We start from the raw sequence: 72,089 nt of genomic DNA, 5'->3' as shown, positions 1-72,089 counted from the left end.
TGTAGAGAATGGAAAGATGATGTAGATGGAGAGATTGATATGAAAAAATTAGGAATAGAATGTACCCCCAACTCAAATGACAGAAAACGACTCATGCATGAACCTAATACATGGTCATGGTGACATATACAAAGTGTGTACTTAGACTAGTGAGTGTAGTGACATGTTAAGACTCGTGTCATGACCATGTGGCTAGACTATGTGACTAGACTTAGTTAATGACTTAACAAGGTATAATTAACAGAATTAATTAGCAAACTGTTTAATTAGACACAAAGTGATGACTCAGCAATATACCGAACTGTCGCCAAAACGACAGGATTGGCGTCGCACTGTGTAGTGTAGCGCCAGACGACAAAGCTGTCGCCAGGCGCTACACTCCACACAGTGGCGCGCAGTCCAAATCTCGGCGCCAGTGCTGGAACATTGATCTGGAACTGATTTCGGTACTATTACTCTACAGCGTATGCCTAAAGTCGTACTAAGTCAACTCTGATTAAATTATTGGATTCTAATTACGAAAATTAATTAATTAATTAATTAATTAAGCAATGTCTTTTTAGCCATTAAGCAGTTTATTTTGTTCTTAACGCAAGTCAAACATACGGTTAGGAAAAATCACGTAGAGTATGCACAACAAATAATGCACAACTAGTCAAGTAGGCACAATATGATGCAATGAGTTTGCAACCTAACCATGGCTCTAGTTCTCTAAAGTTCGGGATATGGGTTAGTCAAAGAGGGTCCATGGTTAATTGTCAAGATGCTAAAAACTGGTCGAAATTAGAACGCATATTTCTGGCTCGGTATTGGAAGAATTTTGCGTCAGCAAACAGAGGTTGGCGCCAGCTTTTGGCTTTAGCGCCTGGCGACAGGGCTGTCTGGCGCTAAAGTCAATATGCCGGCGCTAATTTCTGTTCGCTGACGCTAATTCCTACATGCCTCAGCAGCTTTCTGTGCTCGATAAAATTTTCCAGTTTCGCGTAGTGTTATTTCGATCCTAGTTGTGAAAGATATTTCTCAAATTTTCTACGTGTAAAAATCCTATGTTTTAACTCATTACGTATGGTCTTTCCAATGAGATCTTTTTTATGCATATGGCAATAATGTTAATCAAAATTTTGCACATGAAATACTTATAACATTTCGAGTCTCATCCACATATTCTAAATCATTGCCGAAATAAATTTCAGGAATTAAACTAGAAATCCTCCTCAGTGGAGTCGCCAAAAACTGTAGGGAATATTTCAAGCGTTATCCCTAGCTTGAACCCCACTGTGATCATACACTAAAGTACGGTGGCGTCCAAAGGGAAAGAAGATAGAGCAAAAGAGTCTCCAACAAGTTTTAGGAACTTGTAAACCGTTCACGAGGTGAAAGTTACACCCCTTAATGATCCAAGAGATCGTTAACTCCAATAGGTCTGGAACCATGACTGGTAGTTCGGGGATGAAGGTACAAATCCAACCTAAAAGAGATTGAACCTGCCCTAATAATAGGCCTCTACTTTATTCAAAAAGTATTCATGTGCGCTTTCTGACTAACATGCAATCAATAGGATTAAACCTAAACCTGTTTATCTATGTTGGTTGAATATTAATGCACAAATAAATTTATTATTGGCGATCACTTGAATTATAATCAAATTAACCCTAAACAAGATTATTAATTATCTTATTAAGCGTGATTACAAGTATAAATTCCCTTTAAACATGCATAAAGGTGCAATCAAGCAATAAAAATAAATAAATGTCAAGCAACATAATGATAATCATAACAATAATTATAATAATAATCATCATAAACATGTTAAAGCATAATATTAGCAAGATCCTAGGCATGATACTAACAAGATTAATAACAAACCCTAGCATGTCACTGAGCATATAAAAATCAAAGCTTTAACCCTAACATGATACTAAGAATCATAAATATTAGGAAGAACATAGGAAGCATCATACTTTTAATCATACTTGATATTAAATTTACCCTAAACATGATACTCGAAATTAAAATAACAATCTAAGCATGATTTCTATATCATAATATCAATTAAACCATTAAAGTACTTACTTGGATGTCTCGTACCTCTTTCTAATAACAAAATACACGCGTTAGTAACTTCAAGGAAAATAATAAAACAACAATTAAATTAAATAATAATTGAAAGAGAGATTTGAGACCAAACCCTCATAAATTAAAACCTTTCACGTCTAGGGCGAAGACAACTTCGAATATGGCTAGGTGTATCTAAGTCTTGCGAATGCGGAATTTTGTATTTTGAGAAAAGCTAGTTTAGAAAAGAGAGAGAGAGAGAGTAATCAAGAAAATCTTGATGAGAGTTGGTGAGTGAAAACGGAGTTTTTAGAAGGCTATTTATAGAGAAAATCAACCAAAAAGATAAAAAATCGAAACAGAGTTCTGACGCAAATAAAACTTGATTAGCGTCGACGCTGACAATTGGCGCCAGGCGCTAGGCTTAGCGCCAGGCGCTAATGTCTAGCGTTAGGCGCTAATCCCGTTTTTAACGCGTTTTCTAAAATCAAATATAATTTAACCATACAGGAGGATAAAATCGTATTTTTTTCAAAAACATTCTTTTATTCTGATTAAAACTCTAAAAAGTCAACAAAAGACAATTTATCAATGCTAATTGAATTAGGAATGAAAAATCCATATTAGGCCTTCCTCTAGATCATTGGGGCGCATATAAGGCTCAAACCAGACCCAGTTTAGTAATTTGGCCATAACTTCCTCAATATTCATCGGAATTGGGCTTATAATATATCGTTGTAAAGGTCTTTTCAAGCCCTATCCAAATACACTATTATTAGACCCATATCATGGACCAACCAAACTGAATTGGCTGTTTTCTTAAAATAGGTTTTCAAAAACAGAGAGAAGAGAAAAGAAATTAAAACTATCCGCAACACTAAACTTTTCACACTTTCATTCCATTCGATTATGATTCGACGTGAAAGGTACTCATCACTGGGTTTGGTTTTGGGGAGACACAAATGGGTGTCTACAAACCCCATCCCCTAAAACCCTACACCTAGGGTTGCTGCTATGTTGTTGGGTTGACTATTTGGTTGGGGCTAGCGAGGGTTAGATTGAGGGGTTGGGTGGCATCTAGGGAAAGGATGTGAGGGAGTGATGGGTATGACGGGCCGGTGGCAGGGGGAAGGGGTGGGGTGGTTAAGGGAAGGAGGAGAGAGACCAAGGTTTTTTTTCTCTTTCCCTAAGATTCTTTTGTTAAATTGAAAAAAATTAATAAATACTTGAAGAAATGGTAACTGTTCAATTTGGCCTAAAAAAATTAGAAGACCTCCCAAAGCTTAAATTATTAAGTAATAATCAAAGGTAAGGTTGTTAGATTAAAATGGGGAAATGGTTGGATTATTAAAATGAAAATTTCCTTTTTTTTAAAAAACAACTATGTACATCAAGTGATTACTAAGCAAACATTCAAGACTAGCAATTTGACAACTAATTGCTAGGTAAATTGTAAACATACTAGACTATTATTCGTTAATCTATTACTATCTTTAATTCTTACCCTTTATCTTAAATATTAGGCTAAAAATGGCAAAATTTAACTCACCAAATGCAAATCCTTGAGTGTTTTGTTAGACTAGACCATCAAAAGGTATATATAAAACAAGAAAATATAAGTTGATCTATTTGATTGACAATTACATTAACAACAGGGTAAAATCCATTATCTTGATTATTTGTGATATTGTTGTAATTTGACATTATCTTAAAGTAATTGACGACGTCGTTACTTCTTCCTCCTTCATTGATCCTCCGTTATTGCTTCCTCCTTCTCCGTTCTTCATTGAATTTCCACCTTTATTGAAGATTCCCCCTCCTTATTATTCCTTACCTATCTCCACCATTTTCGACACCATCTTCAAAAATCAAGTTTAATTTAATAGTAGATTCAATGTAGGACATGATCACCCCTGGCATTTGAAATTGACAATGCCCTTAATTTTACCCTTTATTCATAGGGATTTCTAGGGATTTGGAATCCATGTTTGTACTATAATTCTTGAGTGATATTGTTCATGGTTGATTATTCTTTGATCTCTAATTGATAACGTCTTTATTGTTAGTCATGCAACCATATCATTTGTTTGATTAATTCATGTTAATAAGAGTTTGAATTGATAGATCTTACTATTAAAAGCTTACCTACCATTAACAACTTTGATTATGTTACCGACAATAATGCATATGTTGAATTAAAAGGTGACATGAGTGATCTCCTTTATTACTTGAACGATAACTTGTCTATAGCACAAGGTGGGTTAAAGATGAAATCCTTAATTGGGACTTTAAGGTGGGTCACCTTTTATTTGGTGCAAGAAAGGTGAGTTGGGTATGAATAGTTGAGTGAGTTGAGGAGAGATATAGAGGGGTTTTGAAGAGTCGGAAAGGGAGAGGAGAGTGGTTGTAGGGGTTGTGGGAGAGGAAATTGTTATCTAGACGATATACTACAAGAGGGGGGTGAATTGTAGTATATTACTATTGCCTAATTTTCGCGAAATATAAACTTATTTCTGTTGGGAACTTAGATAATGCAAAGCGAATTTTATGAGTAAACCAACAAGGGCCTAATTGGAAGTAAAACCTCGAACCTCTAAGGGATTTCAAACCAAACTAATCCACTATAATAGGCCAAACACTCCTAGTTACAACCTATTACAATTCACTACGTGAAAAAATAAAATTGGCACCGGTTCAAACCCGGCCTAAGGCACCGGTTCGAACCGGTGCCAATGTGGGGGGTGCCAAAAAGTGGTTTAAAAAGGCACCGGTTCAAACTGGTGCCAAAACTCGGAATTGGCACCGGTTAACCGGTGCCAAAAGTGCCAAAAAAATAAATATTTTTTACTTATAAATTAAATAAACTAAAATAAAATGAGAATAAAAAAAACCGAACATCACAATCAATATAATATACTCTATTCAATATATATATATAATCATCAACAAAAATTTACAGTATAGAACAATAAAAAAAATTACAACGTATAAATCAAAATAAAAAAAATTACAACATATAAATAAATAAAAAAATTACAATATAAATAAAAAAATACAACTTCACAATAAAAAAAAAACCAATACAACATCTAAATCAATATACTTGCATCTTGATTCTTTGATTTAAGTGTACCTGCACCAATTAAAACAACCAAAATAAATCAATTAAAGTGATTTAATAAAGCTACGAAAAAAAAAACTAGAAAATCGAAAAATAAAAAACAAAATCAGTTGAAAAGAAAAAAAAACCAGAAGATTAGTTAAAAACCAAAATTGAACCCAAAAAATAAAAACCAAAATCGAAAATCAGGAAAAAAACCCAGAAAATTAAAGAATTTCGAATTTAAATCGAATAAAAAAAAATCGAAAAATAAAAAAGAAAATCAGTTGAAAAGAAAAAAAAAACCCAGAACATCATTTAAAAACCAAAATTGAACCCAGAATTTAAAAACCAAAATCAAAAATTAGGAAAAAAAAACTCAGAAAATAAAAAAAATTCGAATTTAAATCGAAAAATAAAAAAGAAAATCCCAAAACAAACCCAGAACAAATCTTGCATCTTTAACGGATCTAAATCAAGTAAAAAAAAATCAACAAACACAGAACAAACCCAAAAACGCTTGCATTAACCCAAAATCGATTATTGTAACCGAAAATTAACCCAGAAATCGAAAAACAAAATCAAAATCGAAAAAAAAACACTCGAAATCGAAAAAAAACCCAGAAATAGAAAAAAAAATCAAAATCGAAATAAAAAAAATTAACCCAGAAAAATCCACAAATCGAAAACACCCAGAAATCGAAATAGTTGAAATCGAAAAAAAATTGAAATCGAAAGAAAAATCATAAACCCAGAAAAAAAAATTGAAATTGGAGAAAAAAAAACCGAGAAATCGCTGAAAAAAAATCAAAATTAATTGAAAGAAGAGTTTGAAATTAAAAAAATCAAAATCGAAAAAAACTATTAAATTCGATTGAAAAACCTCAAAATCCGTGTTGCATGTTGTTGTCTTCGAATTGTTGGTGGTTTTCGAGTGATGATAGAAAGGAGGAGGAGATCTAGAAAGATAAAGGATGAAGGGTTGAAGGAGATCGGCGAAAGAGGAGGAGAGGAGAGAGAAAGAGGAGGAGGAGGAGAGAGAAAGAGGAGAGGAGAGAGAACGACCGAGAATGAATTAGCTTAGGTTGGGGGTAGTTATAAGGGCGGTTTTTTTTTTAATATTTAAATGAACCGGTTCGTAAAGGCACCGGTTTGGGCTTAACCGGTGCCTTTTCTATTTGTGTAAAATTGCGCCCAATTTTGGGCCGGTTTAGGGCACCGGTTTGGCCTGAACCGGTGCCTTTATGGGGTTGCCTTATTGTATTTTTCTACTAGTGATTAGACCTTTCTCACAAGTTCCTACCCGGAAACTTGCTACTCGATATGACCTTATCCAACCCAACCTAAGTCCCAGACTTAGATTCGTACAACAGTACTATTCACTCGGCCTCTAACTACAAGCTTACTCGGCTTCACCCTAGAATCTTAAACTTTGCACTCATACAATTGTGATAAAGAGACTCCTCACGAACTCTCACACCCCAATACATAAAACACTCAAAACCCTTTTTCCCAATAACAAGATCTCAAAGAGTTAACTCTAAATACATGTCACTGAATAAAGATATAAAATTAATATGCTGGACACTCAAGATCTGTCTGGAAATGATTGGACGAATTGAAACCAAACCTTATTGGAACTTTGACCTGGAGGTTTGAATTACCTTTGTAGTGAAGGACTAAACCATTAAGAAAGACCACTACATTTTGTCAACCTCGACTTTGAATGAATACATATGAGCATATTTGTAGTACGCCCAAATCATTCTTTTCGTAAAAGATAAGTTTTATCAAAAGATATGTTTAAAAGACATTTTACAAAAATAAGTTTTCTAAAAATATCTTTTTGTTAAGAATATATTCTGTCAATAATAATAAGATATATTTACCATAAAATCAAATTTTATTTCAAACTTATGTTTTCCAAATATACTAGCTTATCTTTTTCAAAAAGATATACTTACCATAAAATCAGATTTTATTCAAAACTTACTTCTGCTGAAAATACTTTCCAAAAATAACTTATTTTTTTCCAAAAGGGATTTATTAGAAAATAAATATATTTATTCTATAAAACAAAATCCCTAAAAGATATGCACGTATTAGGTAAATATTTATATCATTAGAACCGACTCTTAAAGACGTGTAGACTTAAGTTCTTATTAGGTTTCAGAACTCTGATAGTCTCTGAGTTCCCAACAAGTCAGTAACTCTAATTTCATGGACTGTATGGAGTTCAATCTTGGTTTTATGGACTTGTTCCAGACTGACTTTTATGTCCAACATACTTACATGAATTCTAGAGCGATATACTTTAATTTCACTGTCTTCATGTTGTTTCTTTGAAACTCTTGGTTTGAAATCTTGCAGTATTGATGTATTCTGAATCTTGGGGAAATATTCCACATATGGAACCGCAGTCCAAGTTCCAAACTGGAACTTGCTGTCACTCTTGTTCATTCCTTATTGGAACTTGCAGACCAGGTTCCTTTTTGGAACTTGTTGTCACTTGCACTTCTATTAGGGATCTATCCACCGTGTACCTGTTAGGGAAAACCTCATGTACCTGTTAGGGAACATGCTCCGACTCTCGTGGGAAAGCCTGCCGAAAGTTCCTTCTAGATCTCGTTAGAGAATACCTTCAGGTTTCTTCGTGGTTTGATTCTCATCGGAGAACGTGCTTTAGGTTTATTTATTCTCTTTTGTTTCTCTTGAAGTCTTCTATGTTCCAACCAATTGACTTCACCTAAGTCAGTTCCTGTCTTCACATACACTTAAGAGAATATTAGTTTGAAGTTTGTTTTTCATAATTAAACAAACTTCAAGTAAGAGAACTAATTAAATTTAAAGCAACATAAATACTCCTACGCATATACAACTCATGTATGAATAGAGTACTTACCTCATGAAACTAACATATGCAAACACCTATTTACATAGTTACCTTCATGGTTCCTTTTCCATCATCATGCTTATCAACCATAACACTCATCATTGTTCTAATTCCTATATTGCTTATCTTATATTGCTCAAGTTCCTTATATATATACACTTGTCAATACTCTGGTTCCTTTTATCTTGTTCCAAGCATAACTTGTTCTTTCTATGCACAACTTAACACACACGTTAGATAGATAATCATCATTAGTTTACAACCATCAAAACCTAATTACTCAAAGGGTGTTGGGGTTGGGGAAGAGGAGAAATGAGGTAGTTGGGGTGGTGGTTGTTATAGTGGGAGTCGAGTAGAGTGGTGTGGTTTGATTATTTTTAACGTATGTTAATATAAATCATTGCAAAAAGGATGGGATGTGCTCATTATTACACATGTGGGGTACATTACCTATTTTTCTAAATCTTTGAGTGCAACTTATGAAACCCAATACTATAGGGGTATAATGTTAAAATGCTCTTTTTTTATTCAACTTTTATGCTATGTTGGGCAATTCACCCTGTTAATATTGTGTGTAATAGTTGGTGGAAAGAAAGCCATTTTTTTAAGGTGTTGAACAAAGCGTAGCCTCGCTTTCTGCTTGTGTGTTTCTAGACTAGTGGAAAAATAGTTATCCATAACGGGCAAAAATAGCCTATCCGTAACGGGCATCAGGCGTTACGTATGCTGCCGTTACGGATAGGCTATGTTATTCGTAACGGGCAGTGCCCGTTACAAATAACGGGTTATTTGTAACGGACAGTTGACTGCCCGTTATGAATAACCCGTTATTTGTAACGGACAGTTTGACTGCCCGTTACGAATAAACCGTTATTTATAACGGATAGTTTGACTGCCCATTACGAATAACCCGTTATTTGTAACGGGCAATCAAAATGTCCGTTACTAATACAATTGAACCCAAATTAAAAAAAAATGCAGCAGGTGATACCTGCTACACTGCTAACCTGATAACCTTTTATGATGCCAAATTTTAATTACTATTATCAATATTCAATATTAATAAATGTAAAATTTAATTAATTATAAAATCAAAGATACAACTTTACAACAACTCCCTAACATGAGTCAAAAGCTACTACATAAATAATAGTCCTTAATACAACAATGAAAGTTTATAACTATATAGAGTGAATAGTTAATTTGTATGCAAGGCTCGACCAACTAACAGAAGATAAATGCACCCTTTGCATGAACAGCATTAACCACTTTCTTCCATGCTTTGACTTTCTCATTAGTGTAAATTCCTGGGCAATGGGGAAATCTGCAGCATAATTCTGTTTTTGTTAGACACACGGCAGTAATATGTTTGATAGGAAGACCATAATATGAACACAGATAGTGAGCTAAAATTAGAAGAATGTTACTAGCTAACTGTAAAAACATAGGATGGGAACCCGAAAACCAATTTGGTTTTTCCAGTCTGGGTTTGTTAGCTGATAATTTCTCAAGTAGCAGAGATGATATAAGAGACAATGCTGCCATATGCCTTAGAGCTAGGGACAAAACTAAGAAAGGGGTGGAGTATGCCTAGCTACTAATCCCCACCTCCCCGTCTCAGCATCATGGCCCATCTATTTTATAAGATGGCACGAGATTAACCATGTACATTTCAATTTCAAAATCCAAAAAGCCAGAAAACAGCAAAATGCTTCTTTTTTCATCCACTCTCATTCATATATTCATAACCATACATAATGGGGTTACTCAAATTGCTACAATATCTTACATTTTGAGCTCAATTAGTTGAAATATAAGTGGGAAATTTACTGTACAAGAAATAAATTCAATCATTAAAGCAAAAATACAGAAATGAGCATTGAAATTCATTTTTATAGCACAAGAACTTCCTGGTACAAAATTCAGCAACACGAGTCACAATGTAGCAAAAGTTACCTGGGTCTTGGACTCCAACATTGGTGATACGGAAGGAGTGGACGGCCCACTTCAAGTAGCTACCGTGCTCAGGCTTCCCGAGTGGCAAACCTTCTCTCAAAGCAACCTCGTCAATTTGGACAAAATTGATACAAGCCTTCTCAAGATCCTCAACCTCATCCTTGATGGCCAAAGCAATTTGGTAGCAAGTCTCGTGCCTGAATACACAATAACACAAATAAACATATGAGAAATTGAGCCACAATCAAAACAATCTATTTGGAGTAGAGTTTTATTATAATCCCAGTTTCTGAGGATCAAATATGATATTCACAACCAAAGGAATTGTCACAAAACTATATAAAAAGTAAGTGTTAATAAAAAATAAAAAATAAATAAGAAAAACTTATGGAAAGCAAAATGTAGTAGCATAAGGGTTTACCTCATCCTTCTGACCAGACAATGCCTTGGCCAAAGCGTTAACTTCAACAACTTTCTGTGCAGCAAATGCAAGCCATGACTTGATTTCATCATCAAGCTTTAAGTCTCGTTAACAAGATCAACAGTAGTGTGAAGAAGTGAGCAGGAAGTGGAGACCACAAGCTTGTCTGCAAGCAAAGAACAACTAAGTTAGCCAAACGTCTTTATTAGACAACATAAATTTATTTGTTTGAGATACAAGTTAAGTCACCCTTAGTAGGCTTGGACAACATTAAGTAGGAGACTGGTCCAACAAGAATTGGGACAACGTCTACTCCAAGGTGTAGGACAAACGATAAGATAAGTTACTTCGATAATCATGATATATTTATAAAAAAAATAAAAAGGGATTGTACTGGATTGACTACTTGTGAAAATTTATTTGTGAAATTACTGTTCTAGGCACATTCAGTAATTTCTCCAATTTAAATTCGAAAAGAGAAATTATTGTTATGGGATCCTATGCTTTCAACAATTATGTCAAAATTTAAACAGAAGCTTATCAACTAGATACTCTGCATATCTTTCCACTCATTATAGCTGGAAAGTAAGTGAACTTGACTTGAGATTTAAATGAGCTAGGCCAATCACTGCATAGCTTGGCTCAAATAAGATCATGAACAGACTTGCATTTCTAGATTAAGGATTTCTAGTTATAAACCGCAGTTAATATCACGAAACAGCAAAAATATATGAGTTGGTAAACCAAGATAGGCTATCATTAGCTCTAGCTCTACTTTTATCAACTCTAGTTGAGAATATATGCACATACCTAGCTGCTTCATAGCCAAAAATGCAAGGAAACAATTGTGTAGCAGTACTGCCCTGCAGAATATAGAGAATATTTGGAGTTTTCAGCTCTAGAAAAACATAGTTTAGAAACCTCAAGGGATACAAACTAGTATGGAATGAAAATAGAATGGTAGGTGAATAAGATATACCTTAGCTTCCCAAAAGTAAAAGTCAGTAAGACAAAGTGTAGTGTACTTGATTTTAACTCTGACTTCCAAGGTCTATGGTGGAGCAACCTCTACTTGCTCTATCACCAACGGCTTCCTGGCCTCCCATGCTACAACAGCTATACAACAAACCAATAATAAATCAACAAAGTGAAGATGAGATTTTGTAGTTAACACGACGAGGCTGAGATTCATACCTTTGCAGGGTATCACAAGGCCAACAGTACTAGACATTGGCAGTGTTCAAATCAATCAGATGAGGTCTCACTTCGAAATTACTTTCCAGGCACATTCAGTATTAACCTTGAATTCAGACGATTTTAACAAGCCCATGGCCCGGGTAGGATCCTTGGCAGCCCCTCTCGTATGTAATAAATTGAGTACTTTGAAATTAGTAAGAAAGCCAACATTGTAGAGGTTGCATAAAACAAAACCTAACATGAAGAGGCCATTGTAGTATATAAAAATTTCTGAGCGCATGTAACTTATCAGGTAGAAAACATCAACTAAAAATCACCAACATTCACCAATTGCAGATTAAAACACCAAAGAATGAAGAAATGAAAGAACCTTGCACACAGAATAAAAAAGCAATACCCAAATTCTCACTTCAACAACAGATTAACAGAGATTATACCAACCCATAAATTACCAATAAAAATGAACAAATTGGGGATAAATTGATCGATTTCGCTAAAGAACTCGAAGAACCCTAGAATTAATCAACATGCCATATCAGGTTTCTTAATTCTCTCTATAAACAAAAAAATTACAAAAAAATTCGGCAATCAGGTATTAATCAACAAAGATGAACTAAATTCATTACTGATTGCATGTATTACTTGTTTCAATTGAAGAACATATTTTTTTTTAGATTTATTATTCGTTTATACATACAAAGGATAATCGAACCATATAAATGCCAAAAATGAATCAAATACAAATTGCATGTAGAAAAAAATAAAGCAAATTAGAATTCACAAGAACAAATTCAATAACTTAAACAATTAGATGCCCAGAAATCAATTCAAGAAGAGGAAAAAACAATTAAAGGACTTCTTACCTCACGATCTAAAATGCCCAAAAATCAATTCAAGAAGAGGAGAAAAGGCTTGAGTTTGAAATGAAAGAAAGAGGTGAATGACGGGGAGGAGATCGAGGAGAGGAGAGGAGAGAGAGAGGGATTAAGGGACTGATGAGAGAAAAAGAGGTGAATGACGGCTTTAGGTGAAACCCTAAAAAGCTCTCATCAGTTGGGCCAAGTTTGGGCATTTGTATCGGGCACAATACGCCTGTTACGTGTAATATTGTATTCGTAACGGGCAAAATAGTGTCCGTTACGAATACTTATTTATTCGTAACGGACACTCTAATTTGTCCGTTACGAATACATACGTATTCGTAACGGACACTATTTTGCCCGTTACGAATAAATAAGTATTCGTAACGGACAGTATTTTGCTCGTTACGAATATCTTAATTGTAACGGGCAAAGCTTTGCCCGTTACAAATAGCCTGTTACGAATGAGATTTTTTCCACTAATTTTCACATGCATATTAGCACCCAATTTCATTAGGTTCCATACAAAAAACGTGAATCTATCTTGCATATGCCTATCTTGACTAGCTTGACCGTCATCACAAGCCCCAATTGACCCACTTCATCGCCAAAAAGATAGGAGTGTTATTTGAGATTCAAACACCCATTTGCATTGTTTTGTTCTCACAATCTTGATTTCACACAAGGCCAAGCTTATGCCTTGCCGCCAAAAATAAAAACTGCACTGCACAATCTAATCTCAAAACACTATGATTTCGTGTCAACAAAGTAAGACTAGGTTTAGAAAATTTTAGTGGATCTTATCGTAATTTAGTTGAAATACCGGGTAAAATCTTGAAAATTGATGTACAAGTTAAAAGCAAAACTTTATACGTACAAAGTAATTACCATCAGTTCTTCTCAAACTTATGAGAGTAGTACTAGGATGGGAAACCTCCTAAGAAGTCCTTGTGTTGCACCCGTTTTACCATACTAAGTTTGGTCTAGTGGAAAGGAGAGCACCTTCCAACCATGAGGTTGGAGGTTCAATTTCAATAGTGACAATTTGGGAGTGGGATTCCCTTACCTTTCCCCCACTCTCCTAAATTGTCTAGCCTGGTAACCCGGGTCGGGTTGATCCGTGAGGGGTTCCGGCACGGTAGGGCCCTTCATCTTACCTATAAAAAACAATATTCAAGTTTATTTTTGGAGTAATACATCTATTTAATATGAAAACCAAGTTGTTAAGAAAAACAAGTTTTAAAAATCTATCATCAACAAAAATTATGTGGCCATTTGAAAAAAGTCTTTATGAGACATAAGAAGTAATGAAATGGATATATACTTGACAATTTTCTGATTAAAGAAGTAAAATCTGGAAAAATTTTGAGAGAAAATGAAGAACAATCTAAGCATAATCAGAGAAATATTATTGCAAGATATTTTTTGTGAATGATAATCTTACAACAACTAAGCCTATTTATAACATAAGCTAAAATCTAGAAGTTTCCAAATTCTGCTACAACAGAATATAATTAGTTATAACAAATTAAAGCTGATGTGGCAAATCTGCTAAGTCAGCTATCACCAACAACCCCTCCACCCTCAAGGCAGGATCTGGATACAATCCAAACTTGGATAATAAAAGCTGAAATTAAATTGTAGAAATATGCTTAGTAAAAACATCAGCAAGCTGATGCTGAGTAGGAAGATAAATGAGCGGGATAAGCCTTTACATGACTTTATCTCGAGTGAAGTGGAAATCAATCTCGATGTGTTTTGTCCTTTCATGGAATACTAGGTTCCTTTCTATATGCAGAGCTGACTAGTAGTCCCAATGAAGAGTGACAGGCTTCAAGTTTGTAACCCCTAATTCTTCCAGCAAATTCTCCCACCATGTAACTTCAGAAGATGTTGTTGTCATTCCTCTATATTATGCTTCAGCAAATGATTTTGATGTTGTTCGTTTTTTCTTGGATTTCCAAGAGAAGGGTAAACCACCCAACGTATATACCCTGTAATGTATCTTCTTGAATCAGGACATGAATCCCAATTTGAGTCTGAAAAAGCCTACAATCTCAAAGTATTTGAGGCTCTAAGTAAAATGCCCAGTCCAATTGTATGTGCAAGATATCTGAGAGTATGATGTAATGCTTGAATGTGAGGAACTCTTGAAGTTTGTAAGAACTGACTGAGAGTTTGCACGAATAAGAGAGGTCATGTATGGTGTTGTGAGAAAATTCAATTTCCCCACCAAAGATCTGTAATGCTCAGCAATCCCATATATTTCACCTTCATCTACAAGAAGCTTAACATTATGAGGCAAAGGTGTTAGAGCTTTCTTGTTGAGATCAAACCCACAATCATGCAATAATTCTCTTGTAAACTTCTTTTGACCGAGAAGTATCCCTTCAAGAGTGTATCCAACCTTAATACCTAAAAAATAGCTCAATCTTCCCAAGTCTTTGATGCTGAATTCCTAGCGAATATAAGCTTTAAAATCTTCCATTTTCTGAATATTGTTGCCCGTGAGAATTACATCATCTTTTCTGAATATAGACTATACTTATGTTTGCGCTTGATAAAACCTTGCTTCTCTAAGGTAGACACTAACATCTCATGCCATTGTCTGGAAGCCTATTTTAAGCTATATATAGACTTGATCAATCTGCACACTTTGTTGCCTGGATTCTCAACACCTTCAAGTACCCTCATATAGACTTCCTTTTTCAAATCTCCATGTAAATAGGCGTTATTGACATCCACCTAGAACAATGACTAGTGATTACTAGCAGCCAAAGCAATCAAACATTTGATTGTACTCATCTTCACAACTGGTCTAAAAGTTTCTTCATAATCAATCCCATATTTCTGATTGAAGCCCTATGCAACCAATATTTCTTTACACCTCTTTAAGGTTCCATCAACTTTTAACTATGTACTCAAGTCCATAAGTTGATTTGCAAAAGCAGAATCTAACTATGTACCAGTATTAGTAGAAGGAAAAGGAAAAGATGGAGAAGATATAGAGATATGAAAAGGAGAGTAATCAGGAAAGAATGAGACTGAGGATGAGAAGGGAAAACTGACTCAGGATTGGAACAAATAAGGCTTCAAACTGATGTAAATGAGAAGAAGTGGCAACAGGTAGGTAGATTGCATTTGAATAAATGAAGGAGGGAGAAACATGTTTTTTGTAAAGATGAAAAGGAAAATGTTTTTCATGAAAATGAACATCCCTAGAAATCTGAACCTTATTATATGTATAAATATCCATGACTTTGTATCCTTTTGAGAACTAGAATAGCCATTTTGAAATAACGTGTATTAGAATCAATTGCCTTAAGAGGCATTCTATTGATTAAGTAAGCTGCACTTAGAACACATGGTTTAGCCTCTACTGGCTAACTTTTTTCTCCTAACTTAACTTGTTAACAAATAGAAAAGACACCCAAAAGTTCTTAAATGAGACACATTGGGGAACCTTTTTATGTAATCTAAAATAATGTGAATTTGAACCAATTGCCTTAAGAGGCATTCTATTGATTAAGTAAGCTGCACTCAGAACGCATTCACCCCAAAACCTCTTTAGTATCTTTGACTGTATGTACAATGCTCTAACAGTCTCTAAGAGATGCTTGTGCCTCCTTTAAACAACTCCATTTTGGGGTGTATCACTACAACTAATCTGAATGAAAATCCCAAGGTTTGCATACAATTTCATCATTCCACCCTCACACAATTCCTTGGCATTATCAAACCTCACACACTTAACTATAACCCTGTAGACACCCATTTGTGTTTCCCCAAAACCAAACCCAGCGATGAGTACCTTTCACGTCGAATCATAATCGAATGAAGCGAAAGTGTGGAAAGTCTAGTGTTGCGGATAGTTTTAATTTCTTTTCTCTTCTCTCTGTTTTTGAAAACTTATTTAAGAAAACAGACAATCCAGTTGGGTTGGTCCATGATATGGGTCCAATTGTAGTATATTTGGATGGGGCTTGACAAGATCTTTCCAACGATATATTATAAGCCCAATTCCGATGAATATTGAGGAAGTTATGACCAATTTGCTGAACTGGGCCCGGTTTGAGCCTTATGTGCGGCCCAATGATCTAGGGGAGGGCCTAATATGATTTATCATTCCTAATGCAATTAGGAATGGTTTTAGTCTTCTAGATTCTTCTAGAAGGTTCTTTTCATTCCTAATTCAATTAGCATTGATAAATTGACTTTTGTTGACTTTTCAGAGTTTTAATTAAAATCAAAAAGCATTTTCGAGAAAAAGATATGATTTTATCCTCCAGTACGGCAAACTTATCTGATTTTCAAAAACGCGTCAAAAACAGGACTAGCGCCTGACGCCAGGCATTGGCGCCTGGAGCTAGGCCTGGCGCCAGCCATTGGCGCCTGGCGCCAATTAGCCAGCGTTGGCGCCAGCTCTGTTTCACGTGCGCCAAGTGCTCTGTTTTGATATTTTATCTTTTTGGCTGATTTCTCTATAAATAACGTATTAAAAACTCCGTTTTCATTCACCTACAACCAGTTTTCAATTCTCTTTAATCATTCGCTAATTCTCATCAAGATTTCCTTCATCCTTCATTCATCTCTCTCTACAACTTGCTTTTTACATACAAAATTCCGTATTCACAAGATCTAGAAACACCTAGCCATATTCGAAGTTGCCTTCGCCCTAGACGTGAAAGGTTTAATTTATGAGGGTTTGGTCCCAAATCTCTCTTTCAATTATTTAATTTAATTGTTTTGTTTATTATTTTCCTTGAAGTTACTAACGTGTGTATTTTGTTATTAGAAAGAGATACGAGGCATCAAAGTAAGTACTTTAATTGATTTTATTAATGTTATGATGTAGAAATCATGTTTGAATTGTTATTATGATATTCCTAGTATCATGTCTAGGGTATTTTAATATTCAATATGATTGTTACGACGCCTTTTATTTGCTTCCTAATATTTATGATTGCTAGTATCATGTTAGGGTTAAAGATTTGATTTTTATTGCTTAGTGACATGCTAGGGTTTGTTATTAATCTTGTTAGTATCATGCCTAGGATCTTGCTATTTTTATTATGCTTTAACATGATTTATGATTATTTTTATAATTGTTTTGATTATGATTATAATTTTATTATTTCTATAATTATCATTATTATGAACATGATTAATATGATTGTGATTATGATGATTATTATTATGATTATTATAATTTTAATTATTATGATTGTTATAATTTTATGATTATAATTATTATTTTGAACACGATTATTTTTATTATAACTTTATAAATATTATTTTATTAGTGTTATGTTGCTTGATGATATTTATTGTTATTGCTTGATCACGCCTTTTATTGCATGCTTAAAGTGAATTGGTACTTGTAATCATGCTTAATAAGATAATTAATAATATTGTTAGGGTTAATGATGATTATAATTCAAGTGATCGCCAATAATAGATTTATTTGTGCATTAATATTCAACCAACATAGATAAACAGATTTAGGGTTAATCCTAATGATTGCATGTTAATTAAAAAGCGCACATGAAAACGATCTGAATAAAGTAGAGGCCTATCATTAGGGTAGGTTCAATCTCTTTTAGGTTGGATTTGTACCTTCATCCCCGAACCCTTATTTGGTTCTAGACCTTATGGAGTCGACGATCTCTTGGATCGTTAAGGGGTGTAACCTTCACCCTGTGAACGGTTTACAAGTTCCTAAAACTTGTTGGCGACTCTTTTACTCTATCTTCTTCCCTTTTGGACGCCACCGTACTTTAGTGTATGATCACAGTGGGGTTCAAGCTAGGGGTTAATGCTTGAAATTATTCCCTACAGTTTCTGGCGACTTCACTGGGGAGGATTTCTATTTTAATTCCTAAATTTGTTTCGGCAATGATTTAGAATGAGTGGATGAGACTCGAAACCTTCTAAGTATTTCATGTGCGTAATTTTGATTAACATTATTGTCATATGCATAAAAAAGATCTCATTGGAAAGACCATCCGTAATGAGTTAAAAACATAGGATTTTACACGTAGGAAATTTGAGAAATATCTTTCACAACTAGGACCGAAATAACACCGCGCGAAACTGGAAAATTTTATCGAGCACAGAAAGCTGCTGAGGCATGTGGGAAGTAGCGCCAGGGGCCAGAGCTTGGCGCCAGACTTTTAGCTGTAGCGCCAGACGGCAGCATTGGCGTCAGGCGCTACAGTTAAAAACTGGCGCCAGTCTCTGATTGCTGGCGCCAACTTCCCCCAATACCGAGCCAGAAATATGCGTTCTAATTTCGACCGATTTTTCATACTGTTTGCTCGATCCTACTTCCTGATTGAATTTTTTCTCACTTTTTTGAAACCCATATGTGATCTACATATGGGCATAACCCTCTGGGAATTCATGCTCCATCTACCTGATTGAACCCTCTGTGCAACAAAGGGTACATCCGAGAATGTTGAATTCACCAAACCACTCGTGGTGCATCCGGACAATTAACCATGGACCCTCTATTGACTAAACCATATCCCGAACTTTAGAGAACTAGAGACATGGTTAGGTTGCGAACTCATTGCATCATATTGTGCCTACTTGACTAATTGTGCATTATTTGTTGTGCATATATTCTATGTTTCTCTTAACCGTTTGTTGACTTGTGTTGAGATTAAATAAATTAATGACTTAAAGAACTTTGCCTAATTAATTAATTAATTTGAGTAAATAAAGCCTAATTTTTTAATCGGAATTGACCTAGTACGACTTTAGGCATACCCCAGTTGACTAATAACACCAAAAACAGTCCCAGATTGAAGATCCAATATTGGCACCAAAGTCTAAGATGTAGCGCCACACTGTGGAGTGTGGCGCCTGGCGATAGCTCTGTCGTCAGGCGCCAAGCTGCACAGTGTGACGCCAGTCCTGTCGTTTGGCCGACAGTTCGGATTATTGGTCAAGTCATCACCTACGGTCTAATTAATCAGTTTACTAATTAATTCGGTTGATTTTTGCTGTCAATAACACCTTGTCGAGTCATTAATTGAGTCTAGTCACATAGTCTAGCCACATGGTCATAACACGAGTCTTAACATGTCACCTACACTCACTAGTCTTAGCACACACTTTGAGTACATCACCATGACTATGTCTTAGGTCCATGCATGAGTCGGTCTTTCCGTCATTTGAGTTGGGGGGTACATTCTATTCCTAATTCTTCATATCCCTCCACCTAAATTTTCCTTCACATTCTATTCCAATCTTTCTTCACCACCTCCATCCATCGCATGCTGAATAAAGTTTGAGTCAAATAATTAACAATAAATATCCCCAATTTCCTTTTCCACAGTACTTGGTCGAGGAGAGAAGGGCGATTAATCAAGAACAACCTCTTTATTCAGGTCTCGCTTTTTGATAAACCGATTCGTCAAAAGAGGAAAGCTAAAAATACAATGGCAAGTCAAGAAGAAGTCAATGAGCTTAAGAGCCAATTGGTTACCGTGACTGAGACACTGAAGCTACTCACACTCAAGATCGATGATCCCGTGAAGCAACAACAAATGAACCTCATGCAAGAGAGTTTAAGCAAGCTATCTAGTGACTATAAATTTCAGGGCATGAGTTCACAAGGGGTCTCGCTGGACAAGGAAATTCTTCCACATAAGTTCAACGCCACTGACATCCCTAAATTCAAGGCAACAGATAACCCTTACTTCCATCTAAGAGATTTTGAAACCATAATGAGCATTAAGGGTATCGATAAGAAGATTTTCCCCTCTCTGTTCCCACTATCTCTCGAAACCGTTTGTCAACAATGGTTCTTTTCTCTCGAGAAAGAAAAAACCTTTTCTTGGGAGTCGATAACAAACGCTTTCATAGATAGATATAAGTGCAACATCCAAGACGAAACAGACTGTAGACAACTCGAGATGTTAAAACAAAAAGAAAATGAAGGGTTCACTTCTTTCTTCAACAAATGGAGGGAAACTTCTGCTAATATGGTCAAGGCTCCTACCGAAAAAGAATCTGTGAGGATTTTTATCAAAAATCTCCAAGGGAAGTATTCAAGGCACTTAAAGTACCAACACAATTTAAATACTTTCAAGGCTGTCTATAATATAGGCATTGACATTGAAGATGGCCTTCTGAAAGATAATAGTGCGAGAGGAAAGAAGAGCGACCATCCTTCTTCTTCCTCCCCCATTAATGAAGTACATGCCACGAACGCCTCTAAATCACGAATCCAAAGATCAAAAAGGGTGTTCACTCCACTTGGTATGAGTTATGAAACAACTTTCGAGAAGTTACATCACAAAGGACTAGTCATGCCCATAGGGCCCATCAAAGATCCAGTTCCAGAAGCCAGGCCACCTAAGTGGGACCCTAATAAGCACTGCAAATATCACCAAGGAAAGGGTCACAACACTGAGGAGTGTTGGAAACTCAAAGAAGCTATTCAAGATCTGATCGATAACAATGAAACTTCCGAGATTCTAGCCATCAAAGATGACCAAGCATCCTTCAATCCATCACTTCTTATCACACCTGTAGGAGAGCCCATGATCGAGACAACTTATATGACCTCTCTCGATGAAGTGGCCATAATTAAGGAGGATGAAAGTCTTTTCTTAGATAATACCAGGGAAGACCCATCAAGTCTAAAAGAGGACGTTCGAAAACTTCATTGATGCAAATCTCCTTCATGTTCCTCCGCGCGACAAGAAGGCAAAGATTAGTAACGATAGTAACAGTGGCTGTAAAGGGAAGAAGAACGACTATCCTTCTTCTTTCGAAAACACCTACTCTAGCAACAGTGTTGGTACTTTCGACCTTAGTGAGATCCTAGCCATGGGTAATCGAAAGCAACTGGGAAAGGATTTCACCCCTATTGGAATTAGCTACGATAATGTTTTCGATCGACTCCATGCCAAAGGACTCATTACTCCCATTGGACCTATTCAAGATCCCCCACTTGAGAAGAGATCGCTTAGTTGGAATCCAGACGAACACTGCAAGTAACATCAAGGTAGGGGTCATGCTACTGAGAGCTATTGGAAGCTAAAGGAGGCTATCCAACATTTGATTGATAACAACAAGCTTCCCATTAACAAGAGGAGCGAGTGATGATAAAGGAAACAACGCAAGACAAGAGGCGAGCTTCAACGACAAGATTCCGTGACCTCTTTTTTTCTATTTCTTTTTTATCTTACCCTCTCCCCAATAAGTCTAGCATAGGCACCTTTTTATTCTCCTTAGATTTATTTTGTAGGATCATTATATATTTTCTTTTAATAAAATGAGCATTTATTTTCTTGCATATGATCATTTCATTAATATTGCAAAAAAGCATTAAAAAAAAACCATGTCGAATTAAGCACAAGGTATACCAATGATTTGAGGCACCCCTTGTAGCCACATCATATCTCATTTCACCCTTCAATTATACATCCTTTCTTCATAAACCACTTTGAGCCTCGTCTAACGATAGACCCTTCTTTTTTCAACCTACATCTACCTAACCTTGGGATGGGATGGTGTGCAACTTATGCAATCCTAAAAAAAAAACTTGAGTGACTTCAAAAAATTAAAATAGCAAAAAAAAAAAAGCAATAAATAAAAATAAATAAAAGTGTACAAAAAGGGCAAGTGTTCCAATGTCTTTGATATGAAAATGTCTTTGATAGGAACACGTCTCAGATTGCGTCTCTTATCGAGTGCTCGGTACCGTGCCTGAGAAACATGAATGCCAAGTGAGTGATAGACCGCATGATCGGGATTGCCCACACTTATTAAAATAAAATAACTGCTAAAGCAAAAAGAGCTATAAAAGAGTAGGAACTCAAGCACAAAATACAAAGATTCAAAAGCAAGGTTGCACACCTTGGGGGCTTATCGAGGGTCTTGAGCCTTTTTATCCCCTTCTTCTTCAGCCTTTAGCCTAACCACGTTACAACCCTTAAAAGACCTTTTTGAGGTATACACGCTTGTGCGAGGTTCGACTAGAGCTACGTTCGGCCTGATTCCTAACGGATACGTAGGCAACCTCACATCGAGGTGCGGCCGTAATATAAATGCATTCATATCCAAATTCACATTATCACACCATGATCATATCAAGGGATCTCCTATGCTCATCCCTATTCACTTAGAGCTAGACTTGGGGGCTTGATCCCAATATAATTAGCTTACCTAGCCTAAGAGTCACCATCATTTGACTTTTTTCAATATATTTTCCCACACACTTAGCTCTTGTGACCTAACTTTAGTGTCACTTTCACACACCGCACAAATACATGACCAAATATACTTCCCTTAGGAACCCTTTGTCATGAAATCTTAACATAACGCTGAAGCATGCCTTGTCACATCACTCATAAATCATAATTGTCATCGCATCACAAAGTATAAAGTGCTTAGCCTCCGTGCCTAAGTTACCCAAATACTTTCATCATAGAGTCAACCCATTGAGATAGCCTAGGATGGATTAATCCTTGCACCTTGCAATGAAATTTGACAAAGCTCATTCAACATGCACCTTCAAAACTTTCAATTCTTTTTCGCGTCTTTCTTTTTCGGGAGAAAGTCGGTACCCTCCACAAAAATGACGGAAATTTTTTGCTTTTTTGCATTTTTGAGTCACACGATCACATTACGATGCACACACAAGTCATGTATACATTGAGTCATGTCGTGTCACATCACCTTGATTTGAGTCTAACACATGTGTCAAACAGTTTGAGTCGAGTCAACCTCGAGTCAGTCAAACATATCGAGTCAAGTTTACGCCCAGAGTCGTGTCAAGTCGATAAGACAAGCAATGCTAAACCTTAGGTCAACCCTAAGATGATTAAAGAAATTGGAAAAGTTCTGTAGTAAGAAATAAATGCAGGTACAGCAGAACAGGGAAGACCCTACTCCAGCGCCGGACGAAAAAATTTAGCGTTTGGCAATAGTTTTCAGCGCTTGGCGCTAGATCACAGCGTCTGGCGACAGAGTCAATTCTTGGCGCCAGAGATATCTCAGCAGCGACAGAGCTCGAAGCCTCTCAGAAAGGTGATTTCGACCTCATACAACAATTTCGGGTTCCTTGGTACGCCAGTTAGTCCCTATAAGCAATTTCACATGATTAATAAGTGGTCGACCTGATGAAAGATCGTCTCACTTAGCTTAAAGCGCCTAAGAATTGGCTCATTACAGAAACACCGACATATTGGTTTTAGCGGAAGCAAAGTTCAGGCGAGCTTTAGAGATCGATAAGTGTTGGTCTCCGGAAATTTTTCTTCAGAATAATATCGCAGCAAACGTTCAAGTATCATAGCTCGCTTGTCCAGAGACGCGTGGGCATATCATCAAAGCTCTTTTGTTCAGAGACGCGTGGACATTTCTTTCAAGCTCTTTGCTCCAGAGACGCGTGGGCATATTATTCAAGCTCTTTTGTTCAGAGACGCGTGAAAATCTCCATCAAAGCTCTTTGCTCCAGAGATGCGTGGGCATATTATTCAATCTCTTTTGTTCAGAGACGCATGAACATTTCCATCAAGCTCTTTTGCTCCAGAGACGCGTGGGAATATCATTCAAAAGCTCTTTTGTTCAGAGACGCGTGGACATATCATCAAAGATCTCCTATTTTCAAGCTCTTTCGCTCAGAGACGCGTGGGCATCCTATTATCAAGCTCTTCATTCAGAGACGCGTGGACACATCATTTAGAAGTTCATATTCAAAAAGAAGCTCTATTGTTTAGAGACGCGTGGACGTACTCAAAAAAAGGAAAAGAAGCTCTTTGTTCAGAGGCGCGTGAACAAATCAAAAATTAAGCTCTTTGTTCAGAGACGGGTGAACATCAAAATGGCACGGTGGCGTTCCCTAGATTGTGGAGAGTTGTCACAAATAACTGAGGATTGTTTCAAGTGAAACAATCTTCGATGGTATTCCCTTGGACGTGGAATATTATCAATGCAGAGGAGGATCGTTTCAGGCGAAGCAATCTTCTATATTGGAAGCAATTACGGGCGTATCGGTTTTCAAGCGGGATGACATTCTCTAGCTTGCAGGAGGTCATCAAAACAATAAGTTACTTTCAGAGACGTGTGCTCGATGGCGCAAGATACGCGTTTCTTAACTCTTTTATCAGTTTAACTAACGCTAGTTTTGCAGGTATCGGCATTACAAGAGTGATTTAGGATCGTAGAACGTTCTGAATCATTCTCCGTCCTTATCGCTACTTTGACTTTCGTTTTAGAAACTCGCGTTTCTCCAAACTCAGTCAAAGTGGGGGCTTCTGTAGACACCCATTTGTGTCTCCCCAAAATCAAACCCAGCGATGAGTACCTTTCACGTCGAATCACAATCGAATGAAGCGAAAGTGTGGAAAGTCTAGTGTTGCGGATAGTTTTAACTTCTTTTCTCTTCTCTCTGTTTTTGAAAACTTATTTAAGAAAACAGCCAATATAGTTGGGTTGGTCCATGATATGGGTCCAATAGTAGGGTAGTTAGATGGGGCTTGACAAGAGCTTTCCAACGATATATTATAAGACCAATTCCGATGAATATTGAGGAAGTTATGGCCAATTTGCTGAACTGGGCCCGGTTTGAGCCTTATGTGCGGCCCAATGATCTAGGGGAATGATTTATCATTCCTAATGCAATTAGGAATGGTTTTATCCTCCAGTACGACAAACTTATCTGATTTTCAAAAACGCGTCAAAAACAGGACTAGCGCCTGACGCCAGCATTGGCGCCTGGAGCTAGGCCTGGCGCCTGGCGCCAATTAGCCAGCGTTGGCGCCAGCTCTGTTTCACGTGCGCCAAGTGCTCTGTTTTGATATTTTATCTTTTTGGCTGATTTCTCTATAAATAACGTATTAAAAACTCCGTTTTCATTCACCTACAACCAGTTTTCAATTCTCTTTAATCATTCGCTAATTCTCATCAAGATTTCCTTCATCCTTCATTCATCTCTCTCTACAACTTGCTTTTTACATACAAAATTCCGTATTCACAAGATCTAGAAACACCTAGCCATATTCGAAGTTGCCTTCGCCCTAGACGTGAAAGGTTTAATTTATGAGGGTTTGGTCCCAAATCTCTCTTTCAATTATTTAATTTAATTGTTTTGTTTATTATTTTCCTTGAAGTTACTAACGTGTGTATTTTGTTATTAGAAAGAGATACGAGGCATCAAAGTAAGTACTTTAATTGATTTTATTAATGTTATGATGTAGAAATCATGTTTGAATTGTTATTATGATATTCCTAGTATCATGTCTAGGGTATTTTAATATTAAATATGATTGTTACGACGCCTTTTATTTGCTTCCTAATATTTATGATTGCTAGTATCATGTTAGGGTTAAAGATTTGATTTTTATTGCTTAGTGACATGCTAGGGTTTGTTATTAATCTTGTTAGTATCATGCCTAGGATCTTGCTATTTTTATTATGCTTTAACATGCTTTATGATTATTTTTATAATTGTTTTGATTATGATTATAATTTTATTATTTCTATAATTATCATTATTATGAACATGATTAATATGATTGTGATTATGATGATTATTATTATGATTATTATAATTTTAATTATTATGATTGTTATAATTTTATGATTATAATTATTATTTTGATCACGATTATTTTTATTATAACTTTATAAATATTATTTTATTATTGTTATGTTGCTTGATGATATTTATTGTTATTTCTTGATCACGCCTTTTATTGCATGCTTAAAGTGAATTGGTACTTGTAATCACGCTTAATAAGATAATTAATAATCTTGTTAGGGTTAATTATGATTATAATTCAAGTGATCGCCAATAATAGATTTATTTGTGCATTAATATTCAACCAACATAGATAAACAGGTTTAGGCTTAATCCTAATGATTGCATGTTAATTAAAAAGCGCACATGAATACGTTCTGAATAAAGTAGAGGCCTATTATTAGGGCAGGTTCAATATCTTTTAGGTTGGATTTGTACCTTCATCCCCGAACCCTTATTTGGTTCTAGACCTTATGGAGTCGACGATCTCTTGGATCGTTAAGGGGTGTAACCTTCACCCTGTGAACGGTTTACAAGTTCCTAAAACTTGTTGGCGACTCTTTTACTCTATCTTCTTCCCTTTTGGACGCCACCGTACTTTAGTGTATGATCACAGTGGGGTTTAAGCTAGGGGTTAATGCTTGAAATTATTCCCTACAAACCCTAAACTGTGTTAGAACCATTTTTTTAAAATCAGTCATAAGCTGAACTAAATCACTCTTATTTCTTAACAAACGTATCCAAGTAAATCTTACAAAATCATCTATAATGGTCAAGAACTGGTTGGTTACAACCAGAAAGAGTCTTACAACATGAGGACCCCACAAATCTATGTGTAACAATTCAAAAGGTGTAGATGTTTTTATTGAACTAACATGAAAACTTGACCTAGTATGCTTTGCAGCAGGACACACTTGACAAACTATGTTCTGCATATAAGCAATATCATCACATTCAGGCCTAAGCAATTTTTGGCTGAAAAGCAAATTCCCTTGTCTAAGGTGCTAAAGCTTTGCATCTTCTTACAAGCATGTTGACTTTGAGCTGATATCTTGAGAAAAACTTGACTTTATCACTTTCTTATTGTAGGAAATATTTCAAGAATCCCACACTTGATCCCCACTGTGATCATACACTTAAGCATGGTGGCGTCCAAAGAGAAGGATGCTAGAGGAAAAGAGTCGCCAACAAGTTTGAAGAACTTGTAAACCGTTCACAGGGTGAAGGTTACACCCCTTCACGATCCATGAGATCGCTAACTCCATAGTGGACTGGAACCATGGCTGGATATTCGGGGATTAAGGTACAAATCCAACCTAAAAGAGATTGAACCTGCCCTAAATATAGGCCTCTACTTTATTCTTCTCATGTTCATGTGCGCTTTCTGACTAACATACAATCAATATATCAATCCTAAACCTGTTTAATCTATGTTGGTTGAATATTAATGCACAAACAAATCTATTATTAGTGATCACTTGAATTATAATCATGTTAATAACCTAAACAAGATTATTAATTATCTTATTAAGCGTGATTACAAGTACAAATTCCCTTTAATCCTGCAAGAGAGGGTGTGATCAAGCAATACCAATAATAATATCAAGCAACATATTGAATAACAAATCATTATCATAATAATCTCAATCTCATCAAAGCATAATAATCTCAATCTCATCAAAGCATAATAATCTCAATCTCATCAAAGCATAATAATATTATTAGCAATATCCTAGGCATGATACTAACAAGATTAATAAAAAAAAACTAGCATGTCACTTAACAATAAAAATCAAATCTTTAACCCTAACATAATACTAACATGATAGAAGAAATAGGAAGCATCCTAAACATGATACAAGAAAGAAAATTAAAGCATCCTAACATGATACTAGGAATTAATATAAAATTATAAACATGATTTCTATATCAAAAGAATAATCAAGTAATTAAATTACTTACTTTGATTCCTCATATCTCCTTCTAATAACAAAACTTCAAGGAAAATATTAAATCAAACAATCAATTTAAATAATTGAAATAGAGATTTGGGACCAAACCCTCAGAAATTATCAACTATTCACGTATAGGGCGAAGACAACTTCGAGCTTGACTAGGTGTGTCTAGAACTTGTGAATGCGGAATTTTGTTTGTAAAGGGAAGGCTTAGAAAGAGGGAGAGCGAATTAGCTTCTAGCTTGAGAGAGAGAGAAAGAATAGAATTAGTTGATTGTTGATGAATAAAAAAGGGGAAATATGATCCTATTTATAGAAAAATAGTCCGAAAACGATAGAAAAGAATTAGAATTTGAAACGAAATAAAATTGGCTCCTGTCGTCAACGATAGGACCCAGCGCTAAACGACAACCATCACGTTTGGCGTCAGGGTCCGTCATTTGGTGACAGACTTTTCGTTTGGCGCTAATTAAAAGATAAAACGTGCTTTGTAAAAATCCTTTTCTTAATATAATAAAGTAATTAAACTCCATGTTTATTTTAAATCAAATTTTATCATAATAAAACACTTGTTTTATTTCAAATCAAATTCTTTATTTTTCAAAGATATAATTATCAATCCTAACTCTATTAGAACTCAAAATAACCTTCGAGATTATTCTAGAAGATTAGGATTAATCCTAATAATTTTAGGAATAATAATTAATGGGCCCTCCACTAGATCATTGGGCCATAAAACTATTTTAGGCCCAATTTAGTATTTTGGCCATAACTTCCTCATTATTCATCGGAATTGGGCTTATAATATATCAATGTTAAACTCTTTGCGAGCCCAATCCAACTACACTATTATCGAACCTTTGTCATGGACCAAACTAAATTGGACTGGCTATTTTCATAAATAAAGTGGATTTTCGAAAATAGAAGGAAATTTTTTTATTAAAACAACTGCATCACAAGACTTTTCACACTTTCACTTCGTTCGATAATCAATGACGTGAAAAGTAATGAAGTGAAAAGTATTCATCACTGGGGTTGGTTTTTGGAGAGACACATTTGGGTGTCGACACTTATCACCCACATTGTACATACCATATCTCACACTACTAAGACAAATCAATTTCCCTTTCTGACATGAGAGAAAACGTTTATTTGAAGTGAAATGTAATTCACATTTCATGTCTCTAAAGAGTTTATGAACTAAAATCAGATTATATTTGAAATTTGGGACATGTAATACATTCTCCAGAGTAATTGAATCATTCAACACTATAGATCCAGTATGTTTTATAGCAATTTTACTCCCATCGAGAATAGTGATGAAACTATTATCATTTTCTACAAGTTTATATGTGGAAAATTAATTCAAATCATAGCAACAATGATCAGAAGTACCACTATATAGCAGCCATCACTACAAGAAAAATGTCTTTTCGTAGCGATTATTTCATAGCGATTGTACATTTGCTACAATATGCAAGTATGTTTGTGAAATAGTTAAGGAAGTCGTATCATTTTACAATCGCCATGATTTTCCCATATAAAATTGATACGGAAAACATAATAATACATATCCATACTATTTTTACACATTTATATAATTTAGAGAAATCGTATCATTTACAATCGCCACTAAATCCTAAAGATCGATACGAAAAGGCTAATCAAAACTAAATATATAAATATTGTTTGACAAATAACACATAAAATATGTCATAGCTTATTGGTGAAACATTTAATATAAGAGTTTGAGGTTGCATGTTCGAATCTTGTAAAGATCATACGCATGTTTTTTTTTTTGAAGAAAATGAGTTAAACATTTATAGCGATTGTAATTGCTGCAATAATCACCACGATTGGATGTAGTTTTTTGTATCGATTATTGAGGCCAACCCCAACGATATGGAAAACCACTACCAAAGGCTAAGGCAACGGGGGATATTGTATCGAATGACCATTCGTTGGGAAAGCTTTTTGTTGCAATTACAGTCGATGCTAAAGGTTAAAATAATCACTACGAAAAGGTTATTTAATCTGAAATGCATTTCAGATTAGTTTAAGAAAGTAAACAAAGATTACCTGCCATCATGGATAGGTTACCCTGCTGTTCTGAACTTTTCTCTGCATTTCGAGTAAGATCATGTTGTCTTTCTTCTTAAGCAAACAACCTGAAAGCTTTAGTTACTTTAGGAAAATTATGCATCATCAGTATATTTCCTTGAATAGTGGCACATGACAATTTCTGATTGAAGAAGTAAAATCTGGAAAAACTTTAAGAGAAAATGAAAAACAATCTATGCTTAATCACAGAGATATTATTGCAAGATATTTTTGTGAATGATAATTTTACAAGAGCTAAGCCTATTTATAACTATAGACACCCAAATGTGTCTCCCCAGAACCAAACCTAGTGATGAATACCTTTCACGTCATTTGATTATCGAACGAAGTGAAAGTGTGAAAAATCTAGTGATGCGGTTGTTTTTAATTAAAATATCCCTCTTTTTTGTTTTTAAAAATGTGCTCTATTTATGAAAATAGCCATTCAATTTTATTTTGGTCCATGATAACGGTCCAATAATAGTGTAGTTGGATTTGGGTTCGAAAAGAGCTTTCCAACGATATATTATAAGCCCAATTCTGATGAATAATGAGGAATTTATGGCAAAAATACTAAATCGGGCCCGAAATGAATTTTATATGCGGCCCAATGACCTAGAGGAGGGCCTATTAATTATTATTCCTAAAGTTATTAGGATTGATTTTAATCTTCTAGAATATTTAGAAGGTTCTTTTAAATTCTAATGAAATTAGGATTGATAATTATATTTTAAAGAGTTTTACTTGGAATAAAATAAATGTTTTATGATAAACCCGGTTTTAATTGATAAACAAAGAAATTTGCTGCCTAATCATATTAAGAAGAGGATTTCGCTTGTAAAGCGCGTTTTATTTCTAACTCAGCACAAGGTGACAAGCCTGTCGCCAGGCGACAAAGTCTAACGCCTGACGCTGGTGCCTATCGTCTGGCGCTAGCTCATGTCGTTCGCGACAGGAGGTCTTTTATTCCGAATGGAACTTGATTTCTTTTCGATCGCTTTTCGGACTATTTTTCTATAAATAGGGTCCTTGACCTCCGTTTTCAAATGATTCACAACCATCAACAATCTCTAATTCTCTCTCTAAAGCTAGAAGCTTATTCTCTCTCTATTCTTTTTCTAAACCTTTCCCTCAAACAAAATTTCACATTCATTAGTTCTAGACATACCTAGCCAAGCTCGAAGTTGCCTTCGCCCTAGACGTGAAAGGTTGATAATTTCTAAGGGTTTGGTCCCAAACCTCTATTTCAATTATTTAAATTAATTATTTGATTTAATATTATCCTTGAAGTTACTAACGCGTGGATCTTGTTATTAGAAAGAGATACGAGGCATCCAAGTAAGTAATTTAATTACTTTGTTATTCTTTTGATATAGAAATCATGCTTATAATTTTATAATTCCTAGTATCATGTTAGGATGTCTTTATTAATTTCTAATATCATGTATATTTCTGGGATGCTTCCTATTCTTTTCTAATATCATGTTAGTATCGTGTTAGGGATAAAGCTTTAATCTTTATTGTTTAGTGACATGCTAGGGTTTGTTATTAATCATGTTAGTATCATGCCTAGGATCTTGCTAATATTATTATGCTTTATTGAGATTGAATATTATTATTATTATTATTATTATTATTATTATTATTATGATGATGATTGTTGTTATGTTGCTTGATATTATTATTGTTATTGCTTGATCACACCTTTTATGCATGTTTAAAGGGAATTTTTACTTGTAATCACGCTTAATAAGATAATGCTTCGCTTCCTTTGCTTAACTTCTTCTCTTAGTGTGTTCATGTATGGGCACAATGATCTTTATCATTCCGAGATTATCGAACCCACTAAAACAACCAGTAACTAAATTCATTTTCAGTGGGTTCAACACTCCAAATTAATGAGAGCACCATAATGAACCCACCAAGTTCATATTTGCTTCAAATTTTAGCACATCTTTTCCTAACTTACCTCCTACATTACCTTATCCATTCCTCTCAAAATTTAATAATATCGAGCATAATCTTACCAAACACCACGAAAAAAGTTCCCACTACGCTCAAGCTCGCTCGGGATAATCCAACTCCGATGATTTCAACCTATTAATCCAAACAACAAGACAAGTGAAATAAAGAAATTTAGAAAGATAGAATCAAGAGAAAAAAGTTAGAAAACCGGGTTGCCTCCCGGGAAGCACTTGCTTAAGGTCCTAAGCTCGACCCTTCCTCCAAATCACGGAGGGTCAAAAAGCACCACCTTATCCAAAGTGGTGGAAAGGATAAAACCATTGCAAAGCTTGTGCAAAGTCATTCATGAACCATGTCATCTTGAATCATGGATACCAAATCAAACTCTTCGGACTTCAACTTCCTCTTGTATTTCTTAGAAAATCTCTTCTTCTTCCTTGGCCTCTTCTTCCTTGGATCTTTAAGATCCGCATTTTCACCCCTTGAAAAACTATTTTAATCTTCCTTCAAAGAAAGATCAAACCAAAAGGGCATCTCAAACTCATCTTCAAGCTTTGATAAATCCTTGTCTTCTTTAGTAACAACCTTGCGTTCAACACTTTTAGGAACATCACAAGCTACAAGCATATTGTTAGTAGAAGACACAAATATAAAATCATTAGCATTCGAACACAAAGAGTTTATGTACATAATTCCTTGCACATAAGATAGAGACTCATGCATTGACTGGAGCTTAAAACTCTCCTTACTATCACCACCACACAAAGTAATCATGCCATCTTTCACATCTATTAAAGCACCCGAAGTTGCTAAGAATGGCCTCCCTAAAATGATAGGAATGTTGTCATCTTCCTCAATCTCAAGCACAATGAAATCTACGGGAATAGTGAACTCTCCTATTTTGAGGGGCACATCCTCGATTCTACCTTTTGGGAACTTAATAGAACGGTCGACCAATTGAAGGGTCATGTTGGTTGCAAAAAGCTCACCTAAATTAAGTTTCTTGAAAACGGAGTAAGGCATGATGCTAACACTATCACCAATATCACAAAGGGCATTTTGCAAAGAATGGAGAAATTTCATGGATCTTTCATCTTTGGGGGTAAGTCATTATGGATAAAAGCACTAAAACACTCCTCCAAACTCACCGGTTCAACCGCATTGCAATCTCTCTTACCGTTCAAGATTTCCTTAAGAAACTTAGAATAGTTAGGCATTTCTCCCAAAACATCGGTGAAAGGAATAGAAAGATGGATTTTCCTTAGCATCTCGATAAATCTCCCAATTGTTCATCCAACTTGTACCTATTGAACTTTTGGGGATATGGAAGTCTCGGTTTGAAATCCTCATCTTGTTTCCTCTCTTTCTCAACACTCTTCTCATTAGAATTCTCACTCACCTTGCTAGACTCATCACTCTTCTTTTTCTCTTGAACTTCCTCCTTGCTCACACTTCTTGACACATTATTCTCTTTTTCCTCACACGAATCACTCATCCTCTCATCTTCCTTAGTCTTCCTAGAAACTCTCTTTTCAAGCACTTTCCCACTCCTTGTGGTGATTGAATACACGGGTTTCTTAGGTTCAACTCCTTGTGAGGGTAAAGAATAAGGAATATCATTCACACTCTCTTTCAAGGTGTTAGCCAATTGAGAGATTTGTGTTTCAATCATCTTATTGTGTGTCCTCATCTCATTAAACTTTTTGTCACTCACCGACATGTAAGTGTTCAAAATCTTGGTTTGGTTCTCGATGATCTCTTCCAAGGTAGTCTTGGAATTTGAAGGTTGAGCATAGAAATTCTCACCATTTTCTTAGGTCTTTGGAGCAAATCCGGGTGGAGGTCCCCTTTGGTTGTTATTTTGAAAATTCCCCAGATTTTGATTATTACAATTACCCCAGTTTTGGTATTGGCCTTGATTTTGATTATTATAACCTTGATTGTTATAGTTACCTCGGAAATTTTGGTTTCCTTGGTTTCTATAGCCACCATTGTTATAATTGTCAAAATTCCCTTGTTGGTAAGTATTTCTATTCCCAAATTGTCTTGGACCATCAAACCTTGGTCCATTGTTGCTATTGGAAACAAATTTCACTTGCTCACAATCATTGCTCTCACCTTCATCACAACTCTCAAATGCATGTGGACAACTAGAAGAATCGTGGTCATAAGACCCAAAAACATCACAAAACACACATCCACTTAACATATTATTTGAAGTTGAAAGAGGAGTAGAGTTAGAAGATATACCTCTCCCCTTATTGTGGGATGGAATAATAGGTGCTTGTGAGGAATCACTCTCAAGTTTTGCTTTTATTGAGGTCATCTCCTTTCCCAAATTTGAAATTTGTGAGGACAAGTTATTGATGGCATTGAGATGGTCGATTGAATAGACCGTTGAACAACTCTTGCTCGTCGACTATCTCTCACCTTCTTGTAAATCCATATGGTATCTCACCATATTCTCAATTAGATCCACACCTTCTTCCTCCGTCTTATTCATGATAGGGCCACCGGCACCGGCATCCAAACAAGATTTTCCTTGAGGACTCAATCCTCCATAGAAAATTTTAATGATTTGGTAGGTTGGAATCCCATGATGAGGACATTCTCGTTGGTACTCCTTGTACCTTTCCTACGCCTCATAAAGACTCTCGCTCGGCTTTTGTTAGTCAGAAAGTGCACATGAATATGAGAAGAATAAAGTAGAGGCCTATTTTTAGGGCAAGTTCAATCTGTTTTAGGTTGGATTTGTACCTTCATCCCCGAATATCCAGTCATGGTTCCAGACTACTATGAAGTTAGCGATCTCATGGATTGTGAAGGGGTGTAACTTTCACCTTGTGAATGGTTTACAAATTCCGTCCTAAAACTTGTTGGCGACTCTTTTACTCTAGCTTCCTTCCCTTTGGACGCCACCATGCTTAAGTGTATGATCACAGTGGGGCTCAAGTTTGGGATGCTTGAAATATTCCCTACAATAATATAAGTTGAAATCTTGAAGCTTCCAAATTCTGTTACAACAGAATATAATTAGTTATAATAAACTAAAGTTGACGTGGCAAGGATGCCAACTCCGCTATCACCAACAATACAAGCTTTTGATGTGAACTAGTTAGTATCCCGAATGTCAATGTTTATTATTAATTTATTGATAGTTTTTCACTCTTTTCAGATTATATTATATTAAGGAAAATTTGAATTTTGGTAACTTGAAAATGACCCTATTTGAATTCTCGCACCGGTTTAAATTTTTTATTTTATTTTATTTTATTTTGGTACCTATCAAAGTGTAAAATTATAGTTTTTGGTACCTCTGTCCATGTTTCATTAGTGGGGCCCGTTATCTAATTATTTAATAATTTAATTTATTAAAAAAAAACTTTAAAAAATAAAAAAAAAAATAAAAAAAAACCACTGGCCACTGCCACCCCTCCCCGTTAGCCACCCTTCCCCCTCCCCGTACTGGCTTTCGGCTGTCAGTGGCCAAATTTCTCAGGCGTCGGCCACCCCACCCCCTCCCTTTCCCTCCTCCAATGTAAGCCATAGCCCCTGTTTTCCACCTTCCCTGAAACCCACCTAAACCACCGCAAAACCCTTCCCTCCCTCCCATGAACCCCGAATCACTCCTTCCCCCACCCCGAAACCCTAATGACTAGGGTTTTCGATGGTGGGGGATGAGTATTTGGGGTTTTTCGGGAGTGGGGGATAAATGTTTGGGGTTTTTTGGGAGGGGGGGAAGAGTGTTTGGGGGGTTTTTTGGGAATGGGGGAGGTGAATTAGGGAGTTTCGAGTGGTGGTGATGGCAATTGGAGTGTGTTCGGTGGATGCGTGCCTGACCATGATGGTAGGCAGCTGTGGCTGGGATGCATGCCTGGTCGCGGCGACAGGCTGCTGTGGTGGGTTGTGCACTTGGTAATTGGTGTTTTGGTGGCTAGAAGGTTGTTCTCGGGGTTGCCGACAGTCGTACAGGAAGTGGAGAGGGGGGCTAAGGATGGCTGGGAGGAGGCCGTTTTTCTCGGGGTTGCCGACAGCCGCACAGGGAGGGGGAGATAGGGGCTAAGGGTGGTGGAAGGTGGCAGTACCCCACTAACGGAAAACTTAACGGAACACGGACTGAGGTACCAAAACTTATAATTTTACACTTTGATACTTTGATGTGTACCAAAATAAAAAAAAGTTTTAAACGGGTGTGAAAATTCAACTAGGATTATTTTCGAGATACCAAAATTCAAAATTTCCTTATATTAATCTTTAACCTTAATATAAAGATAATATAGTTACTTTCCCTTTATTGTTGTGTCTTTATTATGGATCCAAAGAATCCAAATTATGGGAGAAACTTGAATTTTCAAGTTAATCCAAATATTCAATATATATATAGTCTCATAGTCATCAAATTCAAGTGGCTTTGCAGTGGCATAATAATCAACCAAGATTAATAAGTCTAAATTACATACCTTAAATTCCTTAAGAATTCTATGCTAACCAATTCATAATACGAAGTAATAATTACACATTGAATTCCTCAATAATTCCATAGTAGTGGTATGCCTTGTTCGTTTGAGCTTCTGTTAGAGCAGTGAAGATTTCAGTAGAGTAGGGCAGATCAGAGAGATTTTAGTAGAGCATAGTAGATGTTAGCAGAGTAGAGCATATTGAATTAGTAGAGCAGATCAGGGCTCAAAGCAGAATAAAAGATTTCAGCAGAGTAGATCAGAACAACTCTAAAGAATAAAGCCGTAGTGTGGTAGCAATAAAGAAGCAGTAGTATTACAATGCTAAACTAAATTTCAACGGGTGTGTTACCATTTGTAAGTGGAATTGAGAATCAATAAAGAAGAACTTGGGATTATATTATAGTAAAAAAAGGAACCAAATTTTCTGACCAATCTTATTAATGGGTTTGCCTCATCCTATAAAGCAATGACTATCTAAAATGGAATCTTCTTTCATTTTAAAGAAAATAATTAAATTTTCAACCTTAGTCATAATTTGCAATAACCTTGTTGTCATCAATGATCTTAAAGTTTCTTTCAATGCATTGGTACATAATATCCCTCTTCAATGATATTTGTAGTTATTTGCCCGATTCGATTCTACTCACGTCACATATATACATCCACCAATAGCAAATCCAAGTTGTCGACAAAATTCAAAATCTCATTATAGACTTAAACTATATGCCCATTCTGTAAAGTGCTTTTGTGGAATAGATGAAATAATATGACGAGAATTAGTTAAGTTTTACTTTGTATGTTTTTTTTACAAACAGTCTAAGAGATTGAGTTGTACATGTTATAAATACGTTAGCATACATTCTTCTATACATTCGATTACACAAATGCAACTTTGGGTTAATTTTTTTTATTTATTTTTTATTTAGCTCATTTCAAAATTTTTTGTTGCAAAGAGTAACAAACTGGTAGAAATTACCCTTACCTTTAAGACATATCCAATTTATCACTATATAAGAATCTCTCAAATCATTAAAACAACCCTCAAAAAAAAAAAAAAAAAAAAAAAAAAAAAATTTGTCTGTTAAAGGTGTAGACGAAAATATCCCAATCTCAGATAGCGGGTTTAACTATCTCATCATCCCACAAACCCAAACTTCATTCATCTTCATCGTTCATAAAAAACCCTTTTCCCCCAAAAACTCCAACGAAACCCCTAATTTCTTCTTCTCTACTTTCTATCTTCGATCAATTTTGTGAAATTGAAATCTTAAAATTCATCGAAAACCCTAGTTTTTTCGAAGTTCTACGATGTCATCTTCTGGGCAACATCAGTTTAGGTACACCCAGACACCATCGAAGGTTCTCCACTTGCGCAATCTTCCATGGGAGTGTTCCGAAGAGGAGCTTGTTGAGCTCTGTAAACCCTTTGGTAAGATCGTCAATACCAAGTGCAATGTCGGCGCCAATCGTAATCAAGCTTTCGTCGAATATGTATGTGTTTAATTTTGAATTTATAGTCTTAAATTGGTTAATTTGTGAAATTAGGGCTTTTAAGTTTTGTGGGTATGATAGAAATTGTTTGAATTGTAGGTGGGATTAATGGGATTATTTATGATGATATTGTTGTGTAATGATTATTTTTGGAATTTGATGTATGATTTCAGGCAGACCTTAATCAGGCTATCTCTATGGTTTCGTATTTTGCGTCGGCTTCAGAACCGGCGCAAGTTCGGGGTAAAACTGTGTACATTCAGTATTCGAATAGACACGAAATCGTGAACAATAAGAGCCCTGGTGATATTCCGGGGAATGTGTTGCTAGTTACTATGGAAGGGGTGCAACCTGGTGACGTGACTATTGAAGTTATTCACTTGGTGAGTGCTTCCTTGAAGGCCTAAATTTCAATGCAATGATTTCTTCATTTTGTTTTACATTGTGATGAAACTGATGATGATATGTTGAAGCTGCTGAGTCATGTGAATGATTGACTTTCAAACGAAACGCCTATTTATATGTTGTGCACTAGGTTTTTAGGATCACTAGACTTGTGAACATAGTTATGCCAAGGTTTTGAAAATAGTAATTTGTGGAATACATCTAAATCGCTTGAATTTGTATAGTGATAAAGACAGTATTGTATTGTGCTATATTGAAAAAGCTAGGAAAGTACCCTACCCCTTATAAATGCCTTATGATCTTTAATAACCGTGTCAAAATTTCTATTCACTGTCCGAATGATCATATGATATAACTATTGTAATAGTCGGATTAAAATTAAGTCATTTTGTAATTGCTAGATTGCAGGATTGTTCAATATTTCTAATGTCTAGAACATGATCTTAATATTTACTGTTATCAATGGTTAAGGAAACCGTTTAAAATAAATAGGCTTTTATTTGATGTTATGAGCCTGAGTGGTAAATTAGTTTTCGTTGGGACTTAGGGGCATATTGTACCTTGGATTTAGGGGGTGCTTCGAAGTTGATAGTTTGACAATTTATGTTAGGTTCAACTGTTCAAGGAAAGAGAGAACTTAAGTATTGATAAGGCATTATGACATTAGGATGGGATGCCAAGGAATATGTACGGGATAAAAAAGTTACAAGCCTTTTTGAAGAGAGTTATAACATTATGCTATGTTATGAAATTCTGGTGGAGCAATCACGTGGTCTTTCTTTTTCCTGCTGTCTGATAGAGGTAGTATGTGAAGGCTAATCAGACTGAAAGAGAATCTTGGCTCTTGTGTACTTTTTACCATTGCCATCATGTGGAGCACTCACAAAATAAATTGCAAAAGAGATACCATTGTCAAAACACTTTGATTTGCATTACAGAACCCTAAATTTTTTTTGTATCATAAATTCTGTAGCTGTGAGATGATTGGGACATTTATTTCCTTATGAACAATCATGTTATTCACCCTTTTTGTTCTTTGACAAACACAAGCTAATATTATCAATGTATGTGCCCTCAGAGTGTGGATGGGGAAAGTTAGAAGTGGTGTCTATACATAAAAGAAATAATATGATGCCAATTGGAGAGCTGGAACATTTGCTGTAAGTACTGGCCTTAACTATGTGTTGATGTGTTAAATGAAGATAAGAAAACGAGATAAAGTTTCTTGTAACAGAAAACAGTAGAAAAAAGAGAAAGATACCTGTCTTCCACAATTAGTCTGTCAACAGAAGGTGCTCCTTTTCCTCATGAAATTGTTTATCTAATTTCTTCCATTTGCCTCCGTTCTCCCCCTCCTTGCCCAATCTTCATTCTGCAACCAAAGTTGCTTAGCGCCTCTCGCTTTACTATAGACCACAGAGTTTATGACCCCGGGTCACTCATGAGTCATGCCTTGTAGAATTGTTTGTTTTGGGGAAGTTACTAATTGGCATGGAAGCAGGAAAGACTCTGTCTATGAGAAGAGGTAAACCATATTGCTTGGTGATGCCTCTATGGATGGGTGTTGTGGAAAGTGAGTTGTTTGGTATGATATCTTTACCCATGTGTCAGCAACATTTTGTGAATTCTTTGGGTATGTAGGTTTTTTTTTTTTTTTTTTTTTTTTTTTTTTTTTTTTTTTTTTTTTTTTTTTTTAGTAACATAAATTACATGCTTTTGTTTGATTAAATTTTGTCTGAAGTTGTCCTGAAAACTTATTATGTTTGAATATGTATGAAATAGGTAAGATAAATTAAATTGAGTTGATTTAAACAAGCCTAAGTATTTTAGCTGTGACCTAATAGTTTGAATGCTTTGAATTCTCTTTCTTATCTTTTAAGTGTTAAGTTCCTTGTTATCTTTATTCTCTCTGTTTTATGGACACTGATCTAATTTCTACTTCACTATGGTTCAAAGTGACTGCACTTAACTGAGTACCCTATGCCTTCTACACATTGCTTCTCTAAATGCTTTTCAGAAGAAGTGAGAGTTACCAATATTAAAATGAACATATTTATGTAGAATACTTGGCACATCAGGTTTAAAACTCATACATTCAAAAGACACAAAATCAAAACTACTTGCACCAGGACAAAATTTCAGCTTTTTTTGCCCACAAAACGGCTTTGCTTACACCAAGGCTGGATCTATTTTGCAGCATTTGGTGAATTATCGTAATAGCTAGGCTGGTAGCTCGAAGGTCAATGTATTCAGATTGGTCTCACTTAAAGTTGTTCCTATAGGTTAATTTTCCTTTTCTTCACTTTTGTGGAAAAGTCCCATTATCTTTCATCAACTCTCTTTCTCTCTCAGTATCTTTTTTCTTCTCATCTTTCCCTCCTGTTCGTATCTTTTTCTGCCCTCCTGTTGTTTGGTGCTCTTTTTTGCCATTAATATTGAATGTTCTTTCTGTATGAGTTGCTTTATGCTACAGCAATGTAATTGACTGTCCTTAAATTTTTATAGGCTGTCTTCTTTGTAATTGTGAATTTTGATTGGCATCATTGAATCACAGATGATGATGGTTCTTATTTAAATTCTTTTGTTGGAGAGAGTTTGGAATTAAAATCATGTGCGTCATACTGCTTTCTATGGTCTATCGTCACGCTTAAATATACAGGTCTTGTTCTGCACCTGATTCTAGTCTATTGCTAATTTCATAGTTGCTGATGAGCATCGAGATGAGCCACATGTTGTTCATTTTCTTATTTCATCCTATACTTATTGAGCTATTGTTCCTTTTGATTTTCTGTGTTTGAAAGGTATTTTCTGCCTTTGGATTTGTCCACAAAATTGCCACCTTTGAAAAGGCAGCTGGATTTCAGGTAAAGAGTTTGATCTTCCACCTTGTACTGTAGTGTTCTCCCTTTGCTATTGTTTCACTTTATTAATTTGGAATGGCAGGCGTTAATCCAATTCAGCGATGTTGACACAGCAAGTGCAGCAAAGGATGCATTGGATGGGAGAAGTATACCCAGGTATGAGGTCATTGCTGCCTTTTAATTTTCCTTTCCTTGTCCTCATTTCAATTCGTGAATGATGTATCAATTTGCCAAGTATATAACCTGTATTTAGAGGTTGCTGTGTAATTGTGTATGGTGTTTTGGGAAAAAAAATATCTATACACTTGCTCTGCCTGTCAATTTCTTCTCTTATATTCTGATACCGACTAAACATTTTGATATAGGTATTTGCTTCCGGAGCATGTGAGTTCATGTAATCTGCGAATTTCATATTCTGCGCACACAGACCTGAATATTAAGTTTCAATCACACAGGAGCAGGTACTTTACTTTGCTGATCCATCACTGAGAAAGTTCATTGACTATTTTTGCTGAATTTAAAATTTCGTTATAAAGAATTATGTATTGCCAAATTATTATGTCAATGCATGTATGGGAGAAGTGGCAAAAGCATTATTTAGGGAAGGGACTGGGCAAAAGCATTATATAGGGAAGGGACTGGGTATTCCCACGATCATTTCCAGTCTTTATTTCTCTTATGACATAAACTGTGTAAAAATGATTCTTGCCTCTAAGCAACCCATTACCATGGTAGAACAACTTTAATTGTGTACTTTATTATAATAATATTAAAGAATCCATGGAAACTTTGAATCTCTCTCTCTCATGGCTGATAAGTAGTGACTGTATACTGAGATTCTTACTTGTTCATAAGCTGTAGTGAGTGGAGTCACTCCATTGCTTGGGACACTGAGATTTTTTGTTATTGGAGGTAGTCCTAGGGATGTTGATCTCAACCCATAGAAGTCTAGTTACAATTGCTACAATTAAAGATACAGAAGAAGTTGTTTATGGAGCAAATCACACTTATCAGACATCACTAAGGAAGTCCACATGATGTATATTATCATGTTTAAGATTAGAGATTATTTTGGGTGATTAATCCTTTTCCGTGTTAGTGAGGCTTAAGGATCAGTTAGATATTAGAATGATTCCTTTGAAAATAACTGCTGGCACTTTTATGATATTGTGTGGAAAGTTTTGATGATGTGTTTATTTGCTTCTTAGATTAACATTGGGAATCTGGTTTCATGTATGTTTGATTTAAGGCTTATCTTTCTCTGCACTTTTCCTTGCAATTTGCTTGTGTCTTCATGCTGTGGTGGTTCCTTTTTTAATTCTTTGTTAATATTCTGATCTTCACTTCTAGAATCACATAGGTGTCAGAATATGAGTATTTTTGTGATTTAAGGCCTATTGTCAGCTACTCCCTCCTTCCCACTTTCCATTTCCCTTTTTGCCCTCTTAATTATAATCTTTTAGAATCCCTCATTTTTTTTTTGGCTCTTATTGTATTGACTTGTTTAAATCATTGTGGTCCCTACTTTCTCTCACCTGAATTTAAAAATAATAAATAATGATGACTACCTTATCTTCTAATCACCTGTACAACTTTACTCAACTAAATCCCACTACGAAGTCCAAGAGACTTAGGAATTTTTTGTTTGTGGTGTGATAGTAGATTGTAAATTGAAATGGCATGCAAAGGTTTCTTCTTAGAGATTGCCCTTTCGGTGCAAAGGAAGAAGGGAATCCGACTGTTGTAGTGTAAAAAATGCAATTTATATTGGTTAATTTAATTTTGGGTTGATTTGTTTCGGATTAAGCCATCAAGGAAAGAAGTTTGAGTGCTGTTGTGTATGGTTCAAGTTTATAGTACTTAAATGTTAATCAGTGTTGCCGGATCATTAACTTAACTGTGATTGGCTTGTATTCATGGCTTAGGGTGTGTTCTATTCACCTAATGTCGGAGGTTTATGAACTTAATTGGGATTGGCTTGTATTCATGGCTTAGGGTGTGCTCTATTCACCTAATTTTCACTTATCTGAACTTATCTTAATCTTACCTGAACCTATTAGATTTTATTTTTATTTTATTTTAGTTGTAATTTGTATTTGGGTAGCCCTTATCAAAACTTATTTCTCTTGAATTGAACTTATTTGAACTGAACAGAACATTATGAGCTTATTACACCTGAAATAAGTGAAAATTAGGTGAACAAAACAAACCCTTAACGGGTCAGCACAGCTGTGTCCCAAGGTGAAAGGCTGATAGTTGGTTTATAGTACAATGGGCAACTTATGATTATGATTTGTGATTTTAGAATTAGGGCTCTTGCTCAGCTGTGGATCATAATGTCAGATTAAGATTTAATTTGAAGGAAACATGAACTGTACTGCAAGTTTATACTATTTTCTTCTCCTCTTTATCTCAAACAAGTCTAGCCTCATAATTTGTCACTTTGTTGCGGCCTCTGTACCCAGTGAGGTCATTGTTCTTGGGGTCTCTTGAGGAGAAGACATCATTGCCTATATGTACCTGGCACCTAGGGTTCCCCCAAAGCATTTTAAGTTAAGTGGTGAATTATCATTTTAAGACATCATTGTCACTTTGTTGCTGCCTCTGTACCCAGTGAGGTCATTCTTCTTGGGGTCTCTTGAGGAGAAGACATAATTGCCTTTATGTACCTAGCACCTAGGGTGTGCCCAAAGCATTTATAATTTAAGTGGTAAATTAGCGTGATGTAGAAAGTTATATAGCATAGTTACCCTACCATTTACATTTCTCAGTTTAATTACTTTTCTATAAGAAAAATATTGCAACTGTCTAGCAAACTCCATAGGTTAACTAGCTACATCTCAATTTAATGAGGCCCATGCCTTGTGTGATGTGAGAGTATATGCAGCGCTAATAATATAGTGGGATTGCTAAGTTGATTTAATGATTCACGTGAATTAGTATGTGTTGTATTTGACATTTTTGGACACTTACACATTTGGTTTGATGCCTGAAGTAGACACTAATTATGATATTCCTTATTTTTATGGATACTTTTAGGAGTTAGGACATGATATACCACCTGTTTAAAATGACCATCCCAACATCAATATATGCAGAAATATTTTGTGAAATACTGATGAATACAATGATTTTTCAGAAATGTTGTAAAACAAGGGAGAGTATAAGAAACCAAGCCATCACTAACCTTGCAATATAGCTATATAATCAGAAAACATATTATCTTAATTATTTTTTAGAAACTCCTCATCATCAGTCTATGAAAACATCAAAATTTGTATTAAATTCTAATGGTTTTGGTCGCAAATTCGCTTCAGTCAAGAAATCCCATGTAGGCCCTAATTTTCAAATATGTGTGTGGATTCATTTAATCACTCTTAGCAGCATTTTTCTCTAGCTATGTAATTATGAGGTGTAATGTGGATCATGATTTATAACTCCTATTTACTGCTCCCTTTATGAATGTACATTACCTCAGTATCTTTAATAGCTACTAGATGAGTATATGCAGCTCTGCCAGATAATACTACTTTTTATATGTTAAACAGATTAATTTTATTTTTCTTTCACACTTAATCTCAAATTATGAATCATCTGGTTTTGCTACTGTTGTAATGGTGCAATTCATTTTAAAAATTTCTTATCTATCTGCAGGGACTATACCAATCCTTACCTTCCTGTGAACCCTACTGCTTTTGAAGGTCTTGTTCAGGTGCGTTTCTATATCATGAAAGTGAATTAACTTACAGTGTTACAGATATGCTGACTAATTGTCTTTGTCTAGCCTGTTGTTGGTGCTGACGGAGTTAAAAAAGATCAGGAGAGCAATGTACTTCTTGCTGCAATCGAGAATATGCAATATGCTGTTACTGTTGATGTTCTTCATACGGTAATAAATTGTATCATCAGCGTCACATTTTGGCTATTACTAGCGAGTTCTGTTTATTGTTATGCTTATCAAAAGATTTTTACAGGTATTTTCTGCGTTTGGCACTGTTCAAAAAATAGCTATATTTGAAAAAAATGGCCAGACACAGGCTCTAATTCAGTATCCTGGTAAGAGATTGCCCACTCCCACCACCTCATAAGTAATTTATCATCTTTGTGTTGTGTTAAGTTTCTTACTTCTGGATATATGTGATCTATTTGGCTGTTCTTCCAATTTGCGATACTCTTTGGACCTTACATTCTGTATGTAGTTAACTAAGTTGCCTATTCTGAAAGATATATGACCGTTAGAAAAGGTCACATTTCTGTTTTTACTAGGAAACACTTTGAAAAACACCTCCCTCATTATTTATGCTCTACTCCCTCCGTTCCTTAATTACATTCTTGCTTTCCTTTTAGGGTGTTTTAAAATTACATTCCTACTTTCTCTTTTTAGTTAGTAAATTTTTACCAAATATCCCCAAATAGTTGTGATGTGGCATTACTTTAATTATTTTTCTGTTTTGTAATTAATGGTTGCATAGAAACCATAATTTTCTCACTCATTTTTTCTCACTCTTAACATTCCGAATCCATGTGCAGCACATAATTGAATATGATTGGTCCTTCTATTTTTCATAAACAAATGTGATTGGTCCTTTTTCTTTTCAAAGGATTGATGACATGTGCTTCATTTAATATCATTCTATCTTTTTTTTATTCAAAGACAGCAATAAATGTCTTGTAATTCCCATTGTACTTTCTAATCATGGGTTTTAAGGTTACTCCAAGTTCGTTAATTCCTGTGTAAATTTAGAAATAGGAATGTAATTAAGGGACGAAGGGAGTACTTTTTCTAATTCTTGATTGGATTTGGAGTAATACCCCAATCCTAGGCTGCTAGTGTCTTGAGGATATAGCTTCTCTGCATCTCTATAATATTTAGGATTTCAATGCGGTAAATTGTAACATGTTATTAACATAATTTCTTGCATGGTTATGCTACTGACGTGACATTCTCAAATCATTCTTTTTTTTTTTTTCGTGGGGGTAGGGGGATTTTGTGGTTCGAATGGACAAAATCAATTAAAGAAAAGTGAAAGTAATGGTGATTGTTACTTTTTTTTTTTTTTTTTTTTTTTTTTTTTGGGGGGGGGGGGGTGGGTGTTAAGCTATGCCCTAGTGGTTGTTTAGTTTTTAAGGTGTGCCCATGCTTTTTTGAAATTATAAGATGCGGTCTCCAACTTAAGATGATTATTTAACGGTAACCTCTGATGTTAACCCAACGTTAGAAGTTAGGTTAACTATTGATTATCCCACTTTATAGAGAATTTTCATGCCCAAAATGAGTTAGAATTATACAAGGGGATTGACATTAAGGGGTCGCCTGGATTACAAGTAATCATTAGGGGGTAGATTTTTAACACACTAACTATTAAGGGAAAAGTGATATGAGTATAAAATTTTTAGGAGCTAATATTAATCAGGTGTGGGAGTTTTAATGGGTTAATCAATTCCAATCCATTATTAACAAGTTTGGATGTATTAAATCCAGGGCAATTACTTCATATTATCACAAAAACCGCACAAATTGAATTAATAATTAGTTCAATTTCATAAATTAGGGCTAAATTAAATCGTAAATAAAAACGAAAAAAAATCGAAAATTGAAAATCCACAGATTAAATAACCAAAATAGAATGGTTAACCTTCAAATTAAACTTCAATTTGGGGCAATTTACAAAGAGGGAAGCACCTTCAAATCCAATTCTTCAGTCAACTTGTTTGAAGGAGGAGAGGAAGAGGAGGAGAGAGAAAGCTTCAGCCGCCATAGCTAGGTTGGGAGTACAAAGGTTGGAGATAGGAAAGAGATGATGTAATTTTTGGGCTGATTTTAACCTGTAAAGTATTACCCTAGGGGGGCAGTGTAATGTTTTACTCCTGTTTTGGGGGGATAAATTACGGGCCCAAATAATTACCCTCATTCCTTTAAAAGCTCGTAATAATTAACCCAGAAAATATTATGGCTATACCCTCAGGCGGTCCCTATGCATTTTTTCCACGCTTTCTCATCTACTTTTTCTTCTTTCTTCTTAATGCAACCATTGATATGTCAAGTTCTCGGTGTACTTTTTCTTTTTTCTCATCCGCTTCTTATTACTTCCCATTTTCTTAGAAATACTAACTTTGAGTCAATGTGTAAAAAAGCTCAAAGGCGCGCTGAGGCGATAAGGGATATGCAGTGCCTTGGTGCGCCTCATTTCAGTGTGGCACACTATATATATAATTGAAATAAATTGGCAGAATTATGCTTCAGGTGCGCCTCGGGCGCCTCAGGTGCGCCTTATCAAAATCGCCTCGCCTAGGCCAAAAAAAGCGCTTACCCCGCCTTAGGCGTGCTTTTTCAAACACTGCTTTGAGTTAATGTCAAAGGATAAAGTTAATTAAATACCTTAAGTTGGAGGGCCCAACTTGTAATTTTGAAAAAGCATAGGGAATACCTTAAAAACTCAACGATCTCAAGGGTATAGATTAGAAAAACCCTTTTTTAATTTTTTAATTTTTGAAGATGTTCATGATTCATCCAATCATCCTTTGTTGTATGGTTCAATTAACATATTGGAATAATCCTTTTCATGAACTGTATTTTTCCAAAGGCAAATGCTTGATAATTGTGGTCTCTTGAATGAGCTGCAGGCATGTTAACTGTCTTAAAAGCCAAGTCGTTAGTATGATTTAGTCAATGCATTTGAATTTTGTGACGTTGTTAGACAATCTTCTTAGTTCTTCAGCTATGTGTCTATGTTTATCATTTGATGCTTATATCTTGTAGGGTTTTAATTATTTATATTTATTATTATTGACATCAAAGTCTTTTTTTGGTCTTAAAATTCTTGTTTCTGACGTAGTATTTGTTTCATCGATTCAGTTGGATGGAAAGACAATATCAATAGTCTTGATATTATAATTTTTTGATTCAAACTATCTGCTTGGTTAGAATTTTCACTGGCTGTTGTTTCTTGATCTGAAATGACCACTGTTACAGCTTTCTATATAATAATAATATTAAAATAATAATAAAACTTGTGGGGCTAGCTTTGGCGATCGTAATCTGTGATCTTTGCTTCTAATAATTCTTCATTTAAACACTATGAAAAGATTGATGGTCTACTATGAAAAGATTGATGGTCTACTATGAAAAGATTGATGGTCTTTAGTGCCATGCATCTTCTCTACCTAGTTATGGAAGTCATTGAGGTTTCTAAGTATTTGTATTGTTTCTTTTTCAGATGTTAGTACGGCTTCTGTTGCGAAAGAATCTTTGGAAGGACATTGCATTTATGATGGTGGCTATTGTAAGCTTCATCTAACATATTCTCGTCATACTGATCTCAATGTAAAGGTATATTATGTGCTTTGTTTTAAAGAGAGTTGCAATACAATGGTTAGAATATACTTTCTAGAATTATGTTCATTTGTGCATGCTTCTTGAATTTATTGCTAATGAAAAATCCTTAATTTATGCGGTGGTTTTTCTGCCCCCTGTCATAGGCTCATAGTGACAAAAGTAGAGATTACACAATCCCAGAACCAACTATGCTAGCAGTGCAACAGGCTCCAAGTTATCATGGAGCTCCTGCAGCACCATGGATGAACCCTCAAACAAGTGCGGGATATCCTTCAAATGGATACAGTAATGGTGCTAACATACCGCCTCAGAATCATGCGGCACCTGCACCCTCATGGGACCCATCAATGCAGCATGGTAGGCAAACATTTGTTTCAGTACCTAGCACGTTTCCCGGTCAGACATATACATCATCTCCTATGCCTGCGTATGCCTCTGCTCCAATTTCACCAGCCCCAGGCACTTCTATGCCAATGCCTGCACCTGGTGCTTCACGGGCTAGCCCATCTTATCACTCATAAACATGTTTTTGTTTTAAATTTGTTATCTAACTGCTTGGTATCTCTTATTATATGAATTTTTGGAGTGAAGTTTGCATTATATCCTTAGATTCTCTTATAATGAAGGCAGCTTTTCTACTGTTCATAGGTTTCCTTGACACACCTAAAGCTTCCCCGAAGAAGGGGAGTAAGGCATCGAATAACTGATATTTTTTGTCTAGTCTGTATGATTGAATTTTATCCGTTTGTGGAGCTTACTGCTAATGTTTGGTTTCTTCGTTCGAATTAAAACCAAAAAAAAAGTAAAACATTAAGATTACTTTCTACAGCATTCTACTGAATGTTTCCATAAATGATTTTCCTATAATTCTTAAGGGAACCGCTTTATATGTAGAGAAAGCTCCCTCCAATATTTTTATGTGGAATTATACAATGTGTTGTAGCCATTGACCGGAGGATGTTGTCTTGAAATCTTTACAACTTAGACTTGGATATCGAGAAAATAAATGGCAAAAATGGAAATAAATCAACAATTTTTTAATCAAATATGTTTTCACAGTTGTTGATTTATTTACAAAAATACCATATAGATCCGATGTACCAAGCTAAGTTGCAATTCCACAAGAAACAAAATAAAGGACAAAAAATAGCGAAGTAACAAATTAAACTAAAGTTTAAAACACATGAAATTATTCTCTTATACATAAGAACAATATTTAATCAATAAGCATAATCTTAATTAACAAACATTGATATGTCTCACTTAGCTTTGTCAACGATCCAAATGAAATCTGAACCGATTAAAAACAGAATTTTTTGAAATCGAAAACTAACCCAAACCGTATTTTAATAAACTTGAAACTGAAACGATTCGAGTTTATATGTTTAAACGTATAAGAACCAAACTCATTAACGAACCGAATAGTTCTAAACTGATCTGAAATAAAACTGAACAAAAAAAAAAAAAGAATCGAATTGTTTCCAACCTGAAATTGTTTGAACATGGATAAAAATTGTGTTCACCGAACGGTTAACAAACCGCAAGTTGTTTGCACCTAACTGTGTACAAATGTAACCGTTTACAAAACAAACCACTTACAGAATGAACCGTTTAAGAACGAACCGCTTATAAATTGAACTGTTTACAAACCGCTTACTATAAAGGAAAGATTAAAATCACGTTAAAAGAAATTTTAAATGAAATCTAATTATACACACATGTTTACTACGGAGTACATTATTGTTTTCCCTGACTTTTATTTATGTAATTATGGATTGAGCATAAATAATCTTCATCTTCTCTTTAGGTGACATCATCAAAGTGCTTTATATTTTGATCAGAATTATATTAGACCAAAGCTGCCCTAATCAAATTCTTATGATGTATAATTGTAATTCTCAAAATTTTTAAAATGAGATGATTCTTTGATCTTTCAAAAACAAATTAAAGTCAAACAAAAATAATAATAAAGAATATTATTAATCAAACTATTTAACCACCTGAAACCAACCAACCCTAATGAAAATTGAACCGATTAACAACTGATTTATGAAACTAAAAATCGGATCGAACCATATTGTAGTATCCCGAAATCAAACCGAACCGATCTGAATAATGTTAAATCGTTTAATAACCGAACCCTTTTTGAAACGGAACCATTTTTAACCCGAAACCGTTTCCAACTTGAAACTGTTTGAACCGGATAAAAACCGTTTACAAACCGCAACTTGTCTGCAACAAACCGTTTACTACTCAAACCGTTTACAAGCGAACCGAATTATAACAACTTAAGAATAAACCGAAACCAAACCAAATCAACAATAATTTGAACCGAATTGAAACTAATATGCAAGGCACTTGAAGCAATTTCATACTGATTCATATTCAAACCGAACCAAAACCAAACTATCAAACCATCAAATTATTCTGAGCAGTTCTACTCTAGTCTCTACGTTCCTAAACAGTAGGAGATAATTGACCATTTATTTATTTAATTATTTTTTTACGAGACCATTTAATTTGAAGCAAGTATTTTATAACAACCTGTTGCTTCAAATTTGGTGACTTCTGCGAACAGTTCTTTTTACCTGGTCGTCATTCGTCAGTCGTCAACTCGTCACTGTCTCATACGACTGCACATCTAACTTTCATAAACTTTCAATATATTATGTCGATCCCCAAACCATCAAGATCCTCGAACACCATGAAAAGCTTGGTTTGTTCATTAATACTTGAAGCAAAATTTATTTGTTATTTCAAAGGAGCAAGCTCCACGCCAATATATAAACTAGATAAACAAAAATCTATATCTATGTTACAATTAAAACTCCAAGATAAGTAGTGTCATTTCGCCATGTGTAACTTTTTTTTGTTTCATTTCACCATATCACTTTTCAACTTATAAACTTGTCACATAAGCGATTATATGTAAGTATTATCTCCCAATTCAAAGTTGTAACTGGTATTATCATGATGGAGATGGTCTTAATTATTGGTCTTAACTAGGTTAGTGTTAAGTTAAGCAGAGTTCATCAAAATACTCTGTATATTTCTCATATCATATTTACGGCCACATTACATCAATATATACTTAAGAGGCATACTCTAATATTCTGTAAAGATAAACTTCCTAAGATAACCACAATATATCACAATAACAATATTCACATATTTAATATTATCCCAATATCCTCCCTCAAGTTGGAGCATACGGGTCATGCCCAACTTACAAAGTAGAAAATCGAACTTTCGAAGTAAAAATAACAGCCAACTGAACCGTCGTAGGAACATACGAAAGTACAATCGTCCCATCCATAATCGCATCCCGAACAAAATGACAATCTGATTCTATATGTTTTGTTCGTTCATGAAACACTGGATTCTGCGCAATGTACAACGCAAACTAGCTATCACAATAAAGATGCATCCCGTTCTCATGTCTGACACCTAAATCACCAAGTAGTTGTTTCAACCACTTCAACTCACAAGTCGTTGCATTCATACAACGATATTCTGCTTCTGATGAAGAAAGAGCAACTGTAGGTTGCTTCTTGGTTTTCCATGATACTGGGGACAAACCAAGCAGCACAAACCAACCACTCAATGATCGTCTGGAAAGGGGGAAACCTGCCTAATCTGAATCACACCACCCTTCCAACTGTAACGCACTATCAGATCTCAACAAAATTCCCTGTTCGGGCTCTTCTTCAAGTATCTCACAACTCGCAGAGCTGCTTCCCTATGCTAATCCTGGGATTTTGCATAAACTATGATAAAATATGCACATAATATGCTAAATCCTGTCTCGTCACAGATAAATAGATCAGACGCCCTATGAGGCGACGATATTTCTCAACATCATGCAAATACTCACCTTGAGCTAAGGCTAACCTGTGATGTTGTTCCATAGGAAACTCTGCAGGTTTGGCCTCTATTAAGCCAGCTTCAGTAATTATGTCAATCACATATTTTCTATGACAGATAAATATTCCCTGTGCATTTCGGGCTACCTCTATCCCCAAAAAATATTTTAACACTCCAAGATCTTTCATCTTGAAGCAATTTCCCAAGTATGATTTAAATTCAATCATAGCAGATTTATCATTCCCTGCAATAATCAAATCATCAACATAGACTAGCACATTAAGTTGCATTTTCCCTCTCATCAGAGTAAAAAGGGAATAATCATAATATGACTATTCAAAGCCATATTTTTTCAAAGCCGTCGTCAATTTTGCAAACCAACAACGAGGAGCCTACTTCAAGCTATACAATGACTTCTTCATCCTGCACACTTTCCCAGAGTTATTTTTGTTAAAACCAGGGGGAATTTTCATGTATACCTCTTTCTCCAAGTCTCCATGTAAAAAGGCATTGTGGACGTCCATTTGATGCACATCCCAATTTCTCACTGCAGCTACGGCGAGAAAGGTTCGAACTGTCACCATCTTCGCTACTGGGGCAAATGTTTCATTATAGTCTAGTCCTTTAACCTAATGATTTCCAAAGATGACTAGTCTAGCTTTCAATCTCTGCAAATTTCCATGCTCGTCATACTTCTCTTTGTACACCCATTTGCTTCCAAGTGCCTTTTTGCCACGAGGTAAGTCAGCAAGCACCCATGTGTCCTGCTCTTCAAAAGCCTGAATTTCATCTGCCATCGCCTTTCTCCACCCTTCGTGTTTTATAGCCTCTTTAAAATTCTTCGGCTCTTTTCCACCTGTGATTGCTGCAATGTATGTTCTATGTTTCGCAGAAAAACGGTGAGAATCAACAAAATGTGTTATAGGATAAACAGTTTCTGAGGAAGTTGGCGTGAGTGAGCTTTGAGACGTGGATGGACTTTTATATCGTATGGTGTGAGTTACAAAATCAGGAAACTTAACCGAAGGGATCTTAGTCCTCTTCCCTTTTCCCATTGCATCATCATCAGTCGCTTGCTGAGACTGATTTGCCTCGGAGTGCAGCAGCTGCTGCTGTTCAGCTTCTGTATGCAGTGACTGTCACTGCTCTACCGCACCTCCTGCACTTGCGCCCGATGGAAATCCATCGGGCTGATCAGACGCTTAGCAGGAGGGGATCATCGGGCTGCCAGCGCCCTCAAGGCCCCTGTCATCAGTGCTGGTTAGGGGCTGCTTACTACCAGCGTTCTCATCCCTCATCCCACTATGAGCATATGACTCCAACCCCCATTCATCATCACTAACATACTCTTCCATCACAGGAACAACCCGGGGCTTAGGTGAGATGTCAATTTCGGGTTGAATATAAGGAAAATCACTCTAAAAAATTGCACATCCCGTGAAATAAACATTTGTTTTGTCTCCAAATCATACACTCTCCATCCTTTCTTCCCAAAGGGATAGCCTAAGAAGACACATTTTCTACTCCGATTGGAAAATTTGTCACCTTTACTCTTTTGATTATGGGCATAACACAAACAACCAAAAACCCGAATGTACTCATAAGAGGGTAATTTATTAAATAGAATTTCGAATGGTGTTTTATAGTTGGGTAATCTTGAGGGTGTTCTATTGATTAAATGACAAGCCCCTTGAACACACTCCCCCCAAAATTTCAAAGGCAAATTAGCTTGAAACCGTAATGCCCTAGCCACATTCAAAATATGTTGATGTTTTCTCTCAACCCGGCCATTTTGTTGAGGCGTCCCAACACATGATGACTCAAAAATAATCCCATTAGCAATGAAATAATTTTTCAAGGAATTGAACTATGTGCCGTTATCACTTCGAACTATTTTTATGACTTGATTAAACTGTCGTTTGACCATAGCAACAAAACTAAGAAACATAAACTCAAATTCTGTTGTATTACTCATCAAATAGGTCCACACACTACGAGAAAAATCATCTATAATAGTCAAAAAATAGTGAGCACCACAAGACGAAGGTGCCTTGTAGGGCCCCCACAAATCCAAATGAACTAGCTCAAAACTACGACTAACTTTATTTTTGCTAATTGGGAAACTACTCTTACGTTGTTTTGCCCGGGGGCATACATCACAAGGTTTATTTTTAATACTTTTACTAGAACTACTCACAACGGGAAGATCGAGAACGAAGTACTTTTTCCGAAGGATGCCCTAATCGTTGATGCCATAACTCCAAGGAATCACCACCATTCACAGTCAATGCCTTCACCTCAAGAACACCACGAAAAAAATAAATTCCATCCACGCGTTCACCCGCTCCAATCACCTTCCTCGTCATGAGGTCCTGTATAACACAAAGATTGTTAGTGAATTATAATGAACAATTCGATTCATCACTTAATTGCGTTACCGAAATTAAGTTACAATTTAATTGCGGCACAAAAGGAACATTTTTAATCATCAAACCCCCTTTTAAGGTCACTGTGCCAATTTGGGAGGCATTGGCATATTTGCCGTCTGGTTAACAAACTGGGCAATTGGTCACATTCGTCACATTGGTCAAAAGAGATAAATCACAGGTTACATGGTTTGATGCTCCAGTGTCAATTATCCATGTCGAACTATCATTGCCATGTAGCTTAGATTTCACAGAGTTTAGATAATCCAATAGCTGCTGAACCTGCTCCGAAGCCACCCCTGCAAGAGCAGCAGCATCAGCGGAATTCGCTGTGCCTTGCGTGGGCTGATTAGTGGGCTGGGCAGTGGTCTTGTTTAAACGGACTGAATTGGAGCCACCTCTGCCACGACCAGGTCTGCCACCTCTTGCTGCCACAGAACCGCCGCGTCCTGCACCTCTGCCACCTCTCCCACGGTCTCCCCACCACTCCGGATAACCGATAATCTGGAAGCAATCACTCTCCTCGTGGCCTTCCCTGTTGCAATGAGCACACAATTTATCCTTGGTGTCACGGCTTCGCTGCTTTGACGCACCATCATATTGCACCTTGAAAGCCACAGCGTTGTCACGAGAAATAGAAGGATCAGGGCCACGCAACCTTTCAGCTTAAATTATTTGTTGATAGGCCCAATTAACACCTGGCAGAGGTTCTTGGGCTAGAAGCTGCCCTCTAATTGAGGCATAAGAATCATCTAGGCCAATTAAAAAATGATGAACGTAATCAGCTTCACTGATGTTCTCCACTTGAGAATCAATGTTGCATTTGCAAGCCCCACACGAACACACTGGAACCGTAGCATACGCAAGCAACTCATCCCAAACTTTGGACAAACGGCCAAATTAAACTCCACTGATTCACTCGTGCCCTGCTTGCAATCTCCCAAAGCTTTCTTCAATTGGCACACACGAGTACCATTAACAACACTGAACCTATTCTTAAGGTTATTCCATAATAACTGAGCATCATCGTACTCACTAATGGTAGCCCTCACCGATTGATCCAAGGTATTTGTAATCCAAGCAACCAACATCGCATGAACGGCTTCCCAATCTCCCAATTTATCAGCATCAATCAGCTTCTCGACAGACCCATCAATGAAACCATACTTGCGCTTAGCCTTCAACGAGGTCCGAACCGCCCTCGCCCATTCATCGTAATTATCACCCCGAAGCTGAATCAGAGTAATAATGCTTCCTGGAGCATCACTGGATCCAAGATGATAGGTCATATCGACCTTGGTTTTCCCCCCATCTCCCCCTGAACTTGAGCCGCCAATCATCTATCAAGGAAAAATTTGCTTGATTTTATTTTATTTTATTTAGATTGAAATTCACAAACGAACGTAAATTATGAAAATTATACGTATACGAGAGAAAACAAAAATCGGATCTTAACTAAGCTCTTGATACAATGTTAAGTTAAGCAGAGTTCAACAAAATACTCTGTATATTTCTCATATCATATTTACGGCCATATTACATCAATATATACTTAGGAGGCATACCCTAATACACTGTAAAGATAAACTTCCTAAGATAACCACAATATATCACAATAACAATATTCACATATTTAATATTATCCCAATAGTTAGTGTCAGATAATATAAAACTCCTTGATTAGAGTGATTTCCATTGATCAATATTTATAGGGTTACAATGAGTAACCTAATCATATTAGGTAACTATAAGATATGTACAGATATCAAAGATAATCTTATACAAATTATATCCTAAACCTATGATGATAATATTCTATGGATATTCTCTATCACACCCCCGTAGTCGGAGTGGGAGAAAATCGGATGCTCAGACTAGATCTGAATCACGCATCGAGCGGTAAGGATAGTATGGTAACCCATGATCATAAGAGAAGTAGTAGACATGTGCCGGTGATGACGATTTGAAGCAACAGCCACGACCTACGTAGAGTAAAGAAAAAATATTGACCCACACAACAAGATAAATTCCACCAAATTAAAACAAGCTAAGTAGCGACTGGTTTGAAAAGGTTAAAAAAAAAGTGTTTCTAGTGTCAAAAATCCAACACTCCCTTTAAGTTATTGTAGTGTAGTTGAACAAGGCTCTTGCCAAGTAGAAGACCTCCGTTGGGAAGGGGTTAGGAGCAAGACTACAATGTAACTAAGGTGGTGGAGGCCAACAACGACATTGAGAAAAAAAAAAGACAAAGGGGTGGTTCATCTCGTGGGTCTAGCTCATCCAAGACTATTATCAGTCATCAGATACGCTATGCAAGATTGCATTTCACTCACAGATTAGGCCAAAGAAGGAAGACTATGAGTGAGTTAGGTGGCGTATTAGGTGGAGAACCAAGAAGTAGAGGTGGTGCACAAAACTCCTATATGTGGTGGGAATTAGTTGGAGCACAAGAGGGGTTGCTGGTGATGGACAACCCTCGTACTCCATAATTAAAACGCGGAAGAAAAAAAAAATGTGTTTTGTGTAATTTTTTTGTGAATCCTGCCGGTGGGTTTAATTTTCTAACCCACCGGCAGGGGAAGAGAAAATTTTATATCTAAACAATCCCAAGATCTAACCTAAGCTGTGATACCATGTCAGATAATATAAAACTCCTTCATTAGAGTGATTTCCATTGATCAATATTTATAGGGTTACAATGAGTAACCTATTCATCTTAGGTAACTATAAGATATGTCACTCTTAGGAAGTATTTTTAGAGTCATTTTCGCGTTTATTTTATCTTATTTTCCCTTTTTTTTTCTCTTGTTTTCTCTCTAATAACATTTCTTGTTTATTTGGTAATTTTGTCGTGTTTTAGTTCTTTTCGTAGTTTTTATTAGAATTAGTTTATTTTCGTATTTTATTTTCTTTTGATTTGTTATATTTCGTTCTTTATTTTTCCTTGAAAGTATTCTAATTTACTTTTATTTATTTTAATTAGTTTTGAGTCTATTTTATTTCACTTTCTTTGCTTGTATAGTTTTTGTTTAGTTTTTATTAGTTTTAAGTTTATTTTGTTATTTATTTGATTTTATTTAGGAAAAATGGAAATAAATAATCCCACATTTGCTTGGTCTGACAAAAACAATCCCACCTTTCATTTATTACGAGGCAAACCCACTTTGGTCAGTAATCTTCTTCTAACAGGCTTTAACCTTCTAAAACAGGTTAAATCACCTAAGATTTAAAAACTTCCGGTTTCTTCCTCTAATTATTGCTGACAGTTGAGATTTAATTCAACTGTCATTAACTCTCTCTCTCCCCTGCTCTCCCCTGTTCTTCCCCTTTAAACTCCAGTCAGCCCCCTTTCATTTTCTCCATTAAACCTAAAAAGCTTACCCCTTTTTGCTCTAATTTTCTGATTTCTCTCTCTTCGCAATGGCAAGTCATGTTTCAATTGGCTCTGCTTCGAAATCGAAGTCTAGGGGTAGGGCAAACTCTGCTCAGTCACAGCTAGGGCTAATGTATTGCTACCATGACGAGGTTGCTCCTCTAAGGACTGTACGCCATAATGATGGTCCTACGAAGGTAAAGCGGTTCTATGGGTGTTCTTATTGGCCCGTAAGTTGTCTTATTTGTGAAATTAAATTTTCTAGGTTTTTTTTTTGTGTATTGATGTTGAGAAGTTTTTGTTTTTTAATTGAATTTTGAAATGTTTGGAGTATTAATTTGCTTAATTTTTAGGAGCAGAGGACCTGTGGGTTTTTCAAGTGGCATGATGAAGTTGATGATGTACGTGTGCTGCAACAAGCTGTTGCTGACAAGGGCTCTAGGATCATGGAGCTTGAAGATGAGAATATGTGTTTAAGAGAGAGGGTGAAGAAGCTGAAGTCCAAGAAGAAGGTGCTCGAGGATGAGATTGTAGAGATGGGCATCGCAACCACTGAGACAATGTATGAGTTGAAAGAACACAACACTAACAGGAAGCTCATGTTGACATTGGTTTTCTCCTGGTGCTTTTTCACTTTGGTGCTCTTGTTTAAATAGGTGGTGATGCAGTAGGCTAGATTGGGAAGGTACTTGTTGAAGTTTTTTGGGGGTATAATTTCTCAGTAGCAGTAGTTGTTGTTGGTGGATGTATGTTGGTGTGGGGTTTTTTTTTTTTTTTTTTTTTTTTTTGTTGATCTGGTTGATTGATGCTAGTAGAATTGAATGTCCTAAGGGACTAGTAGTTAAGTTTAGTTTTAAGAAATGGACATAAAGTCCATGTAAGTGCAGAAGTACCTAAATTTTTTGAGAATGTAAGACTTTCTTATGATATATATATATATATATATATATATATATATATATATATATATATATATATATATATATATATATATATATATATATATATATATATATATATATATATATATATATATATATAAACTGTTTTAAGTAATTGTTGCTAATTTAGTTATTTTTTTAATTTACTTAAATGTAGCTTCATAATTGCAATTATGTACCAAAGTCATTCCTGTTTTTTACTTTTTATAAAATAAATAAATAAAATAAAATAATTGTACCAAAATCATGGACAACATAACAATACTGATACTATCATAAACCAATACCCAAAGGTATGATAAGGTTCACAGTTGAGAAATGGTATCCAACAATAAACAAAACACTTAACCCAAATCTATTACATAAGATATATTACATGCTGAAAATGAAATCTAAAAGTTTAGGCAAACACAAAATACAAAGATTTCAGCTTCTAGTATGTTTAGTAGGTAGACCCTTGGCTGAAGTTTTAGCTGACTGTTGTGGTGTATGCAGTCACATCTTTTGCTCCTGATCCTTCAGGTACCTGTACAAATAGAGTGTTAAGTCAGTTAAAACTGAACATACTTAATCATCATCATCTATTGATACAATGGGAGAGGCTTACATTTGAGTATGTAGAGCCATCAGGTGTAACAAACACCCCAAAACCTTGTGGCACCTGAGCTCTTCCTCTGCCACCCCTGCCTCCCCTGGAGCCCCTCCCAGTAGTCTGACTTCCCCTTGTGGAAGAGTCTCCCCTCCCTCTAGCACTTCCCCTACCCCTTGCAGCAGTGTTACCCCTTCCCCTGGTTTGAGTTTCTCCCCCTCCTCTACCCCTGCCCCTTACATTTCCTGTAGCTCCTCCTCTGCCCCTCACATTTGTAGTAGCTCCTCCCCCGCCCACTACTCTTCCTCCTTTACCAATTTTAGAAGGTTGGGTTGTTGCTGTTAAATGGACAGATGGGCCTGGTTGATCTTGTGGAGGTGGATCAACTTGCTTTCTAGGCCTTCCCCTTGGTCTCTTTGGAGGGGGTTCTATGCTGGTGGTGGCAGTTCCTTTGTTGGGGCAGCTTCTTTTGTTGTGTCCTTTGGTGTTGCATACACTACAAGTCTTCCCCATGCCATGTTTTGTGAGCTTCCATGGGTGCTTAGGGTCTTCAAATGGGTCCTTTCTCCTATTTTTCCTTGGTCTACCAGGGCCTATTTTTATAGGTGGTGGCTCTAACACCAAATCACTCCTAGGCCAATGTCTTTCACCATCCAATGGTGGAATTGAATTTGAATAGGATAATAGGTACATATCCTTTTTGTAACAGTCATCCATAAAATCCTCTGCATTTTAGTGAGAGAAAAACATTGCTGCAACAGCATGGCAGCATGGGATTCCAGTCATATCCCATTTTCTGCAAGTGCATGTCTTGTTTTCAAGATGAACAGTGACTGTGTCCAGTCTATGGCTCACTTGGAACAATGCTGGGCTTGAAGGAAGTACTTCACATTGAGCAGCCTTCTGTTTTTCCCAGTCCAGTTTCTTCTGAATCCTAGGACAAATTGTAGTGGTCCATTTCTCCATCTCTTGTTTTTTGGTCACTAGTCTCTTCATCAAGGAAGCTATTATGTCCTCAAGCATGTAAAGTAAATGCTTTGTCCTAGCATTTATAATATACCCATTGAATCTCTCTGCCATGTTGCTTGTAATCACATCAACTTTCACTTCTGTCTTCAAAAAGGCTCTACAGAAGACATTAGGGTTACATGCCTTGAAAGCTTGTGCAGCAGCTGGATTTGCCTTTGCTAATTTCTCAAGTGCTTCCTCATAATTAGCTTGACTGTATGCTTTTGCACAATTCCAAAAGAGGAGCTTATATTCATCCTCTTTAAAGGATTTATGCCAATTAGCATATATATGCCTTGCACAATGTCTGTGCTCAGCATTAGGGAGTACCTCACTGACTCCTCTCAAAATTGACTGCAAATCAAACCAACATAAAAAAATTACAAATAAAACAACAAATAAAACAAAGCAAGAAAAATAGAAAAATGTAATGCAAGCTAGAGCAGGGAGTTACATGATGCTCATCAGACACTATCACAACTCCAGAACCAACGCCAATGCCAGTGTTGTTGCTGAGATTGCTTAAGAACCATTCCCATGAGGTGTTGTTTTCCCCTTCCACCACAGCCCAAGCAATTGGGTACATTTGGTCATTCCCATCTCTCCCTACAGCTGACATTAACTGCCCTCCAAGAAAGGTTTTTAAGAAACAAGCATCTACACAAATTATCTTCCTACACCCTTCCTTCTAACCTTTCTTCACACCCTCAAAGCACACATATAACCTTTGAAAAATCAGAGGAGGTTTGTCTTTTTCCATATAAGTCACCAACTCAATCTGTGTGTTTGGAGTAGACCTTTTCAGGGCCTCCAAATACCTACCTACCTTCCCATAATGCTCCCTCATTGAACCATGTAGTTTCCTATGAGCATTCCACTTGACCTTGTATGCAAAATCAGTCTTCACAATAACCCTATAAGATCTCCTAACAGTCTCCACAATTTCTTTAGCAGGCCAGTGAGGCCTAGCCTTGAACACATCAAGCAATTGGTCAGCAAGCCAGCTACATTTCAATTGCTTGTTTTTCTCCATGTTTCTAATACAACTGTGGTCAGGCACAACAGTTTTAACTACAAATGCACCCCTCCTAGAATCCCAGCTTCCATACAACCTAAATGGACAACCATCACTACACCTAACTCCTATCCTTTGTTGCCTACTCTTGTTAGCCAAAACAATGTGCAAATTTCTGCTTTGGAACACTGCAAACTTAGTTACAGCTTCCTTAAATTCATCCCTAGTAGTAAATATTTGACCAACCCTCCACTGAAAAACTGTGAAATCAGTTTGCTTCCCCACTAACAACCCTCTTCTCTCCTTTCTTTGTTGGATGGTCTCTTCCTCATCACCACTACTAGCAGGTGTGTGAATCTCATCCCCAGAATCCTCATACTCAGACTCAGGGTCACCCTCCTCCTCTGCATGATTGTTCTGAACCACTCCTGCCCCCACTTGTTGTGCAGTAAGGCTACCCTTATCAGCTTTAGCTTGTAGTTTATGAGCTAACTCTACAATACTACAGTTGTATCCCCTAACCCTATCCCTAGCTGTCTGTAATTCATCATCACTACTATCCACCCCATCTAACAACTCTGGATCTTTTAATTGCTCTATGTCATTGTTTCCAAAATTTGCTTCATAAATCTCATAATCAGCTAACCAATCCTCAACCTCTGTATTCCTTTCATTCAGTTCATCTTCTGCTTGAAACAAATACTCATCATCTTCATATTCCTTCTCACTTGGTCCTAATTCATAATCAGCATCTGACCTATCCTCATCATCAGAGCACACATCATGCAGCAACAAATCTAAAGGAACCGGACTGCTTGGTCTGTTTTCCTCCCATTCATAATCTTCAGGCACTTTAGATCTAAGAAATAATGGTGAAGGTTCAACTGTGTATGTAGGTTCAGTTTGGGGTTTTTGTGTTTCACTAGGGTCTTTATGTTGCTGTGGTTTGTTTAAGACTTTTTCACATGCTAAAGTATTGGAATCAGCCATTACTTTTGCCTTTAATTTGTTTGATGTGGGAGTGGGGACCACTTCAACTGTTGTCTTCCCTCTGTCAGGAAACTCAGCATCTACAATAGATTCCTGGGTCAACCTAGGTCCCTTTTTTGGGGTCAATTTTTTAAGCCTGGTTGTTTCACTAGGGTTGTGTTTTGGGCTGCAACTGGGATGGGCTGGACTGTGTTTGTTGATCTAGTTTGGGATAGATGGACTGGGTTTAACAAATCAACCTCAACACAACCATGATCAACATACAAATCCAAACATCTAGAACTAAGCAACACTTCCCCCATTGCTCTGACCTCATCATCATTATAGACACTCCTTAACCCAACTCCAACATCAGAACCAGGCATCAAGTAGTATATAGTGTAAACATCAGCATAATTACCACATTTAGCTACCAATTCTTTTAAATAAAACCAACACAACTCATCTGCATCAATGGAAAATGTCCAATACTGCCCTCCAACATAATTCCATGCACCATTTTCCCCATCTTAAACTTCCCCCCATGGTACTATTTCAGACATACATTTTCCATAGTTAACAAATCAAACCAGGATATTCGTGCAATTAAATTATTTTGAAAACCCTAATTCCTTCGATAAACACACAAATTTAACTCCAACTCATCCAATTACATGCAATGAGCAAAATTCACAGTTAGGGTTTCTGAAAATACCTCGAACAATACCACTATCGATTGAACGAAAATTGAATTGTGGCCACGATTCCGCTTCAAAAGTTACCACCTTTGAGAAATTCAATTTCTGTTTTCTGTAAACTGAAGAGGATTTTTTGTTTTTTATTTTTATGTTTGATCTTCGCTATTTCAGTAGCAATGGTGTTCGCAGCAAAGTTAGTTTACTAAATGAATGATTTGGGAGGGAAATGTGACATGTTAACCTTTCCAATAGGTCACCTGTAAAATAGCGTGTTAGAAGAAGATTACTGACCAAAGTGGGTTTGCATCGTAATAAATGAAAGGTGGGATTGTTTTTGTAAGACCAAGCAAAGGTGGGATTATTTATTTTCATTTTTCCTTTTATTTACTTGTACAGTTTTATTTAATTTTTATTAGTTGAGTGTTATTTATCTTTTTCTATTTTACTTTATTTTATTCCTAATTTATTTATTTCATTTTTATTTGTCTTGATTTCTCCTCGGTTTTGTGTTTAGGGTCCCGGGTTTCACGTCAAGTGAGTTCGGAGTTCGGGGACGAGTGAAAGTGTGTGCAATTATTTACTTTGCTGGCTGCTGCCCACCTCTTATCCATCACCCCACCTTCTTAATCTCCACCAAACCAATTACCTTGCTCCCTCTCGCACACATCAGCCCACCAAAACCTTGCTGCAACCACTAACCAAATCATCCCACCAATTCACACCTCACAGCCGCTGTTACCACCTTCACCCCCAATTAACTCCACCTCACACCCGAGCCGCACTACTGCAGCATCTCCCACCTATCGCAGCCTTAACGCAACTCCCTCTTCCCTGTAATTCCACACCAATCAAACACCTTCAGCACCCTAAATGGCAGCCGCGCAAACCTACCTTTCACCATCGCGCAATCCACAACAACAACCCCTGTACCACCGTCCACCAAAACCCAATTACCAACCAAAATAGCCGCACCTGAACCACCATCACCCACCAATTCCACCCACCTAACAACTCTCCTGCTCCACGCACATTGCAGCCCACACCACAACAACAACCTCTACATATAGCAACCATCAATTGCAACCTCACGCAACCACCAGCACCACCTACAACCAGAGCAGCACCGCACCACCGCCGCAGCCACTTAATTTCAGCCACCCAATCTCCGCATCCACCACAATTACTCAACCCTCCAATCAAGCGCCCAAAATCAGAGCAATTCAAGCTCATTTGGGTTCGAGCAAACCGAATAGGAGTTCGGTCGAAGTACGAGTCAGAAACTTTTGAGGTTTTGTAATTTGAAGAGGTGTGGTCGAACACACCCGTGGTTCGACCGAACCAACCCCGTAATTCGGCCACACCAGCCCATGGTTCGACCATACTATTTCACGAGCTTCGCGCGTGATTCTTAATGAAGATCGAACGGTTTTTATTTGATGCTTGATGATAAACAGGGAGGATGAGTGGTGACGATTTGATGATGATGGTTGATGAACGGTGGTGATGGTGAGGCACTTCAATGGAGTTCAAAGCAGCTAAATTCGAAGAAGAAGAAAAAAATCTAATATGTTTTGGGGATTTTGGGGGGTTTTATTTTTCTTTTTCTTTTAATTTTATTTCTTTTACTTTCCTTTTCTTATTTCTTTCTTTTATTTTATTTTCCTTTTCTTAATTCTTTTCAATTCCTTTTCTTTATTAATTTCCTTCCTTTATTTTTCTATTTTATTAGCTTTGTATATATACCCATTTTTGGGGTAATTATAAAATGAGGATTAAACAATTACCATTTATTCAATTCTCTAATTAGTTTTTAGGAGAACTTCTCTCTCTAGGTTTAGGTTAGGATTAGGATAGTTTAGAGAGAGAAAGTAAGGTTTTAACCATTGATGAACTTGGATTTTGAAGAAGAAATTGATCATCTTTTCTATAGATTTTCACATTCAATCAATGAGAATCTCTAACTCTCTTTCCTCTATTTTTTATTGCTTTCTTTTGATTATTATTTTTGTTGTTGGTATTGCTTATTAATCATGTTTATTCTTAATTATTTGTTAATTAATCTTGTTATTAGCATGATTAGTGAGTAATTCCCCCATTAAGGGGATGGTTATGGTGTAGTTGGATCTTGAGCATGTTCTAGGGTTTAGAATTGATTTATTTGTGATTAAAGTCTTTATATGCTTGATATTCTTTAATCTTCTTTCAAGTGCACATTGTTGGTTGATTAAAGGTGAATCTTTGTTAACAAGGAACGGAAGTTGACTTAGAAGGGTTCATTATTATCGATTGTTATTTAATAGTACCTCCTAGTATATGGTTCTAATATGGAAGCATAGAGGCTATGTTAGGAGAATCCAATTGACCCCGGAAGGCGGCTAGATTGGATCCTTTACTTCGATATTCATGCATGTTTAGTTCATAATTAATTCAATTTCTATGCCTTTGCTTATGTTCAAGTGTATGCTATACCTAAACCATTTCCCTTAATGTTTTATTTCTTGTTTTAGCATCTTTAGACTTTAGTTTATTTATCTCCTATTCCGGACTAGCTTAATTGTCGATAACATTTGGTGGTATTTATTCGTTCCATGTGGTTCGACCCCTATGCTTGCCTTTTACTCGTATTAGGTTTGTTTAGGTTGTATAAATTTTATTTGATCTAGGGATAGACAATTGACGACGCGTTTATTCCCTTGTCAAATTGGCGCCGTTGCCGGGGAACGGCTTCCATTATCGTTGTGTTATCTTATTGAGACTAGTCCATTGTATATAATTTTCATTCTATTTGTTGGTTTTTATTTATGTTGCTTTATTTGAAAAAAAAATGGCTTATATTTCTATTCCTCAATTTGATAATGAACCGTTTTGGGTGTATTTCAATAGACTTGAGGATTTCCTAGATGGTGTTAAAGGTTTTACCAAGGGTGATTATTGTGAAATCATTAATTTGGGGTTAAATGAGCATTTTAGAGGAGTAGTTGACAATATGTTAAATGGTAGATTTCAAGACATGTCTTCGGATGAAGCTTGGGATTTCTATTCTTGGTTAGCTAGGGATAATTATGATTGGGAGAGGGCCAATCATGAGACTTATGTTCGGGATTCTCATGCTTTTAATGTTGATGCTAATTGTCATGATTTGTCTAATATGAATTTCCATGATGCGCTTGATCCTCCCCATAGTGACCATGTAATGCATGATTTTAACTCCCCTCCCTCTATAGCTTAATGTAATGAGGTACATTCTAATGATGATGAACTGCATGTTCTTTCTCATATTACATCCGATTTTTGCATGAATTCTAAAGGTGTTCCCCATAGTCCCCTAGATGATTCCAATGAGCAAGCTTTTGACTCGTCTATCCATGATGATTTGGACTCATTTGAGATTATGACCCAAATATTTCTTGAGTTTCAAACGGTAGCCCATAACCTTATGAGTGAGTTTATTGATAAGGCTTCATTAGAAAGAGATGAGTTTGGGAGAAATTTGCCCCCATTCACTCTTGATTTTGAGATGGTAGGCCTTGAGAAATTTAAGGGAGATGTTGTTCAAGGTTGTGAAGAGGAGGTTGAGGTTGACTCATTTGGAGTTTTTGAGCTTGAGGGAGATGTAGAACGTGAGGGTTCTTCATTTGAGGATTCCATGATTGATTTTCATTTCCTCATTAGTGATGTGAGGTCTTGTGATGAGGGAGCAGCTACCCCTTTTTCCCTATCTCATACACCTTTCTCCCAAAGGTTTAACCATATCTCCTACTATCCTATGTTCATCCCTTCTTTTCTCAAAGATCCTCTTAAGGATCCTCTTCCTATCCATGCTTTCGAAGCCCCCCACTCTTTCGTTGTTGATGAGGAAAAGAGTTATAATGCCAACCAAAAAGATTTTTGCGAGGAGAGTTTGCCTCCCTATTTTTCTTTTTATTCTTTTACTTTTTCTTCTTATTTTCTTGATTTTTCTTTTGATTCTTTTACTTTTTCTTTTCTCCCTTCTCTCAAGCATAATGTCTCCTTGTACTTTATGTTTGCTTGCCATATGAGCATCGCGTATGCTCTATTTCTTGATATGTTTGTCGGTGCATATGACAAGCTTTTGCGTTCTTTGTCGGGTTATTTACTAGATTGGTCATGCTTGGACGTTAAGCAAGCCTTTCTCGGGAAGTAACCCGTGTTTTATTGCTCTCTTTTCCTTTCTTTTATGTTTCTCATTATTTTTACTCTCTTGTCTATGTGTATAGGTACTTGATGCATATACTCATGTGCAAGGATTTTGGATTGAGATCCTTGAGAAGAAGCACACCAATGATTACTTGCATTTGGAAAAGCAACAAAGACGAGGAATAGATGAAAATGTGGACAATGTGCTCAATTGCGAGTTTCAACACCCACCTCACATTTGGTTTACTCTTTCCTTCTTCCCTCATCTCAAATTTGCTTTCTTAAATGCATGTGGATTGAATGAATTATGATTTGTTATGTGGATGTGTTTTCTTTCTTCCCCTCCCTCCCACCCTTTTTGCCTTTATTTTGAGCATTGAGGATAATGATCCATTCTAGCTTGGGGGAGTAGCTATTCGCTAGCTTGGGGGGTTGTCTATATCTCTTGGTGGTTTCTTAATCCATAGTCTCATGATTGCTTGATTTATTTCTCCCACACTTGCCAAAGTCTATTATTGAGATTGGTTTTCTATGTTTGGATGGTCGTGAGCGCCCTATTGAGTTGACTTTTGGTATTTGTAGCTTTGATTGATCATGCTTTCATCTTGCACAATTGTATATGCATTCTTGAGTATTATTGGTTTTGTGAATATTCGTGTGTATAGTGTCTTTCCATGGCATTCAAGTCAAGGTTTCAAAATGTTTTGTTTCAATATTGGACATATTTGGGCTTTAGCACCTAGAATACAATCTTTCCTAGTTGTTAGAGGTTTTCGTGCACTTGGATGTCGGGGTTGGTTCACACATATAGCGTTGCCAAGGTAGTAGAACTTAAGGGCTATTAGACCTTAGCTCACTTGGTTTGTGGTAAGATGGTTGTTGCTCTCTAGCTAGTTGAAGCTTTAAAGGTGATTTTTTCTATTCCTCTACCGTCAAATGTGTTTATGTTGTTCTAACCTTCTACATTTCTTGCATGTGTGGCGTTCGGATCCTTGGCATTGCTAGATCATATCGAGAATTTGGCTTGATTCTACCCGAGATCGAGACCGAACCAACCTAGGGGAAGACGAAGGCAATTAGGATTTTGTTTTGTTTTATTATTTTCTATTCTTTTATTTTTCTTTTGCATTTGCTCATTTAGTAACCCAATTTGAGCCTTTTTTCCCTTCTTTGGCATAACCACATTACAAACCAATGGACCTTTGCTTTATTTTCACCCTTATTAGTTTTTGTGAAGCATTCTTGGGACTTGATTTGTATTCTTGGTTAATGAAAGTGGGAAAAAGAATGAAAAAGAAGTGAAAACCTCAAATTTTGGTACTTGTGATTATCTTTGTTATGTTGAACGATTTAAGAAAATGAGAAGAAAATAAAGGAAATGAAAGAAAAAGCCGCTCAAAGTTAAAAGAGGCGAGAGCAAAGAATAAAAAGAAATGAAAAAAAAGAAAATAATTTTTTTTTTGAGAAAATACACAAATATTTGTTGTTTGGTTGAAAAAGAATAAGCTTGGGGAGGAGTTGCTAGAATTTTTGATTTCAAAGTTGGTAGTTTATTGAGTTTGAATTGAGGAATGATCAACCTTGCTTCACTTCTAAGTTTACCACCAATTTCCAAATTTATTTCCACGCCCTTTACCCTAGCCTAAACGTTTCAACCCTTTTAAGACCTTTTGACCTTAGTGAGGTTTAGTTACTACCAGTGGAGGGTAATCAAGCCAAGCCTATTTAGTGAGCTATCAATGCCAAGATGTCGGGTAGCCTAAATGTTTTTCATTGTTTATTTCTTCCGGTTCCTTCGAGGAATCTCGAGATATCACCTTAAAAGTGGATGCAAAACTAGAGAGGATGCGGAAGTTTGGTTGGAGATAAGGAGGAGTGTAAGTCCCTCTAAGTTCTCCACCCTTTGCATGCTTTATGTGTGTACCAACCTTAGCTATTCTTTTGCTTGGCTACCTTTAATGTCTAGAAAGGATTGTATTCTTGTGCACTTAGTCTGTTGTTTGTGTTTGGTTTTAAAGGTCAAAACTCGAGTTTTCTTGATTTCACCTTTGCCTTGAATGTTATGTGTTGCCAAGAGTTGTGGGTTAAACCTCTTAGGAAACCCTCACGAGAGCTTACTCGTCCTCTTTGGCGACATGGGGGTTTAAAGGGCTTGATGCATACGCTAAATGCATCCGTGATTCCTACGGCAGTGAGTTAGTGTACATTCTTTCTCTTTATTTCTATTTTGTTTATTTTGCTTTAAATAATTCCATCTTGTTCTCTTTTGCCTTAGCTTTGATCGAGGACGAGCAAAGGTTTAGCTTGGGGGAATTTGATGAGTGACATTTATGTCACTCTTAGGAAGTATTTTTAGAGTCATTTTCGCATTTATTTTATATTATTTCCCCTTTCTTTCTCTTGTTTTCTCTTAATAACATTTCTTGTTTATTTGGTAATTTTGTCGTGTTTTAGTTCTTTTCGTAGTTTTTATTAGAATTAGTTTATTTTTGTATTTTATTTTCTTTTGATTTGTTATATTTCGTTCTTTATTTTTCCTTGAAAGTATTCTAATTTACTTTTATTTATTTTAATTAGTTTTGAGTCTATTTTATTTCACTTTCTTTGCTTGTATAGTTTTTGTTTAGTTTTTATTAGTTTTAAGTTTAGTTTGTTATTTATTTGATTTTATTTACTTGTATAGTTTTATTTAATTTTTATTAGTTTAGTGTTATTTCTCTTTTTCTATTTTACTTTATTTTATTCCTAATTTATTTATTTCATTTTTATTTGTCTTGATTTCTCCTCGGTTTTGTGTTTAGGGTCTCGGGTTTCACGTCAAGTGAGTTCGGAGTTCGGGGACGAGTGAAAGTGTGAGCAATTCTTTACTTTGATGGCTGCTGCCCACCTCTTATCCATCACCCCACCTTATTAACCTCCACCACACCAATTCCCCTGCTCCCTTTTGCACACAGCAGCCCACCAAAACCTTGCTTCAACCACCAACCAAATCAGCCCACCAATTCACACCTCACAGCCGCTGTTACCACCTTTACCCCTAATCAACTCCACCTCACAGCCGAGCCGCACCACTGCAGCATCTCCCACCTATCACAGCCTTCACGTAACTCCCTCTTCCCTGCAATTCCACACCAATCAAACACCTTCAACACCCCAAATGGCAGCCGCGCAAACCCACCTTTCACCACCGCGCAACCCACAACAACAACCCCTGCACCACCGTCCACAAAAACCCAATTACCAACCACAGCAGCCGCACCTGAACCACCATCACCCACCAATTCCACCCACCTAACAACTCCCCTGCTCCACGCACATTGCAGCCCACACCACAACAACAACCTCCACATATCGCAACCATCAATTGCAACCTCACGCAACCACCAGCACCACCTACAACCAGAGCAGCACCGCACCACCGCCGCAGCCACTTAATTTCAGCCACCCAATCTCCGCATCCACCACAATTACTCAACCCTCCAATCAAGCGCCCAAAATCAGAGCAATTCAAGCTCATTTGGGTTCGAGCAAACCGAATAGGAGTTCGGTCGAAGTACGAGTCAGAAACTTTTGAGGTTTTGTAATTTGAAGAGGTGTGGTCGAACACACCCGTGGTTCGACCGAACCAACCCCGTAGTTCGGCCACACCAGCCCATGGTTCGACCGAACCATTTCACGAGCTTCGCGCGTGATTCTTAATGAAGATCGAACGGTTTTTATTTGATGCTTGATGATAAACAAGGAGGATGAGCGGTGACGATTTGATGATGATGGTTGATGAACGGTGGTGATGGTGAGGTAATTCAGTGGAGTTCAAAGCAGCTAAATTCGAAGAAGAAGAAAAAAATCTGATATGTTTTGGGGATTTTATTTTTCTCTTTCTTTTTATTTTATTTCTTTTACTTTCCTTTTCTTATTTCTTTCTTTTCTTTTATTTTTATTTTATTTTCCTTTTCGTAATTCTTTTCAATTCCTTTTCTTTATTAATTTCTTTCCTTTATTTTTCTATTTTATTAGCTTTGTATATATACCCATTTTTGGGGTAATTAGAAAAGGAGGATTAAACAATTACCATTTATTCAATTCTCTAATTAGTTTTTAGGAGAGCTTCTCTCTCTAGGTTTAGGTTAGGATTAGGATATTTTATAGAGAGAAAGTAAGGATTTCACCATTGATGAACTTGGATTTTGAAGAAGAAATTGATCATCTTTTATATAGATTTTCACATTCAATCAATGAGAATCTCTAACTCTCTATCCTCTATTTTTATTGCTTTCTTTTGATTATTATTTTTGTTGTTGGTATTGCTTATTAATCATGTTTATTCTTGATTATTTGTTAATTTATCTTGTTATTATCATGATTAGTGAGTAATTCCCCCATTAAGGGGATGGTTGTGGTGTAGTTGGATCTTGAGCATGGTCTAGGGTTTAGAATTGATTTATTTGTGATTAAA

The 72,089-nt window shown here is 36.2% G+C and overlaps 2 protein-coding genes and 1 long non-coding RNA gene across 7 annotated transcripts; 1 reads left to right on the top strand and 2 right to left on the bottom strand.

The window, feature by feature from the left end:
• Nucleotides 1-9,073: 9,073 nt before the first annotated feature.
• Nucleotides 9,074-12,654, bottom strand: LOC110688981. Of its 4 annotated transcripts, none has more exons than XR_002504749.1 (7): nt 12,486-12,654; nt 11,620-11,856; nt 11,405-11,541; nt 11,236-11,288; nt 10,426-10,591; nt 10,005-10,201; nt 9,074-9,372 (listed from the first exon to the last, which is right to left on the bottom strand). It is a non-coding gene; the product is annotated as an uncharacterized LOC110688981 (long non-coding RNA). The 4 variants fall into 4 exon arrangements; XR_002504750.1 differs by having other exon boundaries at nt 9,075-9,372; nt 11,620-11,783; nt 12,486-12,653; XR_002504751.1 differs by having other exon boundaries at nt 9,074-9,385; nt 11,620-12,651.
• A 19,880-nt stretch (nt 12,655-32,534) lies between these two features.
• On the bottom strand, nt 32,535-33,122 carry LOC110689051. Its single transcript, XM_021865797.1, has one exon. It carries the CDS (start codon nt 33,120-33,122, stop codon nt 32,535-32,537), a length of 588 nt encoding a protein of 195 aa, XP_021721489.1.
• A 4,220-nt stretch (nt 33,123-37,342) lies between these two features.
• Nucleotides 37,343-49,349, top strand: LOC110688979 (polypyrimidine tract-binding protein homolog 1). Of its 2 annotated transcripts, none has more exons than XM_021865723.1 (10): nt 37,343-37,990; nt 38,164-38,373; nt 41,197-41,259; nt 41,339-41,412; nt 41,622-41,717; nt 44,911-44,968; nt 45,041-45,145; nt 45,231-45,312; nt 48,474-48,586; nt 48,736-49,349. In XM_021865723.1, exons 1-10 carry the CDS (start codon nt 37,808-37,810, stop codon nt 49,111-49,113), a joined length of 1,362 nt encoding a protein of 453 aa, XP_021721415.1. In that variant the 5' UTR covers nt 37,343-37,807; the 3' UTR covers nt 49,114-49,349. The 2 variants fall into 2 exon arrangements, with proteins under 2 accessions (XP_021721415.1, XP_021721416.1); XM_021865724.1 differs by having other exon boundaries at nt 37,344-37,990; nt 48,474-48,539; nt 48,736-48,857.
• Nucleotides 49,350-72,089: the final 22,740 nt, after the last annotated feature.

The sequence above is a fragment of the Chenopodium quinoa genome, unplaced genomic scaffold, assembly GCF_001683475.1.
Source record: "Chenopodium quinoa cultivar QQ74 unplaced genomic scaffold, ASM168347v1, whole genome shotgun sequence".
In the NCBI taxonomy this organism is placed as follows: domain Eukaryota; kingdom Viridiplantae; phylum Streptophyta; class Magnoliopsida; order Caryophyllales; family Amaranthaceae; genus Chenopodium; species Chenopodium quinoa.
This window is presented reverse-complemented; position numbering and strand designations above follow the sequence as displayed.

Coding starts and splice junctions, on each gene's coding strand:
- LOC110689051 (XM_021865797.1), bottom strand. CDS start 33,122: ATGAAATTTCTCCATTCTTTGCAAAATGCCCTTTGTGATATTGGTGAT.
- LOC110688979 (XM_021865723.1), top strand. CDS start 37,808: ATGTCATCTTCTGGGCAACATCAGTTTAGGTACACCCAGACACCATCG. Junction 41,260..41,338: donor AAAAGGCAGCTGGATTTCAG/GTAAAGAGTTTG, acceptor TTGGAATGGCAG/GCGTTAATCCAATTCAGCGA. Junction 41,718..44,910: donor TTTCAATCACACAGGAGCAG/GTACTTTACTTT, acceptor ATCTATCTGCAG/GGACTATACCAATCCTTACC.